General features: G+C 43.9%; 1 long non-coding RNA gene across 1 annotated transcript; it reads right to left on the bottom strand.

Annotated features, from left to right (window-relative positions):
- Positions 1-33,734: 33,734 nt before the first annotated feature.
- On the bottom strand, positions 33,735-54,508 carry LOC132819514 (uncharacterized). The gene is made up of 3 exons (XR_009645095.1): positions 54,462-54,508; positions 45,394-45,547; positions 33,735-33,772 (listed from the first exon to the last, which is right to left on the bottom strand). It is a non-coding gene; the product is annotated as an uncharacterized LOC132819514 (long non-coding RNA).
- Between the last annotated feature and the right edge of the window lie 17,581 nt (positions 54,509-72,089).

The following is a 72,089-nucleotide window of genomic DNA, read 5'->3' as shown; positions in this document are numbered from 1 at the left end:
CCCGCACATCTTTGGACTGTGGGAGGAAACCGGAGCACCCGGAGGAAACTCACGCAGACACGGGGAGAACGTGCAAACTCCACACAGTCAGTCGCCTGTGTCAGGAATTGAACCCGGGTCTCTGGCGCTGTGAGGCAACAGTGCTAACCACTGTGCCACCGTGCCGCCCATAAGTTATTTGGGTGGAACTGAGAAATAAGAAAGGGTTGATTAACTTATTGGGATTGTATTATAGACCCCCTAATAGTCAGCAGGAAATTGAGAAACAAACTTGTAAGGAGACCTCAGCTATCTGTAAGAATAATACATTGGTTATGGTAGGGGGTTTTAACTTTCCAAACATAGACTGGGACTGCCATAGTGTTAAGGGTTTAGATGGAGAGGAATTTATTAAGTGTGTACAAGACAATTTTCGGATTCAGTATGTGGATGTACCTACTAGAGAAGGTGCAAAACTTGACCTACTCTTGGGAAATAAGGAGGGCAGGTGACTGAGGTGTCAGTGGGGGAGCACTTTGGGGCCAGTGACCATAATTCTATTAGATTTAAAATAGTGATGGAAAAGGATAGACCAGATCTAAAAGTTGAAATTCTAAATTGGAGAAAGGCCAATTTTGATGGCATTAGGCAAGAATTTTCGAAAGATGATTGGGGGTAGATGTTTGCAGGTAAAGGGATGGCTGGAAAATGGGAAGCCTTCAGAAATGAGATAACTAGAGTCCAGAGAAAGTATATTCCTGTCAGGGTGAAAGGGAAGGCTGGTAGGTATAGGGAATGCTGAATGACTAAAGAAATTGAGGGTTTGGTTAAGAAAAAGAAGGAAGCATATGTTGGGTGTGGACAGGATAGATCAAGTGAATCCTTAGAAGAGTATAAAGGCAGCAGGAGTATACTTAAGAGGGAAATCAGGACGGCAAAAAGTGGATATGAAATATCTTTGGCAAATAGAATTATGGAGAATCCAAAGGCTTTTCAAATACATTAAGGACAAAAGGGTAACTAGGGAGAGAATCAGCAACGTGGCCTTTGTGTGGAGCCACAGAAAATGGGGGAGATACTAAATGTGTATTTTGCATCAGTATTTACTTTGGAAAAGGATATGGAAGATATGGACTGTAGGGAAATAGATGGTGACAAATGTTGCAAAATGTCCAGATTACAGAGGTGGAAGTGCTGGAGGTCTTGAAATGGGTAAAGGTGGATAAATCCCCAGGACCTGATCAGGTGTACCCAAGAACTCTGTGGGAAGCTAGAGAAGTGATTGCTGGGCCTCTTGCTGAGATATTTGTATCATCGATAGTCACAGGTGAGGTGCCAGAAGACTGGAGGTTGGCTAACGTGGTGCCACTGTATAAGAAGGGTGATAAGGACAAGCCAGGGAACTATAGACCAGTGAGTCTGACCTCGGTGGTGGGCAAGTTGTTGGAGGGAATCCTGAGAGACAGGATGTACATGTATTTGGAAAGGCAAGGACTGATTAGGGATAGTCAACATGGCTTTGTGCATGGGAAATCATGTCTCACAAATTTGATTCAGTTTTTTGAAGAAGTAACAAAGAGGATTGATGAGAGCAGAGTGGTAGATGTGATCTAGATCTAGATCTAGATCAGAGTGGTGCTGGAGAAGCACAGCAGGTCAGGCAGCATCCGAGGAGCAGGAAAATTGACATTTTGGGCAAAAGCCCTTCATCAGGAGTAGAGGCAGTAAGCCTCCAGAGTAAAGAGATAGTGATCTATATGGACTTCAGTAAGGCATTTGACAAGGGTCCCCGTGGGAGGCTGGTTAGCAAAGTACAGAATACAGGGAGAACTAGCCATTTGGATACAGAACTAGCTCAAAGGTAGAAGACAGAGGGTGGTGGTGGAGGGTTGTTTTTCAGACTGGAGGCCTGTGACCAGTGGAGTGCCACAAGGATCGGTGCTGGGTCCTCTACTTTTTGTCATTTACATAAATGATTTGGATGCAAGCATAAAAGCTCCAGTTAGTAAGTTTGCAGATGACACCAAAATTGGAGGTGTGGTGGGCAGTGAAGAAAGTTACCTCAGATTTCAGCAGGATCTTGATCAAATGGGCCAGTTGGCTGAGAAGTGGCAGATGGAGTTTAATTCAGATAAATGCAAGGGGCTGCATTTTGGGAAAGCAAATTTTAGCAGGACTTATACACTTTATGGTAATGTCCTAGGGAGTGTTGCTGAACAAAGAGACTTTGGAGTGCAGGTTCACAGCTTCTTGAAAGTGGAGTCGCAGGTAGATAGGATAGTGAAGAAGGCTTTTGGTATGGTTTCCTTTATCGGTCAGAGTATTGAGTACAGGAGTTGGGAGGTCATGTTGCGGCTGTACAGGTTATTGGTTAGGCCACTGTTGGAATATTGCATGCAATTCTGGTCTTCTTCCTATCAAAAAGATGTTGTGAAACTCGAAAGTGTTCAGAAAAGATTTACAAGGATGTTGCCAGGGTTGGAGGATTTGAGAGGCTGAACAGGCTGGGGGCTGTTTTCTTTGGAGCGTCAGAGAATGAGGGCTGACCTTGTAGAGGTTTATAAACTTATGAGGGGCATGGATAGGATAAATAGACAAGGTCTTTTCACTGGCATCGGGGAGTCCAGAACTAGAGGGCATAGATTTAGGGTGAGAGGGGAAAAATATAAAACAGACCTGAGGGGCAACTTTTTCACGCAGAGGATGGTAGGTGTATGGACTGAGCTGTCAGAGGAAGTGGTGGAGGCTGGTACAATTGCAACATTTAAACGGCACTTCGATGGGTATATGGATAGGAAGGGTTTGGAGGGATATGGGCCAGGTGCTGGCAAGTGGGACTAGATTGGGTTGGGATATCTGTTCAGCATGGATGGGTTGGACCGAAGGGTCTGTTTCCATGCTGTACATCTCTATGACTCGATGACTCTCTTGATCCTTGGATGCTGCCTGATCCACTGTGCTTTTCCAGCATCACTCTTTTTGATTCTGATCTCCAGCATCTGCAGTGCTCTCTTTCTCCCAGTTAAGGTTGCTAACTAACCTGAAACACATAGTCTTAACCACTGAGCCACCATGCCATCCCCTAGTGGAAAATGAGGTGTTGTTCTTCCAGTTTGTACTGATCTTCGCTGGAGCACTGTAGATAGCCCAAGACAGAGATGTTGTCCAGGGAACAGGTTAGTGTGATGGAGTGGCAGGCAAGTGGAATAGGCTCAGGGTCTTTTTTCTTATGCACTCATGGGATGTTGGCATCGCTGGCTGGGCCAGCATTTATTGCCCATCCTTAGTTAGCCCTTGAGAAGGTCGGGGCAAGCTGCCTTCTCAAACTGCTGCAGTCCATATGCTGTAGGTAGCCCCACAATGCACTTAGAGAGGGAATTCCAGGATTCCTACCCTGCAGCACTGAAGGAACGACAATATACTTCCAAGTCAAAATGGTGAGTGGCTTGAAGGGAATCTTGCAGCTGGTGGTGTTCCCATGTAGCTGCTCCCCTTTTCCTTTGAGATGGAAGTGATCATGGGTTTGGAAGGTGCTGTCTGAGGATCTTTAGCAAATTTCTACAGGGCACCTTATAGAGGGTACACACTGCTGCTACTGAGCATAGATGGCAGAGGGTGTGGATGTTTGTGGACGTGGTGTCAGTCAAGTGGGCAGCTTTGTCCAGGATGGTATCAAGTTTCTTGAGTGCTGTTGGAACCGCACCCATCCAGGCAAATGGGGAATATTCCATCATACTCCTGACTTGTGCCTTGTCAGTGGTGGACAGGCTCTGGGGGGGTCAGGGGGTGTGTTACTCATCACAGTCTAGTTCCTAGTCTCTGACCTGGTCTTGCAGTGTGGTGAGTCCAGTTAAGTTTCTGAACAACGGTAACCACCAGGATGCTGATAGTGAGGGTGGGGGAGTGGTGTGGCGTGGTTCAGTGATGGTGCAGCATTGAACATCAAAGGCAGTGGTTAGATTGTCTGTTATTGGAGATGGTCTTTTACCTGGCATCTGTGGGCTGAATGCTATGGACAGAATGCTGGTATTCAACAAAACAGTCGCCACAGTTTCATTCCCCTGCCAATTTATAGGAGACCGCATTGTGAGCAGCGAATACAGTAGACCAGGTTGAGTGAAGTGGAGGTGTGTGTCTGGAGACTTAGGTAGTGAGGAGGGAGGAGAGAAATGGGGAAGTGTTGCGCCTTCTGTGATTGCATGGGTACAAGCCGTCTGGATGTGGAAGAGGAGACAATATTCAGTCTGTAGCAGTTACTAATCTGTCAATGGACAACCGAGTCAGGGTGGGTAACCAAAACCCTTCCTTTTGATGTTGTTGCCCTATTGACAGCCGAGGATATTGGATTAGCTTTGAAGGTGTCACCCAATAGCCAGTATGTGTTTGGATCTCTACTGTGCCTGTCCCTTAACATAATCATACACCCCCTGATATTTTCAGGAATTGATGTTCACCCCAATAATCTCTACTGGATCCAGCCCACTGCCTTGTAGATTGGTCCTGTCAGTTGAGGTGCCATGTACTGTTCACATGCAGTGCCCTGGAGTCAGTTCATGACATTATCCTGCTTGGTTCAAAAGGCTGCCTGGGTTTGAATGGTTCTGCTTTGCTTATGTGCGCCTGTTAACCTATCTCTGCACATGGTGCTTGACTGCTTATGCCTGGATGTGGACACAGAGTGAATGGATACCGTGGATAAAGATGGAAATTGAGCCTGAGTGGAGATATTTCATGGTTACAGAGGTATTTCAGAACTCTTGTGAACAAACTTGTTGCAGACTTAGAAACACCTCTGCATGGCTCTGAGATATAACACACATCGGCTACCATTATAGAATGGTTGAAGAAATTTGTCTGCTGCTATCCTCTATTCCAGATTATGTCTGTTCGTACTTAATATCCAATTTGGAATCTTAGTGTAGAGGAATTCATAATGTGATTATTTGACCTGTAGGCTTGATGCTGAGTTCCACAGTATTCTGTATTTATCCCCTTCATTTGTCCATCACACTGGTATGACACCAGTCCTTGGCTGAATATTATTCCTCTTGAAAACCCTTCCAAATTCGGCCATCATAACAAAGCCATTGCAACGAAAGATAGGTGATAGCATCCCTCCCCTTCCTGACCTGAATGGAGTCTGTGTGTTTAATATCAAATGGTCTTATCTCATTTCAAGTAACATTTCAATGTTATTGATTGGTATAGTTCACTTCAATAGTTACAAACGTACCCATAATCCCAGAATGGATCAACAAAGTGGGTATACAGCACAACGCTGAAGAAGAACAGGGACACTGGTTTTTCTGCTTCCATCTTGACTTGCTAAGTCTTTGTTGAGGGCAGTAAAGAGTTAACCTCATTGCTATGAGTTTGGAGTCACACATAGACCACAGTATGGATGGGAGATTCCCTTCCCTAAAGTACTTCAGTCATCCAGATGCATTTTCGCAACAATCACTGACGATCATCACACTTTAATTCAAGACTTAGTCCTTGAATTTTAAATCCTAACAGTTGCTGTGACAGGATTTGATGCAACATCCCCTGAATATCAGCCTGATTATTTAAATTACTGGTCCAATGATAATAGCACTATTCTATTGAAATGATACTTGTGTGTCACCTTAATGTGGTGCAAATGAAGTATATGGTTTCCAAAGATCTCCGGTGGGGTTACTTGCCATGAAATAAACATAGAGCTATCTGCAGATACAACCTGTGCCTTGAGTACTACACTGCAAAGGGCCTGAGGCCTGTAGTTTATTTGACAAAATCTGGGCACTTGGCTCATTTGTATATTGAGCTCTTAAAAGGACACTCAAAGATGATAACACAATAGCCACCACCTTCCCAGCAAGGAGTAGGACTACAGAAAAATAAATACGGTGGCTCAGTGGTGAGCGCTGCTGCCTCACAGCTCCGGGTATCCAGGTTCGATTCCAGCCTCAGGCGACTGTCTGTGTGGAGTTTGCACATTCTCTCTGTGCTTGCGTGGGTTTCCTCTGGTTTCCTCCACAAACAGAAGGATGTGCAGGTTATGTGAATTGGCCATGCTAAATTGCCCATGGAGCTTTGGGATGTGTAGATTAGGTGCATTAGTCATGGATAAATGTGGAGTAATTTGGGTATCCCTCCCAAATACCCTTGAGAGGGTCGATGTAGACTTGTTGGGCCAAGGGGCCTGTTTCCACACTGTAGGGATTCTATTCTAAAGACAGAGAGAGTGGCAAAATTACAGAAATGCAAGGAGAAGAACAGAAGAAACAACCAAGAATAACACCAAAAAAAGGGAAAGTAGCACATATTCACGAATATCAAAAGAATGGTTCTTGTACTCTCCCACATTGCAACATGCGATATGCAATCATTGGGATGGCAATGTCATCTGCAGCAATGGTGGCCCTCGCTCAATCAAAGTTAACTATGAACAAGGCAAATCATACCAATGAAGAAATGCAGTCTCAGTGTTGGATCCCCAATTACTACCTCAGTGTTCCTATCGCTCAGATTCCAAACTATCAGCCTAGGGAATTCACCTGTGGAAAACAACAGTTTCCTTGCATGTTTATGCAAATTCTACAAAATGAAGAATTAACCTAATTGAGCAAATTAATTGCAGATTTAATAAAAGTTCATCTATCAATGGGGTTCATTCATTAAAATTAAACCTCACACACACCTTCGGTTGGAAAAATTAGGAAAAAGAACAATTTACATTTGTATAGCACCTTCAGTGTGATAAAACTAGAGTGACAGGGATTAAATAAAAATATGACTTCAGGCTACATAAGGAGTAATTATGTCCAGCTATCCTAAAGTTTAGCCAAAGAGAAGGAAGCACGTTGGAGTGATTTAAGGAGGGGATTCAAGAGCCTATTGCTGAGGCAGCTGAAACAATGGCAATTAGTGGTCATAGAATCCCTACAGTGCAGATAGAGACCATTTGGCCCATCAAGTCCCCACTGACCCTTCAGAGCATCCCACCCAGACTCAGACCCCCACCCCATTCTCATAACCCCACATTCACTGTGATTAACCCACCTAGCCTACACATCTCTGACACGATGGGCAATTTAGCACGGCCAATCCACCCTAACCTGCACGTCTTCGGACTGTGGGAGGATACCTGGAGGAAGTCCACGCTGAAACGGGGAGAATGTGCAAACTCCATAGGGACAGTCACCCACATGCGACCTGAAAGAAGCACACTGTCATACACCATCAGCAGGTTCTGGTCAATAAGTCTCACAGAGATTAATATAACTTGGCCAGTAAGCCATCACTTAGAGTCATAGAGTCATAGAGATGGACAGCACAAAAACAGACTCTTCAGTCCAATTTGTCCATGCTGAACAGATGTCGCAACCCAACCTAGTTCCACCTGCCAGCATCTGGCTCATATCCCCCAAACCCTTCCTATTCATATATCCATCCAGATGGCTTTTAAATGTTGCAATTGTATCAGCCTCCATCACTTCCTCTGGCAGCTCATTCTATACACCTACCACCCTCTGCGTGAAAAAGTTGTCCCTTATGTCGCTTTTATATCTTTTCCCTCTCACCCTAAACCTATGCTATCTAGTTCAGGACTCCCCCACTCCAGGGAAAAGACTTTGTCTATTAATTCTGGGAGTTTGACACATCTCGAAGGACTCGATGGCCTTAGTCAGCTCAAAGAGGGATAATTGCTGGTCCAACCTCTTCTACATGTTGTTGTCCAAGATCTCCATGATAGAGGACAGGAGCGACCAAAAGGCTGTGCTATCTGTCAACTTTTAGATTAGATTACTTGCAGTGTGGAAACAGGCCCTTCGGCCCAACAAGTCCATACCGACCCACAACCCACCCAGACCCATTCTCCTACATTTACCCCTTCACCTAACACTTAGGGCAATTTAGCATGGCCAATTCACCTAACCTGCACATCTTTGGATTGTGGGAGGTAACCAGAGCATCCGGAGGAAACCCACACAGACACGGGGAGAATGTGCAAACTCCACACAGAGAGCTGCCTGAGGTGGGAATTGAACCACTGTGCTAACCACTGTGCCACCGTGCCGCTTCTGTGAGAAAGGTGACTGGATGAAGCTTTGCCCAGTCTCGGTCTCCATCTCGGTCAGTGTATCACTTCCAGGTGTGCCTCCTTGCAATGGGGGAGTATTCCTGGAGCCATGTGGGAACATCGCATAAGTAGGGTGTACACGGGGATGTAGATCACCCAGATTGCATTAGGTGTATTCCACTTCACTAGTACCTGGAACACAAGGGCAAGGAGGGAGAGAAAAGAAAAAATATCATATCCTCAATCCAATAGCAATAGCTCCGTTTTGACCCAGCCTGTGACCATTACCTCAATATTATTAGACAGAGCCATCATGTGGCCAAATGAGGCACTGCACTGAAAATACACTGGCAAAGATGGTTCATCCCAGAATGACTGAGCAAAGCACTGAGCTGTAGGGGAACAAAATGGTGTTACATCTGCCAGTGAGGGAGTGCCACACTGTCAGAGATGCTCAGTTTTCAGGTGAGACCCCCAGTGAACTCAAAGGTTGAAGAAAAGGGGAAAGTAAAGATAGCAGCAGGGATTGTTTTTCCCCAGGTGTCCCTGGCCAAATTGGGTCATTCAATCAACTTTGTGAATTATTATGTACCAGAATAAACCCCTTCAAGATATATTCAGAAGATAACCTTACTTATTTTAAGGCTAAGTGTAAGGTGTAGAATTCCGGATGCAATTCGATTGGTCAAACTACTTGACATTAAGGCAAAACATGAGCTGAAAATGTGTTGCTGGTTAAAGCACAGCAGGTCAGGCAGCATCCAAGGAACAGGAAATTCGACGTTTCGGGCCAGAGCTTAAGGCAAAACATGCTTTATTCATCCACTGTAGTTAAAATACAACAAAAGAAAGAAGGAATTGGAAGAACTTAACTCTATCGGAAAACTTAACAGAAGCATAGGTTATTTAACTACTCAACAGCAGTTGTTCCAATATAGTAACATCCCATAAACACACAAAAAATTGACAAAGTCAAATTCAGAAAAATAGGTTGTTTCACATGCAATTCCAGCAGCAGGAAGTGAATCCTAGCTTTTAGTTGTAACTGCGAGAGGAATTAAGATTTCCACATCTTCAAGCCCCCAGCAGCTGCTACGAAAAAAACTAAAATCAAAAATCTTGGTTATGTGGGAGCCCACCCATTCAGGCTACTTCTATTGTTCCTACTTTTTAAAAAATCCAAAGCATCACAAGCTGTTTACATTAGGGGCTTTCAATTGACACCTCATCGACTTGGTCTTCAAAGTTCTCTTAAAAAATAAACCGCAAGTCAAAATACACCTCTTAAAGCCATAGTATCATCATAGAATGAAAACAGATGACCTGGTCAGTATCATATTGCAGTTTCTGGGAGTTCACTCTGCTTGAAAATTAGCTGCTCTGTTTCCAACATTATGGCAATGTCTACAGTTCAGATGTATTGGGTGTAAACTGTATGGGGATGCGCTGAAATCATGAGAGGAAATCTACTTTCTCTTTCAATGAAACAGATTTCCGTCTTATTCATGACGATAAAGGACGTAGGTTTCAGAAGAAGGGTCACTGGACTCGAAATGTTAACACTGTTTTCCGTCCTCAGGGCACTGCTGACTTTATCCAGCAATTTCTGCTTTTGCTTTAGATTTCTGAGGCAGCGGGATGAGTGTTTACGCATTTTGAGACTCCAATATTCATTCAGGTGAGCGTAGCATTCTGAAATCTATAATCCACCATTGTCTACCTATCACCACCCCTCAACACCCCCTCTCCTTCCACCTGTTCAAGAAAGTTAAAAGTGACTTGGATGAAGAAAGTGAACATATACAGAACGCAACAATAAGTGGAAACGCAAGTGTTGAGGGTTACACAAAGAGTCTGCAGAAGAATATAGTCAGGTTAAGTGAGTGTGCAAATGGAATACAAAGTGGCAAAATGTAAGGTTATACACTTTGTCAGGAAGAATGGATGAGCTGAACGTTTTTAAATGGAGAAAGACTGCACAAAGCTATGGAACAGAGGGATTTGGGAATCCTCGTGTGTGAAATTCAAAATGCTCAAATCCAAATTCAGCAAGGAACAGGGAAAGATTAGATTAGATTACTTACAGTGTGGAAACAGGCCCTTCAGCCCAACAAGTCCACACCGACCCGCCGAAGCGCAACCCACCCATACCCCTACATTTACCCCTTACCTAACACTATGGGCAATTTAGCATGGCCAATTCACCTGACCCGTACATCTTTGGACTGTGGGAGGAAACCGGAGCACCCGGAGGAAACCTACACAGACATGGGGAGAATATGCAAACTCCACACAGTCAGTCGCCTGAGTCGGGAATTGAAAGCAAGTGATGTTGGCCTCAATTTCAAACAGAGTGGGGTATAAGAGCATTTGGAGTCAGGTGGGGGTGATAGAGGCTTTGCTAAAGCAATACTAAATGCTAGTTAGACCACAGCTAGAATACTTTGACTAGTTTTGACCCCTTATCTAAGGAATATATGTATAGGTATTGGAGGCAGTCCAGAAAAGGGTCACTAGGCTGATACTGGATGTAGAGGGATTGTCGTATGAGGAGGGGTTGAGTGAGTTGGGCCTGTGTTTTTGGATTGAAGATGAATAAGAGGTGACTTTATAGAAACACCCAAGATTCCTAAGAGACTTGACAGGGTAAGTGTGGAGTGCTACTTGCCCTTTTTGGGAGGATCTAAGACCAGACAGCATAAACCTAGAATAAATGGTCACACCCTTACGATAGGGCTGAGGAGGAATTTCTCCACTCAGAAAGTAATGAATCTGTGGTGGGCCAGGTCATTGAGTATATTTAAAACAGAGATAATTAAGTTCATGATTGCCAGGGGGTTCAAAGGTTATGGGGAGAAAGCGGGAAAATGGAGTTGAAAAACCTGTTAGCCATGACTAATTGGTGGAGCAGACTCGATGGGCCGAATGGCCTAATCTCTGCTTCTGTGTCTTATGGTCTTGTCAATGTTCTTAGGGCAACATACTGTACGCCCTTTCTATAACTCCCCCATGTTGTCAGAAAAGTGGAACAAAACTACAAAGACTAAATAATTCTCATTGTACAGAGTAATTATCGTCCTCCTCCCGTGTGATTGTACATATTTTGCAATCAATTTGTTCAGCAGGGACATTACATATCTCTGCACCAGGTGGGACCTGAATTTAGCCTCCTGGTTTAGAGCTAGGGATACTGCCACTGCATCACAAGAGTCCTAATTTCCTACCTTTGGTAAGATATTCACTGGATACAGCAGTGAGAATTCTTCAGTGACACTAGCCCGGTTAACACGCAAGTCCTTCCTGTGGCTACATTTCTACCTGAGTAGTTCTGTCAATACGGAATGTTACCACCCAGATGCTCTTCCTTCCCTGCTCCAATACATCATCTAAAATTACCATCATTAAGCAAAGAAACAGGTTGGGCAATAATCAACAGATATTATGCATTTGTAATGGGATTGACATTGTGGGTACAGTGCTGTATTAATGAAAGAGAACAGTTTTGCATTAGTTAATGGGAACAATTTTTCTTTGTCTGCTTTACCTCAATCTTGATGTGGAGGAGCTGGTGTTGGACTGGTGTGTACAAAGTTAAAAATCACACAACACCAGATTACAGTCCAACAGGTTTATTTGGAAGCATTAGTTTTCGGAGCTCTGCTCTTTCAGAACCACCTGATGAAGGGGTGCGGCCTCAAAGCTGTAACTGGCAGAGTGTTCATTCTTTCCGCGGCTCTCTTCCGAAACTAGTGATGCCTCTTCTGTGCCCTGCCTCTGTTGGGGGCTGTGTGCTTACCTTGTCCCGCAAGAAGAGAGAGAAGGTAAGGCTAAATCTTCCAGTACAGGAGTGTGCAAGCAGCCATGTGGGAGAGGTGAAAGAAAAGAAGTGGGAATATGAGGCTGTTAAATTGGACAGAAACATTTAAGGATGTGCAGGAGTTAGGATAGTGAAGAAGACATTTGGCATGCTTTCCTTAATTGGTCAGAGCATTGAGTATAGGAGTTGGGAGGTCATGTTGCAGCTGTATAGCACTTTGGTTGGGACACTTTTGGAGTATTGTGTGCAATTCTGGTCTCCCTCTTATAGGAAGGATGTTGTGAAACTTGAAAGGGTTCAGAAAAGATTTACAAGGCTATTGCCAGGATAGGAGGTTTCGAGCTATAGGGAGAGGTTGAGTAGGATGAATCTGTTTTCCCTGGAGTATAGGAGGCTGAGGGGTGACTTTATAGAGGTCCATAAAATCATGAGAGTCATGGATAGGATAAATAGACGAGGTCTTTTTTCCCAGGGTAAGGAAGCCCTAGAAAGCATAGCTATAAGGTGAGAGGGGAAAGATTTAAAAGGGATACCTTTATCATACAGAAGATGGTGCGTATATGGAATGAGCTGCCAGATGAAGTGGTGGAGGCTGGTACAATTATAGCATTTAAAAGGCATCTGAATGGGTATATGAATGGGAAGGGTTCAGAGGGATATGGGCTGGGTGCTGGCAAATGGGACCAGATTAGGTTAGGATATCTGGTCAGCATGGACAAGTTGGACCAAAGGGTTTGTTTCTGTGCTGTGCATCTCTATGATGCTCTGTAACTGTAACTGATAGCAACAGGAAAAGACTTGTGTGTGTGCCCCTTAGCAGCATCGTGCTTACATTACTGGATTAGGAATGCATTGCCTTTGAGTGATGATCTCAGAAGGATGATCTCAAATCCCACCATGACTGCTGACAAAGTCCCAGTTCATTTTTTAAGGAGAAAACCTGGAATTAATAAGTGAGTATCCATAACGGTGACCTTGAAATGACTAGATCCTTATTAAAGAAAAAAAACCCATTTCTTTCAGTAATATCCCTTGCAAAAGAAAATCTGCCTTTCCTATCTGGGCTGGCCTTTTATATGGCTCCAGATCCACAACAACGTGGCTTGCTCAGGACAGTTAAGAATAAATCAATTGCATCGACGAAAGTGACACACCATTACTGGCTGAAGGATAATTTGGCATAGGTAATAAATACCAGCCTTGTAAATTAGACTCACACCCTACAACTGAATAAGTGAATGAATTTGGAGTAAGGGTCATATTGAGGGTAGAGAGTTACCGAGTCATGGAAACAGACCCTTCAGTCCAACCAGTCCATGCCGACCGTAATCCCAAACTAAACTAATCCCACCTGCCTGCGCTTGGCCCATATCCCTCCAAATATTTCCTATTCTTGTCCTGATTCAAATGTCTTTTAAATGTTGTAACTATGCCTGCACCCACCTCAGAAAGTTCAAACCGCTCTTGTAAAGAATTGCTCCTCATGTTTTTTCTCAGTCTCTCTCCTCTCACCTTAAAAATATGTCCCCGAGTCTCCCCCATCCTGGGGAAAAGGCACCTGCCCTTCACATTATTCATACCCCTCAATATTTTATAACCCGCTACAGAGGAACCTTAATTACCCAAAGGACATGAGCAGGGAATATTTCATTCGGTTATTGGATTGCTGAATAATCAAACACTGGATAGTATAGTTAGCCAAGGATCGGAGCTTGCGATGTCGTTCGGATAATCTGAAATTCAGATAATCGAATGTTGGTAATCGAGGTTCCTCTGCATAAGGTCACCTCTCCAGTGAAAAAAATCCCAGCCTATCCAGCTTAAGCCTTTAACTCAAACTCTCCATTCCCAGCAACATCCTGGTAAATCTCTTCTGAACCTCCTCCAGTTTAATAATATCCTTCCTGTAGCAGGGCGACCAGAACTGGACAGAGGACTCCAGAAGAGGCCTCACTAACATCCTTTACAACCTCAACATAACATAGGTAGATGAAAATTTCAAGCAGCTCTTCACTTGGGGCATGATTTTGCAATTCAAAAGAGAAAAGTAGGTGAAATTGCAGGTGAGCAGACCAACAAACAGCAAAGTCTTCACTGAACCAGAAGAGACTGGGATCTGTATTGAGCAGAAATCCAGAATGCAACTAGAATGATGTTACCTGCTTCCCAAACTGAACACATCTGCACCAATGAAAGCAAAATTGAGAGCAGTTTGACATGTACTTACACTCCTTAATATGGCTTGAGTTGCAGGTTAGAAAAAAGATCTTTTATTTGGATTTTGGAGACCATGAAACGTCACATATCAATCATCATTTGTGTGAGAGAATGCAGTGAACACCACTGCGAGGGGTTTGTGCACAGTTATTTACAAGCCACGAACATGGAGACCTGTCCATATTCCTCTGAAAGGTTTGTCTTCAGCCTTGGTAGAGGTGACTGTGCAGACTATGGTGGCCCCTACTGTTCCAAGTGAGACACAGCAGTCTTTGGCACCACCACCAACATCGTCTGCTGTCGTCTTTCAAAGGAAGCCTACTCCTCATGTGAGTCTCACGGTGACAAAACTGTTAGTGAGTCTCATGGTGACAAAACTGTTCAAACAGAACAAGGCTGTAAAGGTTCTCTGATACAACAGTATTGGAGCTACCTAAACACTCAATAATAAAGTGACTGATTGGAATGGTTTTCTCACCAAAGTTTAAACGTGAAACATTTTCTGAACCATCCAAAGTGACAATGAACATGAAGAAATTAATTCTGTCCTTGGTCAATAGTTAACTTGTAATGATTACATTCTTTAATAAAATCGTATGTGGAGCAGCACTGATAAATTTTATTTCCAGATTTTTGCGTTTCCTTTGTTATGGTAACTTGTAATGATATTCAAAGTTAAAAATCACACACCAGGTTATAGTCCAACAGGTTTAATTGGAAGCACACTAGCTTTCGGAGCGATGCTCCATCAGGTGGTAAGGGGCGTCGCTCCGAAAGCTTGTGCTTCCAATTAAACCTGTTGGACTATAACCTGGTGTTGTGTGATTTTTAACTTTGTACGCCCCAGTCCAACACCGGCATCTCCAAATCATGACTCCAATGATGTTGGGGAACAAGCAGCTTAGTAGCCAGTTTGGGATTTTATTAGACCTCTTATTGAGAGGATCAATGTAGGGTGCTACAATCAGCAGGGAGCAGGCCAGACCAAGAGGAGACATTATTAACTGGCATGTCCAAACTGAGAGGCAGGCAGGGGAGTGTTGCAAGATTTTCAACCCACCTGGCTGTGAATCATAGGCGGATAAGAGTGAATGTTCATGTCACAAATTGCCATGCTGTTGTGCCAGCACTATCTTAGACCATAAGACATAGGGGCAGAAATTAGGCCTTTCAGCCCATCGAGTCTGCTGTGCTATTCAATCATGGCTGATAAGTTTTTTAATCCCATTCTCCCATGATCCCTTTGACAATCAAGAACCTATCTATCTCAGTCTTAAATATTCTTAATGACCTGACTCCACAGCCTTCTGTGGCAATTAATTCTATAGATTCATCATTCTCTGGCTGAAGAAGTTTCTCCTGAACTCTGTTCTCAAAGGTCTTCCCTTTACTCTAAGGCTATGCCCTCGGGTCTTCGTCTCTCATACCAATGGGAACATCTTTCCCAACATGTCCACACCATTTAGTATTCTACAACTTTCAATTAGATCCCCTGCCTCATCCTTCTAACCTCCATTGAGTATAATCCCAGAGTCTGCAAATGTCCCTCATATATTAAGCTTTACATTCCTGGTACCATTCTGTGAACCTCCTCTGAACCCGCTCCTGGGGCAAAATATCCTTCCTGAGATATGGGGCCCAAAATTGTGCACAATACTCCAAATGTGATCTGACCAGAGCCTTATAGAGCCTCAGAAGTACATCCTTGCTTTTATATTCAAGTCCCCTCAAAATAATGCTCTCTTTGCATTTGCCTTCCTAAGTTATCATCTTACCCTCTGGTCATTTCCTGGGAGGGCTGACTGACTATTCAAGGGCTTTCCATCCAAAAGAGAAAGTAGATAATCAATGTGGGGGGTGCTGTTGTCAGAAACTGACTGTGATTTTTCAGACTGCTTGGTAGCACCCACCCTTACCCTCAATGACACCCCCATCTACCTCTTCCTTTCGGTACAAGAAATTTGGAAAGGCAGTTCCTGCTGTTACGGTAGTTTTGTGGCATCTCGTGCTACACAGGAAATGACTTGGAAAATTCCATCTTAAAGGTGGGGGGGGGGGGTGCCAATTTCCAATATGCCTTTGAGGCCCTCTCTGTTAACTTGACCATATCCAAGGCCACAGCTTGTCCTTTACAATGTGCACTGACTGCTGATGCTGATTTTCAAATTTAAAAGATTAGATTAAATTCCCTACAGTGTGGAAACAGGCCCTTTGGCCCAACAAGTCCACACCGACCCTCCGAAGAGTAACCCACCCAAACCCAATCCTCTACCCTATAATTACCCCTGACTAACTCACCTAACACTATGGGCAGTTTAGCACAGCCAATTCACCTAACCTGCACATCTTTGGACTGTGGGAGGAAACCAGAGCACCCAGAGGAAACCTACACATGCACAAGGAGACTGTGTAAACTCCACACAGAGGGTCACCTGAGGTGCGACTTGAACCCAGGTCCCTGGTGCTGTGAGGCAGCAGTGCTAACCACTGTGTCACCCCTAAAAGCTTCAGATCATTGAGTATATTTAAGACTGAGATAGATAGCGCCTGTAGACCCGGGTTCAATTCCCGACTCAGGCGACTGACTGTGTGGAGTTTGCACGTTCTCCCCGTGTCTGCGTGGGTTTCCTCCGGGTGCTCCGGTTTCCTCCCACAGTCCAAAGATGTGCGGGTCAGGTGAATTGGCCAAGCTAAATTGCCCGTAGTGTTAGGTAAGGGGTAAATGTAGGGGTATGGGTGGGTTGCGCTTCGGCGGGTCGGTGTGGACTTGTTGGGCCGAAGGGCCTGTTTCCACACTGTAAGTCTAAGTCTAAGTCTAAGATAGGTTCTTGATTGTCAATGGGATCATGGGAGAATGGGATTGAGAAACTTATCAGGCATGATTGAATAGCAGAGCAGACTTGATGGGCTGAAAGGCCTAATTTCTGCCCCTATGTCTTATGGTCTAAGAGATAGTCAACAAATTGTGACCCCCGCTCAGCTGCAGTGTTGGAGTCGTGGGCGGCAGCAAATTTCCTCGCACATTTAACATAATAAACTCAGGAGAATTTTAAAACTTAGTATGACTCTGAGCCACCTAGTTGATACTAGGTGAACAAGCCAAAGGATTTTTTGAAAGAAGTATGTGTCTTAAAGAAACAAAGCAAGGTGGAAATGCCGACAGATGTAGGGAGGGAATTCCAAATCTTGAGGCCGAGGCAATTGAATGCATGGCCACCATTGGTGGAGCAATTAAAGCTGGAATGCAAAAAAAAATCAGTATTAGAAGAGTACAGCTGTCTTAGAGGATTGAGGCTTTGGAGGACATTATAGAGGTAGGGAACTTAGAGGCTTTGAGAAGGGTTTTGAAATACTGTTAGGTTGAGAATTTTACAGTCAAGAAGTTCCTTCAATGGGGGCCAAGGTAGGTCAATGAGGACAGGGGAAATAAGGCAGAATTTGCTGTGAGTTAGCAGAGCTTGTGAAGCACTCAAGTGCATGAAGAGTGGAACGTGGGTGATGACCAGGAATGTGTTGAAATAGTTGAGCCTGGAGGGAATAAAGACACGGGCGAGGGCTTCAGCAGCAGACAATCTGAGGGAGGGGTTAAAGCAAAATAATGAGAGGTAGAAATAGATGGCATGAAGAGGAGATCAGAAGATCATTTCAAGATCATATTGGATATTGAGTTCACCAAATCGATAGCCAGGGAACAGACGGTCAAGAGTGGACCAGAAACAATGCTTCAGTTTTTCTAGCATTTAATTGGAGAAACTTTCTGCTCATCAAATACTGGATATTGGGTAAGCCAGTTGATAATTTAACCTCAGATTGAGAGACCTGCCATATGAAGTAGACCTGGGTGTCACTAACATCCATGTAGAATTGAATAGAGTACTCTAGAATGATACTGCTAAGGGACATTGTGTAGGTGAGAATTGAGAAAGACTCAAGGATCGATCAATAGTGGTAATAATGTGGGGCAGGAAGAGCAGCCATTTTAAGTGATTCCTTTGATTGGATAGTGACATCTGGAGCCAAGAGACTGGGACTCCCATCAATAACAGGGAAGAGGTTTTGGAGGGGGGGTGGTATAGTGACTGTGTTGAAGGTACAGAGACTGTCTGGAATCAGGGGGTTGTTGTGTGAATGTGCACGTAAGTATCACTACATACAATGAAACTCAATGACTGAGATTACAGTGACATTGGTTTTCTGGATTGAAGGTAATGTTGTTTGAACAAAGATCCGGAGAAGACTCAAAATATTAACTCTGAGCTGAATCTGCCCAAAATTTGGTTGGATCAGTTTTGGGGAGTTTCATGGAGGGTTAAGCGTGCCATGCCTATAGGTACCGCTCATGAACGGGGCAGTGGAGGGATGCTGGGATCCCAAGGCAAACATTCAGCTAGATAGTATTCCCAAACACAGCCTGGTCTGAAGAAGCCACTGTGTCAGTGCAGGGTCCACAGTCCAGAGAAACATGCAGCAGTGCTGCAGCTAGATTAAATGACCTTCCGTCCTCTGCATGACCATCCCCCTCAGCTCTTCCACCTGATGCTAAATTATCAGGTGGCTTATCCAACATCCAATACTTGACGAGCAGAAAGTTGCTCCAATTAAATATGAGGAAAACTGGAACCCACCTCCCACTCCTGCTCACTACTACATCAGCATCTTTGCTCAACGGGTCTCACCCCCCCCCCCCCCCATTCTCTTCCTCCAAACCACTAACCCTTCTTGCCCTCTGCTTCCTGTTCACTCACTCATGACACTTCGCCTCCTTTGCTGACTGTAGATGGAGACCAGTCTTCTGACTGATCAGTGTCACTTTTATCTGTTCATTACAGGCGAACATGCCAAGCTGCCTGGCCTTCAGTCTGCACCAACAGGCAAGGTAGAGATGCAATGGCTGAGCCCTATGAAAGCAAGCTCAGAGCTTGACAATGCACCCAATTCTGCATGAGATGGGCACCTCTCTTTGCACCCAATGTGGCCTGGCAGCAACACTGCAATCTAAAGTGTGGGTACAGACCTGGGTACATTCACAATGGTACAGTGAGGCTGGCAATTTGCTGATGCCAGTTCTCGTGATTGGTGGGTACAGGCAGTCACCATCTTCAATTCCACAGAGAGTGTGCACCGAAATATTAGGGAATATTGGCCAAAATGGATGTCCAGAGATGATACCAGGTTACTGCTCTGGATTTCAAGTCACAAATTGGCACTGTCCAGTTAGTGTGGGAAAATAGCAACTTGGATATAATTGATGTGCAAATCATGTAATCATAAGATACAAATCTTAGATGGCACGGTGGCACAGTGATTAGCACTGCTGCCATACAGCACCAGGGACCCAGGTTCGATTCTAGCCTCGGGTGACTGTCTGTGTCGAGTTTGCACGTTCTCCCCGTGTCTGTGTGGGTTTCCTTCAGATGCTCCGGGTTCCTCCAACAGTCCAAACATGTGCAGGTTAGGTGAATTGGCCATGTTGAGTTGCCTATAGTGTTCAGTGATGTGGAGGTTAGGTGTATTGGTTAGGGATAAATATATGGTAGGGGAATGGATCTGGCTGGGTCACTCTTCAGAGGGTCAGTGTGGACTTGTTGGGCAGAAGGGCCTGTTTCCACTCTGAGGGGGATTCTATGATTTTATTAAGTAAACTAATGCAAGCCACTTCCAGCCTTCCCCATTTCCAATTGTAACTGAGATTGGCAGGTGAGTGGCAAACACACCAATCCAAGATGGGAGGCAGAACTTTATTTACAGTAATAATGTTGTAAGCTTCATTTCAATTCATTCTTTCAACTTGAACTTTCTTTGAATGGGAGAACTGGTGGGGACTCCATTATGGATTGATTGGGTGGATTCCAAGAGATAGGAACCTCCCAATGAGCAGCTGGATTCAAGCAGCTGCTTCAGAAACCTCTCCGAGTGGGACACAGTCATCCCCAATACCCTCCGAAGATCTCCAGTCCCAACATGAGGCCTCCGACCTCCCCCTTCCCCTCAATTGTCCTCTAGACTCGTCCCTCCATGCCATCTCCTAACCTCAGCAATCATGGGGCTCCTCCTGAACTCCCGTTATGTCCAAATTCTGCCTCTGTGAAGCAGGTCCATCCATCTCCCTCCCCACAAGACCTTAAATCCAAACTGGGAACATGAGTGAAAATGAATTTAGAACAAGGGCTGGGATATAAGGTGCAGATACAACAGTGGCTCAGTGGTTAGCACTGCTGCTTCACAGCACCAGCGACCTGGGTTCGATTCCACCCTCGAGTGACTCTCTGTGTGGCATTTGCACATTCACCCTGTTCCCTCTGGGTTCCTCCAACAGTCCAAAGATTCACCAGATTCAGTGAATTGGTCATGCTAGATTGTCCATAATGTTCAGGGGGATGTGTAGGTTAGGTGCATTAGTCAGGGGTAAATGTAGAGTTACTGGGGAATGGGTCTGGGTGGGTTACTCTTCGGAGGGTCAGTGTGGACTTGTTGGGCCAAATGGCCTGTTTCCACACTGTAGGGATTCTATAAGATGTTATACAAAGTTCTGGTTTGATCCTACTGAGAGCAGATCTGGGCACTACACCTCAGGAAGGATGTTTTGGCATTGGAGGGAGTTCAACACGGATTTACTAGGATGATCCCTGGGCATCGGGGATTTATTTATGAGGAGAGACTAGACAAATTAGACTTTTATTTCCTCGAATTTAGAAGGCGATCAAAGCAGGGTCTTCAGGATGCCAACAGGGAAAGAAGGGCTGGATAAAGATAAACTATTTCCACTGGTTGAAGATTCCACAACCCTGGGGGCATAGTCTTCCTGGCTTATGCCCGAAACGTCAAATTTCCTATTCCTTGGATGCTGCCTGACCTGCTGTGCTTTAACCAGCAACACATTTTCAACTGTGATCTCCAGCATCTGCAGACTTCATTTTTTACCCATACGCATAATCTAAGAGTTAGGTCCTGGAGTGGTGTTACTAAGCACTTCTATCAGCAGAGGGTGGGAGAACACTCTTCCACAAATATGGAAATTGATGCTAATTCAATTGTTTCAATTTAAATCTTGGATGGACACATTTTTATTCAGCAAGAGTACCTAGGGATATGGGCCCAAGGCAGGCATATGGAGTTAGGCCACAGATCAGCCATGATCTTATTGAATAGTGGAACAGGCTTGAGGGGCTGAATGGCCTACTCTATTCCTATGGAGTCCCGTATTTTAGAAGAAAGCAAAAACAGCTCCAAAACTGGATTATTCAGAATGACAGTGCTTTATAAATTATGTTTTATTGCATGCCAAGTACTCTGCCAAGTTCAGGCTAATGGTCTAAGATGAGGTACGACCCCATTGAACTTAATCGGATCCATAGTTTTAATTTTACAACATCCCCAAAGGTGCAGCAGCTGTAGAATCAAAATCGCTCACTTTTTTCCCCAGGCAGACCATGGACTTGGGTAATACTGAAGGATTGCTGGAATGCATTTCAGGATTTAACAGTGTAAGCAATTGGAAGTTATTGGAGAGATTCAATATTTAACCCAGGATAATTAAATGATGAGATTAGCTCACTCATTGACCTTGCTCGCTCTGTCATTTGCAAAAAATATCTTTCTGATTAGTCTCAGTGATCTGCGTTCGCTGTTTAAACAAGAAGTATGAAAACACCAGCAACATAGAATTATTACACTTTGGAATGCTCTACCTGAAAGAATGGGAGCAGCAGATGAAATTTTTACAAGAATATTGAAGAGAGAAAGAAAGTGTAAAATAAAAGGGCAGGATCAGGTGAAAAGAGCAGGGGAGTGCAGTGAATCGTACAATGTTTTGAAGAGGCAGCATATACACACTAAGGGTTGAATAGCCTTCCTCCCTAAGAAGGCTCAGTGTTTGAAATTTCTTTTTTTTTCCAACCTGACTGATTATAAATGTCTCTCCATTGCAATGGTTACTGCAATTCCCCTCACAGGCAAAGGGACCTCCCTCTCACCAATATTATCCACTCAGAAACACAGGATGTCGATAGCCCAGAAGGTCTTTCAGCCTGTCTTATCTGTGCTGGCTCTCTGAGGGAGCACCTACCTACTGGAGTACCAGATATATCTGTGGTATTGGTTTACTTTGCTCAGAGTCTACACCCAAGACAAAGCAATCAAGCACAGTAAGTATAGGTCAGTTACCAGACTCTTATAATCCAGGAAATGTGAACCATTGACCATCACAAGAGATATAAAAGGTTGATCCCATGATTTCTCAGGCACAAAATGGCACCTAATTTGGTCACAGTCATATGTGAATGGTATATCAGCGTGAACATTCTCTCTGTAACTCTGTACATTCTACTTTTTCAGATAACAATTCCCTCTTGACTGCCTCCACTGATCCCAACTCCATCCCAATACCAGACTAAGCTAGCGTCCTGGACTAACCACATGTACACATATCAACTAATATAACGGGCCACAAGGTGAAGTCAAATAGGTTTGTTGGCAACAATGCATTCTTCTGCGATGAGCTCAATGTGTTCTATGCTCATTTTGGACAGAAGGTCAGTGAGATGATGTTACATGCCCCAACTGCCTCGAATACATCTGTACCCACAGTCATTGCCGTAGTCATCAGATTGGCCTTCTTGAGAGTGAACCCATGGAAAGCGACTGGCCCAGATAGCTTTCCTTGGTCATGCACTCAGACCCAGTGCAGCTTAGCTGGCAGGAATATTTGCTGACACATCCTTAACCTCTCCTTACTCTGATCTGATGTTCCCAACTATTTCAAGAAGACCACTATCATCCTGGTGCCAAAGTAAAATCAGGCAAAGTGCTTTAATGCCTACCACCCGGTGCCTCCGACAATCCGCCATTAAGAAGTACTTTGCGAGATAATTTATGGTAGACATCAACTCTAGCCTCCCCGACTGCCATTGCAATAGGTCCATAGCAGACACCATCTCCCTGCCCCTACACATATCCCTGGAACATCTGGACACCTACAAGGACACCTACATCTGATTCCTGTATATTGACTTTAGCTCTGCTTTCAAAACCATAATTCTGACTGAACTCATCTCCAAGCTCTGAGACCTTGGTCTCTGCTCCCTCTCAACTGGAACCTTGACTTCCTGGCCCACAGACCACAATCAGTAAGGATAGGTGGCAACACCTCCTCCACCATAATCCTCAACACAAGGCTGTGTACTCAGCTCCATATTATACACTTTATACACTCATGACGGCGTGGACAAATTCAGCTCTGACTCCATTTACAAATTTACTGATGAGACCATCAAAGTGGGTCAGAACTCAAACAATGATGAGACAAAGAATAGGAAAGAGGTAGAGAGCTTAGTGGCACCTTGTAAGGAAAACAATCCCTCCCTCAATGTCAGCAAAATCAAGAAGCTAGTCATCAATTTCAGAAAGTGGAGTGGAGGACGCACCCTTCTCTGTATCAATGGGTCTGATGTGGAGATGGTTGAGAGCTTCACATTCCTGGGAGTAAACATCACCAACAATCTGTCCTAGTCCATCCATGTTGATGCTCTCATCAAGGAAACACACTAACACCTCTACGTCCTCAGAAGGCTCAGCAAATTCCACAATGACTCTTTCCAATTTTTATAGATGCACCATAGAAAGCATCCTATCTGGATGCATCACAAGTTGGTATGGCAACTGCTCTGCCCTAGACCAGAAGAAATTACAGAGAGTTGTGAACATAGCCCAGACCATCACGAAACCAGCCTTCCATCTATTGAGTCCACCTACACTTCCCACTGCCTCAGGAAAGCAGCTAACATCATCAAAGACCCTTCCCGCCCCAGTTATACTCTCTTACACCCTCTTTCATAGGCAGAGGATACATCAGTTCAAAAACACATACTGACAGATTCAAGACCAGATTAGACAATTATCAGGCTTATGAACAGGGACCTCTCATATATCAAAGTTGTTCTTTCTTTCTCTGCACCTTCTCTGTAATTGTAGCATTATATTCTGCATTCTGTTCTATTACCCTGATGTACTTATGTAAGGTATGATTTGTCTGGATAACATGGAAAGCAATGCTTTTCACTGTATCTCGGTACATAATAAATCAAATCAAAAGAAAATCACATTCTCAGGCCGTGTCTTCGAGATCCCAATCATTTGCTGTATATGAAAGGCTTGTCCTCATGTTCTGTTGGTATTTTTTTGCCAGTCACATTAATCCTCCTACTAGTGGGGACATTTGTTTCCCATTCCAACTCTATTTATGGCCCTGATCATTTTGAATACCTCCATCAAACACTTGCTGCATTGAGCAGGATTCCAATTCAGGCATTACCCAAGTCAGGCAAGAATTCTACCACTGAAACATCAATGCACTTCCATGAAATCATCAATACTCCATAGACAGTCGACTTTCACACCATTTGCAAATAATTTATATTGTAACTATGTGGTTAATTAAGGTAGACACATGGCTAATTAATGTAGAAATTAGGCTCTTTCTGCACCATTGACTTTTCTCTGTACCTCAATCAAACACACATGGCTCCCACAATGTGGATTTCTACACTGTTGCTTGTTGACTAACTTAGGTGCTGTTTTGTGCTGAAGAAGTAAGTGTACGTTGATCTAATATTTACACCTCTTGTAGTAGTCAATGGTGCAATTGTTGGGTGCTAGATAATGAGAGTCTGGTAACTGATCTGTGTTCACTGCACTTGATTGCTTAGATGTGGACTCTGAACAGACACCACCAGAGCACATTTAGAAACTAATTTAATCTCTGCATTATTCTGAGGCAAACTGGGTGCATAAAGTATGTAAGACCTTGGGTTTTAGAACTGGAGAACTTAAGTTCTTGCTTTTGAGCAAATGTGTTGTTTTAGTTTAGAATGACCAGCTGTCCTACATTTAGAAGGGCTTGGGCGATTATTTAAAGGTAGAAATGACCTCAAATGTGCTTCTTACTTATAAATTGAAGCCAGTAATTATCAGAGTCTGTTCCTCTCTCATCACTCTGAATAGTGTGACCCAAATTTTCATGGTGGGAATATAAATTGTAAGTCAGAGTTTTTTTCCCCCAACCTTGAGGTCCTACTTCCATTCTGGTGGAGATCTCAATGTTTTCCAAGATGGCAGCACTTCTCACTGTAATACTCCTACCCCTGTGATTGGATCCTCTACTTCCTGGCTGGTAGGCTGCAATCAGTGAGAATAGGCAATAACACCTCCTCAAACAGCAGTGCCCCACAAATGTGCGTACTCAGACCCTTATTAATACCCCTTGTACCCTTATGACTGTGCAGATAAATTTCATCCTAACTCACTCTACAAGGTCATTGTCACAAGATAGATTTGGGTGCAACATTGTAGTAGAAGAATTCAGTTCGGTGAACTGCAAAGTAAGTTAGTGAGAAGACTGTGAAGTCATTCATTTTCATGAATGATGATGCTGGGATATCTTTCTATGTATTGCTAACAAAGCAAGTGATTTGTATGTGTTTATGTCATTTCCAGTATGTGCCACTTACGAGCTGATATATGTGAAGTAGCTGAGTAGCTATGTGACTTCCTTGTTCAGTGTCTTTGATGCGTGGACTAGTCACTATAATTCTCTCTGCCTGACACTGAACCAGCCTCCCCTGTCCTGGCAGTTTGTCTTGTGTTCCATCTGACCTAGCCTCTCGCAGAACAGGTTTCCCCACAGAGTCAAAACCTTTTCAGAGAGTTCTCACGCTTAGCTGCTGGGACCTCACGAGAAGATCGAGGAGTAAAGTTGCAGTCTATCTTTGGTCAGCACAGCGCGCAGTCCAGGAAAATGAGACAGAGGAGCAGCGCAAAGACATCTCCCCTTGGATCATTCAGCACAATCTTGAACTCTCCAACGGGGAAGCCATCTCCTGCTGCTCGAATCATCACTCTGTCCAGCTGCTTTTATCTGCTTTCCGGGGAATACTGCAATGACTCAACAGAGAAAATATGATGTCTCTGTCAATCAGAGGTCTTTTGGTTGGTCAAACATGCCAAGAGTAAGTATTCCAAGGTAAATATTATTGAAGCAGTAATGCTTTCCCCAGCAATTAACGCCACATAAATACTGAAAGACAAGTAGCACTGAATAGATTCACCGTGAGAAAGGACGGCTGTGGACAAGCAGCAGCTCGGTGTAGGCTTGCACCATGTGTTGGGCAAGAAAGTTTATCCTTCTATGACAATAGTGTGACGTTTTTGCTGAGATGTTATAGCTTTCTGTGCACAACGGCCAGCATTTCTGAACAAAGATTCAAATGGAAAGCTTCCATTGATGTAGTGCCTGATTAAGGGATAATGATTGGCCAGAATACTGTGCAGAACAGGCCCTTCGGCCCTTGATGTTGCACTGACCTGTGAAGCCAATCTGAAGAGCATCTAAGCTACACTATTCCATTATCATCCATATGTTTATCCAATGACCATTTAAATGGCCTTAAAGTTGGTGGGTCTACTACTGTTGCAGGCAGTGTGTTCCATGCCCTCACTACTCTCTGAGTAAAGAACCTATCTCTGACATCTGTTCTCAATTTAAAGCTATGTCGCTTCGTGCTAGCCATCACCATCTGAGGAAAAAGGCTCTCATTATCCATCCTATCTAACCCTCTGGTTATCTTATATGTCTCTGTTAAGTCACCTAGGAGAAAGTGAGGACTGCAGATACTGGAGATCAGAGTTGGGCTGATGAAGGGCTTAAGCCCGAAATATCATTCTCCTGCTCCTCGGATGCTGCCTGACCTGCTGTGCTTTTCCAAGACCACACTCTCCACTCTATTAAGTCACCTCTCAATCTTCTTCTCTCTGACGAAAACAGCCTCAAGTCCTTCAGCCTTTCCTCATAAGACCTTCCCTCCATACCGAGCAACATCCTGGTAGCTTCTTCACAGCAGTATTATGGGACTCCTTGCATTCATCCCACTTCCGAAAGTGGAGCAACTCCCTCAGTACTGCACTGGTTTATCAAACTGGATTTTATATTGAAGTCGCTGGAGTAGGCCACAAATCCACACAGTGTTTTGAATGGACTGCAACCAACGGAGACACAATCAACACCTTCAGTTGAGTAACTCAATGTCTTCATGAAATTCCAATTGAATCACTTACATTTCCGAAATCTATTTCACATTAAGTTCAAACTCCGCTTTCTTCCACTGTTTGTTTTAAAGTTGATTCATGCCTGTTTGATGGCTGGACAGTGGAAAACATCTCAGGCTTAAATCCACTGAGCTCTGAGCCAGGACTCACACCAACTGAGAGGCAGTTGATTTCTTCAATTGAGTTTGTGGTAAGGTTACCTTTGAGTGAAAATGGTGTGGACTCAAGTCTCTTGCAGGAGCTGCCACTCCAGTGTACTACTGAGGGAGTCCATACTACTGTATGTCCCAGGTCAGAATAAGAACCATAAAATAACTCCACCAAGGCTGATATCACGTCACCAAGTTATCCTTTATTGATGCATGAAGAGTCCTTGACTCTATCACTGCCTCTTCAGAGGTAGCTTTCAGTGTCAGCATCTTTGACACTCCAGTTTCTTTTTTTTTTCTTTTTTTTTTCTTTCTTTTCTTTTTTTCCAAAAGCACACAGAAACCAACAGGAGCAGTACACACTGAATGTGGGCAGCCGGCTCAGAGTCAGTCCTCCTCTGATCCAGCTCCTCTCAGGGTGAACAGGATGTCTGACACTCAGTGCCCTGTTTATTTTTATTTTGGGATTATATTTTTTTGTGTGTGTGTGAGATGCAGTGAGAGACACAAAGTGCGCAAATCTTTATTCAATTTCCACCACCAGGAAGAAAGGAAACACCTGGGTGGCCAGTGACAAGCAGTGCCCTTCACACCAAAGGGCAGAGTGCCCTGTTTATTTTTTTTTCCCCACACTACCGCCTAACTGCGGTAGTGCGACACTCCAGTTTCTATTTGTCAGCCAGAGCTCCCTGATTGGGCCAGGTTAACAGCCCCAATCAGGGAACCCATATTCTCTGAGGTCCAATTGGCTGACCTCACTATGATCACTATAGTCCAGTCTGGCCTCTTGTGTGAATGGGGAAAAAACGCATGGTTTTGCACTTGAACAAAATCAGGGGCATTCTTCCTGGTGACTTTGGCAATGGTTATCCTTCAATCATCAACACCATAATTGATTATCTAGTCCTTGCTGTTTGTGGGAACTTGCTGTGTGTAAATTGGCTGCCCCATTTTAGGCGTGACAACAGGGACTGTACCTCCTGAAGTCAGTTATTGGCTGTGAGGTGCTTTGGAGCATCCAGCAATTACGAAAGACATTGTATAAATCCTAACCTTTCGTTTATTCCTGCTAAAATCAGTTCATCAGAGGGAAGCAGTTCAGTTGCCAATAATTTGTATTTCTGTGTATTCACACAACATAAGGCAGCCTGCTAATTGAAAGTGCATGATTTCAATTGGACACTTGCCACTGCAATGAAAATGCAGAATGTAATTTAGATTCTTCCTGGTACTGAGAAACGCAATTTCCTGAAACAGAACAAAAAGATACTTTGGTTCTTGATTAGATGAAACACGTTTTTGGTGCAACAGGAAAAGTCAGGAGAAATAAAGATAAACGATTTGCACTGTTTGGAGATTCGAGAATTACGGACATAGTTTAAAAGGTAAGGCCAGGCCCTTGAGTAGAGATTTTGGAAGCATTTCTACGCACAAAGAGTGGAACTCTCTTTCAGACATGGCACTTAATGCAGATCAGATGTTAGTTTAAATCGGAGGTAGATACATTTTTTGTTAAGCAAGGTAGAAGGGATGTGGACTGAAAGCAGATTAGATTAGATACCCTACAGTGTGGAAACAGGCCCTTCAGCCCAACAAGTCCACCCTGACCCCCCGAAGAGCAACCCACCAAGACCCATTTCCCTACATTTACCCCTGCACCTAACACTATAGGCAATTTAGCATGGCAAATTCACCTAACCTGCACATCTTTGGACTGTGGGAGGAAACCAGAGCACCCGAAGGAAACCACGTAGACATGGGGAGAATGTGCAAACTCCACACAGACAGTTGCCTGGGGCGGGGATTGAACCCGGAACCCTGGCGCTGTGAGGCAGCAGTGCTAACCACTGAGCCACTGTGCTGCCCCAATATACGGAATTAAGCCACAGATCAGCCATAATCTGTTTAATTGGCAGAATTAACCCAAGGGGCTGAATGGCCTTCTCCTATTCCTGTTTCTACTATCCGATTTTCAAAGATTTTGTCAAACTGCAAAGGGTTAACTTGAAATTACAAGGGAGTTAATATGTTTAATTCCCATGAACATTTAAAAAAAAAGACATGTAGTTAGAATTCCTTTACTATACTTCATATCTTCAAATAGGCTACTGAGTAGTGAGCCTGGGTTAAGCCACTATATGAAGAAATCTGTAGACAGGATTTCTGTAAGCAGCATTGAAAATCATTGGATTACAGTTGCTTTGTTTTTGTGAACACTCACTTAATAGTGGGGCTATCAAGTGATTAAGAAACATTGATTAATCTCTCAATTCAAATGTTTTATCTTAGTCAATCTTGGTTTTAATCATATATTAAATTGATACACTTACTGCATCCAATTCGCCACCCTTCATCTTATGACTGACACTGCTACTATTATTATCTCTCATTATATAGAAAATCAAATGCATCTACTGTTGAGGTTACTTCTGTGAAACTGAAACTCAGTTTGACAGTAGAGAGGTTTACAGAAGAAACATACTACATGTGGAAAATCTGAAGTAAAAACGGAAATTACTCAGTGAGTTTTGAGAAAATTTGTAGCTCAGGTTTAGGTTCTGGATGTAGGTTTGCTGGGAAGTTCATTTCCAGACGTTTCGTCACCCTACTAAGTAACATCTTCAGTGGACCTCAGGCGAAGCAGTGTACATGATTCCTGCTTTATATTTAGATGTTTGGGTTTCTTTGGGTCGGTGATGTTATTTCTTGTGGTGATGCCATTTCCTGCGGTGATGTCATTTCCTGTTCTTTTTCTCAGGTGGTGGTAGATGGGTTTAACTCGATGTGTTTGTTGACAGCAATTACTCAGAGTAGTCTTTGTTTGTATTCTCTTAGTACATCGGCATCACAACCTGCCTCAGTTTTCATTGCCTGGTCCCAGTTGCCTTTGAGAAGGTGGGGGTGAGCTGTGTTTTGGACCATTGCAGTTTACATGTTGTAGGTAGACTTACAATGCCCTTAGGTAGAGAATTCCAAGATTTTGACCCAGTGACACTGAAGGGACAGTAAGTTATTTCCAAGACAGGATTATGAGTGGCTTGGAGGCGAATTTGCAGATGTGGTTTTCCCATGTGTCCGTTTCTATCGTCCCTCTAGGTGGAAGTGGGACGTAGGCTTGGAAGGTGCTGTCTAGGGATCTTTGATGTACTTCTTGTAGATTGTAGATTGACTGATGCTACTGTGAGTCAGTGAAGGAGAATGTGAATATCTTTCCACAGATCCGACAGAGTCTATGGAGAAAATTTCACTTTGTGATAAAAGGGCTTTGAGTTTTAAAAAGAAAAGATAGAAATAACAAATTTTCTGTCCAATTAGCCATCAGAAAACCTTTATTTTAGGCAATTATTATCTAAGTGGAGAGAAACATCAATATTCTTGAGGGCAGAGGGATTTGGGTGTTCTCGCATTTTTAAACAAAATTCATGTATGGGATGACAGCATTGACAGCTCGGCCAGCATTTATTGCCCATCTCCAGTTGTTCGGAGGACAGTTAAGTGTCAAACACATTGCTGTAGATCTAGAGGTATATTTAGGCCAGACCCGGTAATGATAGCTGTTTCCTTCCCTAAAGGACATTAGTGAACCAGATGAGTTTTTCCAACAATTGACAATGGATTTATGGTCCGATGAATCATAGAAAGCTAGTCTGCAGGAACATCAGGTAACAAGGAAGGCAAAGCCAATTTTGGCATTCATTGCTCAAGGAATGGAGGATAATGCAGAGCAGTGTTGTTACAATTATATAAAGCTTTAGTGAGATTGCACCTGGAATAGTGCATCGGCATGCATTTGTGTTCCCTTACTTGGGGCTGAATGTAATTGCATTTGAGGCAGCCCACAGAAGGTTCACTAGCTTAATTCCAGAGATGAAAAGTAGGGAGAGTTTGAGTAGTTTAGACCTTTACTCACTGGAGTTGAGAAAGGTGTGAGACCATCAAGTTGAGCAATGTAAGTTGTTGAAGGGGATTGACAAAGGAGATCTGGAGCAGATGTTTCCCCTTGTGGGGCAATCTAGAATAGGAGGTCATAGTTTTAGGATAAGGGTATCAGATTTAAAACAGTTGAGGAGGAATTATTTTTCACAAATTTGTGTGAATCCAGGGAATTGATTACCCCAGAGCACTGGGATGACACAACTCTGACTAAAATGAAGGAGGAGATAGACTGGTTTTTAATCAGTAATGGGTTGAAGGGTGATGGAGTGTGGGCAGGAAAGTGGAGCTGAGGCCAAGATGAGATCAGCCAAAATCGTATTAAATGGCGGAGCAGGACAGAGAGGCTAAACTACCTTCCACTGCTCCTAACTCTTATGATCTTTTGACATTTTGGTTGACTGTTCTTTCTTTCAATTATATTTGGCTTAATATTGGTCCTCACTGATGTTTTTAATCATTTGACAACCCCATTTACTGCTTTCATTTTCAGCTCTCTTCCCTTTTCATTTGAAGGATGCTAGTCTCGATTGCTTTGTTAGATTCTCTGCCTCATTCAAACCAACCCTGGTAACGTTTTGGTTCACCCGTCAGCCTGGACTGAGCCCCACATGCCCCTTCCCACCCATCCCAGTCCACAATTCTACCAGCATTCCCTTCCATCTCTTCCCATTCCAATCCAAGCCAGTCCTGCCCAATAGTTAGAAGCAAGGCAGCTCTCCCCTCCTTACTGGTCTCCTTTGTGTCCATTTCTCCCCTGATCTGAAACCTCCCGCCACTAGGGGTCAGATGCGGTGGAGGCAGTGATGACAAGAGAGAGCACCAGAGGACTTTTTACTGGGTCGTCTACAATAACCAAGGAATCTTTATTTGGAAAAAGAAGATAAAGTTCCGACCACCCCCGACATGTGTCCCATTTTCCAGGTGTGTGATGGAGGGGAAATTGGTCGTCTGTGCATGGCAGAGGACATTTCAGGACACCCGTTCCCATGCTAAGTGCTTCATATGACCTCACCATCACATTTTTATCAAAGAGGATTTAACAGACGTGGTGGTATCAGGCACGACACGTGGGGGCAATTTTCCTTCGATGAGGGAAGAGTCCCCTGTGCCACTCTCTGGCCCATCTCCGTGCTTGCCCTTGAGTCTGCTTTCCAGAACACGTCTTCTTTGGGCACAGCCTGTACCACCCACTTGGAGGGAGAGGAGGGCAGAAATCTGACTGTGAGCCAACCAATGTGTCGTCAAATGGCTCTGGAAAGACAGCCCCTTTCTTTTTTAAAGCGAGCCGCAGGACACAGAGCATTGAATATCTATAGGATCCCTACAGTGCAGAAAGAGGCCATTCACCCCAACATTGACCCTCTGAAAACTATCCCACCCAGATCTGCCATCTCTACAAGAGCCATGGCCAATCCACCTAACCTGTACAGCTTTGGACTGTGGGAGGAAACCGGAGCACCTACTGGAAGCTGTGCAGACATAGGGAGCACATACAAACTCCACACAGACAGTCACCCGAGGCTGGAATTGAACCTGGGTCCCTGGTGCTGTTGAGGCAGCAGTGCTAACCACTGAGCCACCAAACATTGGTGTTGCCCCCCTTTCCAAAACAAGACTGTAGTATCATCCCTGCAACTTTCAGTTGCCAAGTAGTATGTACACAAATTAGCTCCAATTAATACTCATAAATAGCCGAATATTCTTGCCAATTATTCACTGTCAATTACCCCAAATTAAGGAAGGAAATTATGAAGATTTTCTCATTTGAGAAGCCGAGTCCATTATGCCACCATTTCCAAACTATCTGTTCCATAAAACCAGAAATTGAATTTGAAATTTGCATTCCATGTTAGCTATTTACCTGGCACCCTCCCCCAGCATCATCCCCACTCCCTCCCAGAAAAGCGTGTCCAAATCACAAGACAGCAGTGCATTTTAAACTCACATGGAGTGATGGCACTGATTCCTTTTACAAAATCTTCATCAGCCAACACCAGCTCCATGCTAATGATTTCGTGGATCCATCGAACTGTCTCAAAACTTTCAGGTAGATACTTTCTACACCAGAAAATTAGCTTAAAATAAGGCAAGACCTGGAAATCATTGGCATTTCCAGCTACAGGCTGTGATTCTTGTGAACTCAAGATGAAAGAAAAAATTGGAACATCCTCTTTATTTATTTTGAAACAGCTTTGATAGTGACATTTAACAATGGGTGAATCTAGCAAGCATTGAAAGTTGCAGACACTCCAGTCAAAAGGAAACTTTTGCCAGTCGATGTATGCTCTGTCATTTTTTTTTCAGCCATCTGTTAATGCCTCAAAGTTAAACAGGTGGCACCATTTAAAATGGTGAAAATTACAGGCTGAATTGCAGAATGTCCAAATATTTGTGCGGATTAGAGAGATCATTCACTCTGCGAGTCTTCTAGGGATAACATCTGTCATCTGCCTGACTTCAACACCTCGGTGTTCTGTTATCATCAACCCTTCGGAGCTCTGTCCTTCAAACCTGATATTAAAACACAAGAGGTGTTGGTAGGTGTTGACCTCATAAAATAGAATTTGATTCTATTATTAATGCCAGCAGCACTGCCCTGTCCTCTGGGGAGACTTCTATATTAAACCTATCATGAGCATTCTTGGTAGTGATTGAATAAGACCGACATGCAGAATTTACTGACTTTCATGCACCCCAGCATGGTATTGTGGCACAACCCCTCATGAACAATTGCCCCCTGATATTATCTATGTACAACATGGGTGCCAGTACAGTAAAGGCAAAATACTGTGGAATCTCTCTCTCTCGCTCACACACACACACACACACACACACACACACACACACAATGACTTCTGGAGAAACTTAGCAAGTCTGGCTGTATCTGTGGAAAGAGAAACAAAATTTTGAGTTTGGTATGATTCTTCATCAGAACCAGTACCACAGGTATTAGTACAATCCCCAAGCTGAACACTTCAACTCCCCCTCCCACTCCACCAAGGACATGCAGGTCCTGGGCCTCCTCCATCGCCAAACCCTAACCACCCAATGCCTGGAGGGAGAACACCCTCATCTTCCGCCTTGGGACCCTCCGCACAGGATCAATGTGGATTTCACCAATTTCCCTATTTCCCTTCCCACCACCTTATCCTAGTCCTAACTTTCCAACTCTGCACCGCTGTCATGACTTGTCCTATCTGTCCATCTTCCTTCCCATCTATCCACTCCATCCTCCTCTCTATCACTTTCACTCCCACCTCTACCCATTCCCAGCTATCTTCCCTGCAGCCACCCCCCCACCCCCCCTCCCATTTATCTCTCAGCCCCCTTGGCCCACAAGCCTAATTCCTGATGGAGGGCTTATGCCCGAAACATCGATTGTCCTGCTCCTCGGGTGCTGCCTGACCAGCTGTGCTTTTCCAGCACCGCACTGTTTGTATTAATACAATAGTTTCTATTAATTTGTGCGGGAGCTTTCCCACCAAAACTGCCTGTCCAAGATCCTGTGAATCAACTAGGAAGACAGATGCACTAATACCAGTGTCCCCGACCAAGCCAACATCCCCAGCATCGAAGCACGAATGGCTGTGAGGGGGCTGGGCACACCGTCCCCATGACCCACATGAAACTCCCCAGGCAGGTGCTCGGCTCCCAACTCCAAAATGGCAGGTGAGCCCCAGGTGGATATAGTGTTTCAGGGATCCCTCAAGGCCTCACTAGTGAAGTGCTGCACTCCTACAGACACCTGGGAATCATTGGCCCAAGACCATCCCAAAGTAAAGGAGGAGCATCTGGGAAGGCATCGAACGCCTCAAGACTGGCCTTCAGGGAAAATGTAAGGGGGAAACAGCGCAAGGAGCATGCTCCCACATCAATGCCCCGCCCACCCTCTTTCTACCTTCTGCCCTGAGCGTAACAAAGCCTGCGGTGGCCCTTTTGGTCTGGACAACCAGCTATGGACTCACCCTGAGAGTGGAAGAGAGTCAACCTCATCTGTGAGGGATTGCCAATGATGACGATTGATTATGACTTGGAAAGTAATCTAGCACAAAGCCTGATGTCATGTCGCTCAAACTCTACTGTTCTAATTGCAAAAAAGTTGCTGAAATCAGATGTAGCAACATGTGAGAGTGAATAAAAAGGTCAAACAACAGAAAGCCATATTTCAACTTGATAAGATGGCTAAATCATTGGCAGAGTTGACTACCAGAGAGTCAGATTACAAACATTCAACGCACTCAATAAACACCAGTCTATGTGGCAATTGGGATTTGCACGGACCACTTGTCACTTCGATTGTATGTGGTGGAACTGAACACTCAGACGTACTGCCACAACTGTAGGCACAAATATTAATATGGAGAAACTGTTCCTCAAGGGCAGATTTCTGATGAAAAAGAGTTGAATGCAGTACCTGCACAGAACACACTTCAACCGACAGACCCAGAGCTCCCACAGCAATCTGACAACAGAAATGAAACAATAGTGACACCAACAGCAACAACAAATGGCATAGGAACCACACCCCCCCCCCCGGGGAAATAAGGTCTTGCAGATAAACAGTCAATGGCAACAATATGCATATGTACCGATTCGAGATTGGCATGATTTAAGGACTGTGTACGAAATGCATATCTGTGGACTGACGAGAAGAATAAAGATATTGTCACGATTGCTGGGTCAACATCTTGGAATTCACATGAACTGAAAACATCTTACCATCATCTTTTCAAGGCAACTAGGGATGGACTTTAAATATTGGCCTAGCCAGTGATCCCACATCCCATGAGTGAGTGAGTGGTTATGTGAGTTAATGAGTTCATTTTTATGCTTGGATTGAAAGTAGTAATCAAGTACAATTGTACCTCCCAAGTCTGCGATAGCCATGTGACCACTGCCAAGAGACGCATACACTTTTAGGCATCTTATGTCAACAAACACCCCCTCCCTCAACCAACCTTGATGTGTTGCACATTTAAAACACAGTCCATCCTAATTTTTATATTTCACTGGAAACTTCTTCCATCTTTCCTCTTTTCCATTTTTCCTGAATCCAAATTTATATTTACAGTCTTCACTTCATCTGCTTCCTGTAGTAATGAGATTCTCACCACAATTTGGGTTTCTTCTGAAGCCCTTTTGAGCTATGGATCTGGGAACAACCAACACACAATAATATCCAAACGATAATCGGCAGTGTTTTATAGGCAGTGTTTACCCATGGGGCATTAAACTGAGGTTGACTCTGCTGCATCTTCTGTTGATCCTGTGATCACAGTGTTTAATGCAAACTAACAACAGCAGTATCTGGATGATATCATATCGGACTGCATTATCCTGTTAATCAAACAAACAACTTGTTCTGAGGAAGGATCACTGGACCTGAAATGTTAACTGCTTTCTCTACATAGATGTTGCCAAACCTGCTGAGCTTTTCCAGCACCTTCTGTTTTTGTTTCTGATTCCCAGCATCTGCAGCTCTTTCAGGTTGTAAACTGCTTGTTAGATTTACCTTTTGTCAGAAAATGGATTGTGATCTTTAAGTGATGGAACATGCTATGATATCACACAATTTACATTGTGGGAAACTGAGAAAACAGTCTTCATCTAGCCATGGTTTGGACAATCACAGAATAAAGTCTCCTTCACTCTCAGCATCTTCAACCATTCTTGCAAAGTTAATTCCTCTGAATTAAATCATGTCTTGGACAGATATACATATTTTTCTCAGTCCTCTTGATCATTATTACTTTTATTATTATTTTTAAATCGGTAAGACAGCTGGCAGAGATGCAGTGATGAGGACATAAAGATAAATTCTGGTTACAAAAATCTTTTAGTATTTTTCGGAGGGAGCGAAGACCTGTGTCAAAGTCTGTTTTCTGAAGTAAGAAAGAAGAAGTCAATCAATGTTAGATTTATTCATGGAGTGAAACATTAACAGTGTATGACTCCCAACTCTAATATCTACCATTTGTGTCAGTAACAATCTCTTTATCTGTGTTCAAATTGTCATTCAACGCTCCCCATCTGTATTTCCTTCATCTCAATTTATACAATTTACAAAATTTTGGAGGTTGCTGAGTGGGATGTTTGATTGGTCCCATAACAAATAAGGAGCTGGTTAGCGACTACAGATCATAGAATTGCTATGTGTGGAAGCAGACTATTTGGCCCATCAAATTCAAACCAACCATCTCACCCAGACCCATCCCATGCCTGTAACCCTATATTTCCCATGGCTAAAGCATCTACCCTGCCCATGTTTGGCTTGTAGAAGGAAATCCATGCCGACATGGGGAGAATATGCAAACTTCACACAGACACAGTCGCCTGAGGCTGGAATTGAAGCCAGGTTCCTGGCGCTGTGAGGCAGTAGCGCTAACCACTAAGCCACCATGCCACCCTCATGATAGTTGAAGGTGGACCTTGAGCTAAGCTGGGTGAGGCCATTCCAGGATTTGCGAAGAAAATGGGGTCAGTCAGAAAAAGATTCCCCAGAATACTTTCCTTGCAATTTAAAAATAAAGTTGATCAAATGGATGTTGCTGGCAAGGCTTGTGTTTTTTGTCTGCTCCTAACTGACCCTGAGTAGTTTGCGAGATCATTTCAGACAGTGGTTAGAGAGTTAACTATATCACTGTGAATCTGGAATCACCTGCCATCCAGACCAGGCAGGGATAGAAGATTTTGTTCCTTCATTGGGCCATTCATGAACGGAATGGGTTTTGATGACTACCAGTGGTCACCATTCCTGTGACAGTCTTTCCAATCCAGATTTGTATTCATTCATGAAACTTGTGGATTAATGGAATTTAAATTCCACTCACTCTCAGGGTGGAATTTGAACTTGAGCCCCCAAAGTGTAAGCCTGCGTGTGAAGAGCACTAGTTCAATAGCTTTAGCGTGACACCCTCATTATAGAATCCCTACAGTGTGGAAGCAGGCCATTCAAGTCCACATCATCCCTCCAAATAGCATCCCACCCACAGCCACCTCCACCTAACCTATCCCCATAACCCTGCATTTCCCACAGCTAATTAACCTTGCCTGAACACTATGGGCTATGAGGCACGGCCAATTTATCCAACCTTTGGACATTCCGCCCTTTTTATTTTTGTTTCTCATTTCTACCAGGATATTGGGTGGAGTGAAGAGTGTGAAAATTGAGTCATAATGGGATCTAGCTGAATGAACTTCGCAATCTTCTCCAGTCTCTCACTGCTTCCAGAATTGTGTGTGACTCTTAACAAAGAGGCTTCTATAGAATTATGAAGAGTTCCTGGCAGAAGCAGCTTCCTCCAATGGTAAAGTCATTTCATTCTCTCAATTTGGAATCCTAGTGCCGGAGGAAAGAATGAGTGAGTGGAACTGAAAAATTCATTTTTAAAATGCTGAGAAAGTAGCAGTTAGAGTATCAGATTGTGCAAAGAGCCTTTATTTTAACTCGCTGAGCAAAGAAGGAGGGGATAAAATGTCGAGCTGGAAAAACACAGCATCGGAGGAACAGGAAAGTTGAGTTTCAGCTCAGTCCTGAGGAAGGGTCCCGAGCCAAAACGTTGACTTGCCTGCTCCTCCAATGCTGTCTGACCTGCTGTGTTTTTCCAGCCCCCACATTTTATTGACTCTGACTTCCACCATCTGCAATCCTCACTATCTCCAAGCAGAGCAAGCAGATGGCATTCTTCGAGGTCAGGGATTTCTGCCGTAATGAAAGTGTGACACTACTATCGTTCACTTTCCTCTCACCAAAATTATTGCAAGATCTTTCAGTAATACATTTCTCCCTTTCAAGCTTTGCTCCTGTTGGATGTGAGTAGCATTCACACATGCTTGCTTCCTCATGAGATAGCATCGTTTGTCCTTATTCAAAAATGTCCAGCCTTCTGCACACCAAATGCAGACACACTGCTTTTCCTCTTTTGGGCAAACTAGCTACCAACTTCTATGGTGGACTATATTTCTGAAAGTTACCATTTTTAAATTATCTCAGAACATAGTGCAATCGCACTGGCACATCGCTACAGTACAGCAGTATGCCACATCGACAAAAAAGGATTCAGTTTGCCACTTTGAGCTTTCTTATATTAGATTAGATTAGATTACTTACAGTGTGGAAACAGGCCCTTCAGCCCAACAAGTCCACACCGACCCGCCGAAGCGCAATCCACCCATATCCCTAAATGTACCCCTTACCTAACACTACAGACAATTTAGCATGGCCAATTCACCTGGCCCGCACGTCTTTGGACAGTGGGAGGAAACCGGAGCACCCGGAGAAAACCCACGCAGACACGGGGAGAACGTGCAAACTCCACACAGTCAGTCGCCTGAGGCGGGAATTGAACACGGGTCTCTGGCGCTGTGAGGCAGCAGTGCTAACCACCGTGCCACCGTGCCGCCCACTTATATGTTGACCTCAACCACCCAGAGGGGCAAGGGTTACAGTTAAATTGGAACACCACCAACTGCTGATTCCCCTGCAAGCCATACACCAACCTGACTTGAAGCTATGTCACTGTTCCTTCCCTGCCATGTGGTTAAAAAGTAGAAATACCCTTTGTCACTGCACTGTGGGTGTTAGTTAAAACCACAGAGAGAAAAGCGATTCAAGGAGGCAGCTCACCACCACCGTCTTGTGGACAATTAGCGTGGGCAACAAATGCTGACCTTGTTGGTGACACTCACATCCCAGGAATGAATAAAAAGACGTGATGTTTATGAGGTCATCCCGGCACGTTTGACCCATCTCGTCTACACCAACTCACTGTTGACCAGCCCCACAATCTATCGTCCTAACCTGATCACATTTATTTCTGTTGAGAGTGTGTTGCTGGAAAAGCACAGCAGGTCAGGCAGCATCCGAGGAGCAGGAGAATCGACGTTTCGGGTCAGAGCCCTTCATCAGGAATGAGGTTGGGAACCTCGGAGGGTGGAGAAATAAATGGGAGGGGGGCTGGGGCTGGGGAGAAGGTGGCTGAGTGTACAATAGGTGGATGGAGGTGGGGGTAAAGGTGATAGGTCGGAGAGGAGGGTGGAGCAGATAGGTGGGAAGGAAGATGAGGGTGGTCATGAGGGTGGTGCTGAGCTGGAAGGTTGGAACTGGAGTGAGGTGGGGGGAGGGGAAATGAGGAAACTGGTGAAGTCCACATGCAATAGGTGGATGGAAGTGGGGTTAAAGTTGTGCTGTAGGCGGATGGAGGTTATTTCTGGTTAACAGTAGATGGTGGCCCTTTCCATCTACCTCCCATGAGCTATATGCACTTTGAAAGCTTAAAATAGCAGAGCAGAGGGTGAAAATAGTGGGCCCAGTCCTTACTGACAGGTCCATGATGGGATAGCATGGTCAGTCTCAAAGTAAGGTGTATGTTCACCCAAATGCTAGTTCCAGGAAACAGAACTGTGAGGAAATGGATAGAACAAACATACTAAATTAAAGGGAGGCTTTCCCTCCAAGAAATCTCCCTGGTATCTGCCAAAATGTAACCATTTCTTCAGATCAGTTGTTTGTCATTCACACGTGTCAGGGAATGATGGAGAAACTAGCTGTTCGGGGCTGCAACATAAATCTCACCTAACTTGCAATAAATTATTTACACAGGGAAGAAAAATGCAATTAAAGGTCACATGTCCACATTCATTCTTGTTGTTTACCTGTTAGCGTGTAAGCTGCTTAATGTTATTTTGCCAGCGTGAAAAGCAAAGATACAATTATATTAGCATAGTGACACAAACAGAAAAGCAAAAAAAAAGGTGTTTAAATAAAAATTTAAGCACTGTTTGCAAAGTGCAAATTGTCATAACGAAAGGCAGGGGAAGCATCTAGAAAACACGCTGTTTAACTTGGTATTTTGAGATCTCGGAATATATCCAGATCAGGATGTCATATATCCAGAGTTACACTACATTTTTATGCAGGATCTGGGAGTTTTTAATTTGAGAAAAGCAATTAAAAGCTCCTGTAAATGCTGTCGCGCTAATGGTTCGTGATCACATTTGAGCCCCATAGCAAATTACTTCTAATCCACTTTGTCTGTGTCTGGTTACCTGTGGGAAATAATATCAATCTTTTCACTTTGCTGGCAAACTGTTCATAGGACTTTTCCAATATATATTAATCCCTTCATTCATCTCTGTCAACTGAAGACAAAAATAATTTGAGGAAGTGTAAATAGGAGAGCATACAAAAAAGGAGTTCAGCGTTATCAAACAGAAGAAAGCAGATGCTCCTATGACAATGCCTATTTATATTACAGGAAGTCAGCTAATATCGCTTCAGCGTCTTGGCATAACAAACATAAGAGTAATATTCCAATATGAATATTTAACCAGCTACTCAAATCATTACAATGAGGTACGTGCAGCATGATTACATTATTTGTCATTATAAAACTGCAGTTGAATTGTAATAACTCTTCCAACTTATCGGGACCCTCTGGATGCTGTGCAAAAGAAAAACACAGGGGGAAAGATATACAGACAAAGGGTATCAAAATGGCCCTCCTGCAACAAAGAAAGACATGCCGTGCTGTTTGAAGTCACCTTTTCATTTCTCTACTTCCCTTTCAGGGCGTTGGTATCACTGGCAAGGCTGCTGTTTTTTTTTCTTAGCTTACAGGATGTAGGCATCACTGGCTGTCCTTTGGGGATGCCCTTCAGAAGATGGTTGGCAGCTGCCTTTTCAAAACCATTGCAGCCCATTTGGTGTTGTAAGCCCTTGTAGTGTAATTAGGGAGAAAGTTCCAGGACTTTGATCCAGTAACACTGAAGGAACGGTAATATATTTCCAAGGGTGGTGAGTGGCTTAAAGGGGAACTTGTAGATAGAGTCATAGAGATGTACAGCATGGAAATAGACCCTTAGGTCCAACCTGTCCATGCCGACCAGATATCCCAACCCAATCTAGTCCCACCTGCCAGCACCTGGCCCATATCCCTCCAAACCCTTCCTATTCATATACCCATCCAAATGCCTCTTAAATGTTGCAATTGTAACAGCCTCCACCACATCCTCAAGCAGCTCATTCCATACATGTACCACTCTCTGCGTGAAAAGGTTGCCCCTTAGGTCTCTTTTATATCTTTCCCCTCTCACCCTAAACCTATGCCCTCTGGTTCTGGACTCCCCGACCCCAGGGAAAAGACTTTGTCTATTTATCCTATCCATGCCACTCATAATTTTGCAAACCTCTATAACGTCACCCCTCAGCCTCTGACGCTCCAAGGAAAACAGCCCCAGCCTGTTCAGCCTTTCCCTATAGCTCAAATCCCCCAACCCTGGCAACATCCTAGTAAATCTTTTCTGAACCCTTTCAAGTTTCACAACATCTTTCCGATAGGAAGGAGACCAGAATTGCATGCAATATTCCAACAGTGGCCTAACCAATGTCCTGTACAGCTGCAACATGACCTCCCAACTCCTGTACTCAGTACTCTGACCAATAAAGGAAAACATACCAAATGCCTTCTTCACTATCCTATCTACCTGTGACTCCACTTTCAAGGAACAATGAACCTGCACTCTAAGGTCTCTTTGTTCAGCAACACTCCCTCGGACCTTACCATTAAGTATATACATCCTGCTAAGATTTGCTTTCCCAAAATCCAGCACCTCGCATTTATCTGAATTAAACTCCATCTGCCACTTCTCAGCCCATTGGCCCATCTGGTCAAGATCCTGTTGTAATCTGAGGTAACCCTCTTCGCTGTCCACTACGCCTTCAATTTTGGTGTCATCTGCAAACTTACTAACTGTACCTCTTATGCTCGCATCCAAACCATTTATGTAAATGACAAAATGTGTTTGTTGTTTTTGTCCTTCTAGATGGTAAAGGTCATGGGTTTGGAAGATACTAAGTACCCTTAGTGAATTTCTGCTGAGCATCTTGTAGATAGTATACATTGCTGCTACTGAGTGAGAGGGAGGTGAATGTTTATGGATGTGATGCAAATCAAGGGGCTGCTTTGTCCTGGATGGTGTCAAGTTTCTAGGGAAGCAGGGAGTATTCCCTTGCATTCCTGACTTGTCCATTGTAGATGGCGGACAGGTTTTGTGGAGTCAAGAGGTGAGTTACTCACTGTTTCTGACCTGCTCTTGTAGCAAACATATTCATAAGGCTGGTTCTGTCATAATTTACGGTCAATGGATATTAATAGTGAGTTTCAGCAATGGTACTGCCATTAAATGTCAAGGTGCTGGTTGAATTCTGTCTTATTGAAGTTGACCATTGCTTTGCAGTTGTGTGGGATGCATGTTATTTGGCAAGTGTCAGTCCAAACCTGGGTTTGTCCAAGCCTTGCCATATTTGGACATGGACTGCTTCAGTATGAGAAGTCAAGAATGATGCTGAACATTGTGCAATAATCAGCAAACACTTCATTTGTAATGGAAGGAATGGCATTGATGAAGCATATGAAGAGGATTGGGCCCACGTCACTACTCTAAGAAACTTCTGCAGGGATGTCCTGGAGCTGCGATGACTGACCACCAACAATCACAATGATCTCCTGATGTGCCAGGTATGGCTCTGTTCAGTGGAGAGTTTTTTTTCCCTTAACTCCCATTGATTCCAGATTTGATAGGGCTTCCTGAGTCCATTGCTCCTGATGTGGAGATAGGATGTCAACGTGCGGAATGCGTCAGGGGACATCTTTGAGACACAGGCACCAAACAACCCCATTGCTCTTTGGCCAATCACTTGAACTCCCCCTCCCACTTGCCAAGGATATGCAAGTCCTGGGCCTCTTGCATCACCAAATCATACCACCCGATGCCTGGAGGAGGAATGCCTTATCTTCCACCTTGGAACCCTCCAACCACATGATCAATGTTGGTTTTACTACATTCCCCATCTCCCCTCCCTCCACCTCATTCCATGTTCAACCATCCAACTTGGAACCACCCTCTTGACCTGTCCTACCTGCCCATTTTCCTTCCCACCTATCTGCTCCATCCTCCGCTCCAACCTATCGCCATCATCTCCCACCTCCATCTAACTATTGCACTCCCAACTACCTTTCCCCCACCCCCACCCCCACCCTCCCATTTATCTCTCAGCCACCTTTCCTTGCAGCCTCTCCCCATTCCTGATGAAGGGCTTATGTCAAAAACGTTGACTCTCCTGTTCCTCAGGTGCTGTCTGACCTGTTGTGCTTTTCCACTTTTCAACTCTGAAATCCAGCACCTGCAGTCCTCACTTTCTCTCCTAGGGCTCATTGATGCTACACTTGGTTAAATCAAAGTTCAAAATTACACAATACCAGGTTATCGTCCAACAGGTTTATTTGGAAGCACTAGCTTTCGGAGCGCTGCTCCTTCATCAGGTGGTCGCGGAGTATAAGATCGTAGGACACAAAATTTAGAGCAGAAGTTTACAGTGTGATGTAACTGAAATTTTATATTGAAAAAGACCTGGATTGTTTGTCTCTCATCTTTTAGAATGTCCATGTTGGTTTCAATTCTTTCATATTTAAATCTCAGAACTTTTTTTAAAGTTACATTCTCAAGTGAACTTTAACAATAGGTGCCATGTCAGCCCAGATAATGCATTGAAGGTGTGAGGTGCCCTGTATGAGGCTGTCTGTGCCCCAATGTTCAGACTGATTCTAATCTAAAAAAGGGAGTTACAAAATTGTATGTGGATGCATGCAGTTTTTGAGCAAAATAAAATGTAATTATGCAAGTACAAATTCATCCCACAAACTTATATGTGTGTGTGCATGTGGGTGTGGGTGTGCGTGTGCAGGGTGAGAATGGTTTGAGTGTCTGCGAGAGAGTGTGTGTATGTGTATATGTGTGACTGTGAATGTAAATGGGTATAAGTCTGTGAGAGGATGCGTGTGGGAGTGTGGGAGTTCATGTGTGAGCGTATGAAAGACAACTTATGTATGAAAGAGGTTCTACATGAGTCTATGGCTCTATAGAAGTGTGTGTGTATATATATATATATGTGTTTATATATATATATATATATATATATATATATATATAGTGGGGTTACATAGTGTGACATGAACCCAAGGTCCCAGTTTCCCAGTTGAGGCTCTCCCTATGGGTACCGAACGTGGCTATCAGCCTCTGCTCTGTTACTTTGCGTTGTTGCCTGAACTGAAGTCCGCCTTGAGGGTGGTCACCTGAAGGTCCAAGGTCAAATTTCCCAGACAACTGAAGTGTTGTCTGATTGGGAAGGAGCACTCCTGTCTGTTGATTGTTTTTCGGTGTCCATTTATCCATTGCCGTAGAGTCTGCTCCGTCTCACAAATGTACCATTCCTCAGGGCATCTCTGCCTGCAGCGGATGAGATAGACAACAGTCAGAAGTGCTGAGTACAGAATCTTACATGGATTCGTGCAGTTTTTGAGCAAAATAAATGTAATTCTGCAAGTACAAATTCACCCCACAAACGTACAGGTGAGACAGACACAAGCTACAACCGACAGGGTACCTTCATTGTCCAGTACTTCCCAGGAGCTGAAAAACTACACCATGTTCTTCGCAGCCTGCAACACATTATCGATGAAGATGAGCACCTCACCAAGATCTTCCCCACACCTCCATTTCTCGCCTTTAACAACTATCAAACCTCAACCTGATCATTGTTCGCAGCAAGCTGCCCAGCTCTCAGGACAACTCCATACAACCCTGTCACAGCAGGCGCTGCAGGACGTGTCAGAATGTCAATACAGATACCACCATTACACGTGGGGACACCTCCCACCATGTACGTGGCAGGTTCCTATACCTTGATGTATATTGGCAAATTGGAGAAAAGAACTGTTAGGTTTTCCTATCTTTATTGCTCTGTAGCAAGGAAGACTTGGATTTATATAGCACCATTTCATCACGACTGGATATCTCAAAGCACTTGACAGCCAGCAAGCCAGCTTTTTGAAGGGTTGTAATGTATGAATCATGGCAACCAATTTTCACACAGTGTGCCTCTACTAACAGAAATGAGGTCAAGATCAGATAATCAGTATTATGGGATGGTGGTTGAGGGATGAATATTGACCGTGGATAACTCCATTGCTCTTCTTCAAAACCAATGTCATGCCATTTACATCTATCTCAGAGAGAGCAAATAAAGCACCAACTGAATGCTTCATTTGAAAGATGATGCCCCTGACAGTACAGCCCTCTCTCAGACAGGAGTGGGAGTGTGAACCTGTCATTTTCCAACACAAGGCATAGTGCTACTAATGGAGCCATCGGGGATACCTATTCAGGGAATATTGATTATCATAAGAAACATGTAAAGAGTAACGTACATGACACATATACAAGAGTCAACAGGAGACAAAATTAAATTGGTTCGGAAAATGAGAGGAAAACTGTGGAAAAACAATCTTCCATCACTTGCAGGAAAGGTAGCATATCCTAAATTGGTCATTCAGCACATTTCCTGAGGCAGTGGTCTAGTGATATTATCACTGGGCTGTTAATCCAGAGGCTGGAGCAATGTTCGGGGGACCTGAGTTCAAATCATACCACGATGGAGTTTGAATTCAATGGAAAATCTGGAATTAAGAGTCTAATGATGATTATTAATCCATTAATGATTGTTGGGGAAAAGCCATCTGGTTTACTAATGTCCTTTAGGGAAGGAAACTGCTATCCTTATCTGGTCTGGCATACCAGACCCACAGCAATGTGGTTGACTCTTGATTGTCCTCTGAGCAATTATTGCTGGTCCGGTCAGCAATGCTGTCATCCCATGAATGAGTTAAAAAAACCCTTCAATTAAATCAAGATCTGCTCTGCATTGACTTTTCAGAAAAAACATTCTTCATGGGATGCAGGCATCACTAGCTAGGTCAGTGTTTATTGGCCAGCACTAGTTGCCCAGAGGGCAGTTAAGACTCACATATAGGTCAGATCAGGTAAGAAAGGCAGATTTCCTTCCCGAGAGGATGTTAGTGAACCAGATGGGCTTTTACAATGTGTGCAGATAGCTAATTAAATGGAATCATTTCTAGCGCTGTACATCCACTAATAGAAAATGCACAAGGCAGTTTTATAACAGTTAAACAAGTGGTATTATTTCTCCCTAAACAGAAGTCGCAGGTTGACTGCTTGCTCTGTCATTGTTGAAGTTGCATTCCTACTCCTCTTGTTCCCATTTCTCTTCCTATCCACAGGCTGGGCTTGAACCTACCAATGTCAAGATTAGAGTGGTACTGGAAAAGCACAAGCAGGTCATGCAGCATCCGAGGAACAGGAAAACCGACGTTTCGGGCAGAAGCCCTTCATCGGGAAGGGCTACAAATGACTGTTCAGGTGTCAGTTCCAAACAGCACTGTTATTATATGGGCAGTGACATTTTTGGTCCTGGCTGCTTTTGTTCCATAGCTTTGCAGTGGCTAAGTTAAAAAAAATCACACAAGACCAGGTTATAGTCCGACAGGTTTAATTGGAAGCACTAGCTTTCGGAGCGCTGCTCCTTCAGCAGGTGGTTGTGGAGGACACAATTGTAAGGCACAGAATTTATAGCAAAAGTTTAAAGTGTGATGTAACTGAAATTATACATTGAATAATATCTTACTTGTTTGTTGTGACTTTCATCTGTTAGAATACTATGACAGTTTCACTTCTTTCATGTGTTAATCACAAAACCTTTTTTTAAAAGTTGCATTCTCAGGTTAACTATAACAACTGGTGTTAGCTAGACAATATGTTGAAGGTGTTAGTCCCCTGTGTTCTTTGTCTTTGTCATAATGTTTAGACTAATTGTACACTAAAAAAGTGAGATAACAGAGTCTTACATGAATTCATGCAGTTTTTGAGCAAAGTACAATGTAACTCTGCAAGTCTGCATTAATTTTATATTATCTTATGATGTAGAGATAAGCTGTACCAACTGAACCAAGTACCGATCATGTGTTTGCAGTGGCTGGTCTCATGCACAATTGCTGCGCCCCTAGTGACAGTGCTGATAAATGCAGCCTTGAAAATGGGAGTTATTCATCATGTTTCAGCAATAATTAATATTTGCCTGAGTTGGAAGATGGCATTCAGACAAAGTGTCACTACAAGAAAATTGTTTCTACCTTTTGTTTGCACAGCCAGTCAAACATTGCCCATTCCATGCTCTGGATAAAAGTTCTGTTCTTTGGAATGAGTGCGACTTAGGAAGAGTGAAAAAGGACACCTCGTTTTTGGAAACGGGAAACACTCAAGGAACGGAGAAAAAGACAGAAGACTGAAGAGAGAGGAGATCTCCCCTGGAAGAATACAGGAAATGTTTTATTTAAATTAGATTAAGTAAATCAACCCACTGCTGACATGTTCATTAATTTTATATTATCTTATTATGGAGAGATCAGCTGTACCAGTTGAACCAAGTATGGATCATGTGTTTGTCTCCCGGTGGAATGAAACCACTTAAGGATTTAAACCATTTGATCTCGTGCTAACATATTGCACATTCTAAAGTGATTGAAGAAATATGTGGAGATCTGTTATGGATTACTAGGGTGTTTCAGTTTCACCCCCAGGTCATATAGAGCACAAGAAGTTATGGAGCACTGTGTGAGCCAACTGTCATTAATGAGCCTCAGACCACATAAAAGAAGGATTGAACCTGATTAGTGGCAAGTCCAAATTTGTTACAGAAAGCTTTCACATAGAATGCACACAAAGCTAACAGACAAGTCAACTGTACCTTTCAGAAACCAAGCTGGCAATTATTTATCACTTAGATTTTGATAGACACTGGCAAAATAAATTGCGAATCTGCCACTTATTGTGTTGGTTTAATGCTGTCCAATTTGTACGCTATTGAGTTGCGGGTCTTACAACACCAACATTTGAGAAGGGTGAGGAAGAACAGCGAGTTCTGGGAGCAATGGTAAGAAGGAAGACAGTGAAGGAGAGTCATTGAAGTGCAAACCTGCCCACTTCTCTTGCTAAGCCATGTCGCCATACCCATCCACAGCCCTTTTGCTCTGGTCCCATCAGCTCAAACTAACACCCCATCTCATCTTGTTCAAACTCAATCATAGAATGTGATATCACTGGCTGTGCCACCATTTATTGACCACCCCTTGAGAAAATGGTGGTGAACTGCCCTCAACTGCACTCCTTGGGGTATAATTAGATCCATAATGCCAGTTGGAAGGGCATTCCAAGATTCTGACCCAGTGACACTGAAGGAATGGCAAGATATTTCCAAGTTGGGAAGTGATTTGAAGGGGAACTTGCAAGGCTCCCATGGACCTACCGCTCCTGTCTTTCTAGATAGATTTGGATGGTGATGTTGAAGATGGTTGCTTGAATTTCTGAAATTACTTGATTCCTCATTCCCACATGCTAGCTTTCCTACACATAGAGGAAGGAAGATAGTTTAGTGTAGGATTTGGCACAAGGAGAGTCACAGAAGGCAAAGTTGCGGGGTGGGTGCGGTAGGAAATGAGTTTTCCTTCGCAATGACAGCTGGGAAGATTGCTCGTGGCTTTGAAATTCTCAATCCTCCCAAATCACATGATCAAAACATTGTGATGAGAGAGAGCTAGAGTTGGGTGGAATTGGTTGAGTGTTTTGGTTGTGGTGTTCAGCTCAAGTTACACTGGCTAATTTCGAGTTCAACCAGATATTGACCGAGGCGACATTTCCTGGGTAGATATGAAGATAGTGGCCATGTATCTGACCCACATCTCTGACAGCGAACCCAATGTCAGAGGGTATTGCAGAGTGTTCACATCAACCCAGCAAATGATTAGACTCCAGAAGAAATTTCATTGTGTGAGAAAAGTCGCATTTAATTTCAGACATTAATTCTGCTTCTCTTTTCATGGATGTTGACAGAGTTGCTGAGTATTTCCAGCACATTCTATTTTTATTTCCAATTTCCACAGTTTGTAGCATTCTGCCAATATTTTCCATTTCCAAGCAGACTGCTCAAACCTTATAGAATCTGAACTGACTCTGGAAGCTGCCTGGATTTGTACATTACTCTCACCCACCACCCCTCCCCCGGCCCTAGTGACAATCCACACAATTCTACACATTATGACATAATAATTAAAATACAAGCAGAATTTCAATGACTTGCCCTTTTTCACGTGCACTAACAGATATATCTCCCTTCCTTTGTTTTATCAATTGCTTCACTCTTGTCCTGTCCTCTCTTTAATTATATACTTTTTTTGTTTATGCCATTCATACTGATGCATAAGGACAATGTTAGCTGAGATTTATTTTGCTACTGAGCCTCTTTATTTTCCACCGTTTATTTGCAAAACATTGAGGTTATAAGAAACTAGAGCAGGAGTAAGCCATTCAATCCCTTAAACCTGCTCCTTCATGCAAATAGATCAAGGCTGATCCAATTGTGGCCTCAAATTCCAATCACTACAGATTGAATAGGCTAGAATTGTACACCTTGGAGCAGAGAGGCTGACAGGGGATCTAAGGTTAACAAGGATGTTGCCAGGACTTCAGTATTTGAGCTATAGTGAGAGAGTGAATTAGCTGGGGTTCTTTTCCTTGGAGCATCAGAGGCTGAGGGATGATCTTATAGAGGTTTACAAAATTATGAGAGGTACAGATAGGGTGCGTCACTGAGGTCTTTTTCCCGGGGTAAGTGGGACCTAGAGAGCATAACTGTCAGATGAGAGGGGAAAGATTTAAAAGGGATATTAGGGCCAATTTTTTCACACACAAGGTGGTGCGGGTATGGAATGAGTTGCCAGAGGAAGTGGTGAAGGCTGGTACAATTTTAGCATTTAAAAAGCATCAGGCTGGGTAAATGAATAGGAAAGGTTTAGAGGGATATGGGTCAAATGCTGGCAAATGGGGCCAGATTGCTTTAGAATATCTGATTGGTTGGACCAAAGGTTACTGTGCTGTACAAATCTATCAGTCATAGACTACATTTTTCTGTCTATCCAGCACAACTCTTGATTCCCTTGTTGTCCAAAACTCTCTGTAATATGGCCTTGGGATCATTCACTGACCCAACATTCACAAACCTAACATTCACTAACTTAACATCCACTGACCCAACATTCACTGACCCAACAGCCACTGACCCAGCATCCACTGACCCAGCATCCACTGACCCAACATCCACTGACCCAACATCCACTGACCCAGCATCCACTGACCCAACATCCACTGACCCAGCATCCACTGACCCAACATCACTGACCCAACAGCCACTGACCCAGCATCCACTGACCCAACATCCACTGACCCAACATCCACTGACCCAACATTCACTGACCCAACAGCCACTGACCCAGCATCCACTGACCCAACATCCACTGACCCAACATTCACTGACCCAACAGCCACTGACCCAGCATCCACTGACCCAGCATCCACTGACCCAACATCCACTGACCCACCAGCCACTGACTCAATAGCCAATGACCCACCAGCCACTGACCCAACAGCCACTGACCCAATGTTCACTGACCCACCAGCCACTGACCCAACAGCCACTGACCCAATGTTCACTGACCCACCAGCCACTGACCCAACAGCCACTGATGAAACTTCAATTGACCTAACATTCATTGACCCAACATCCACTAACTTTTAACATCCCTAACTTTACATCGACTGACCCAACATCGACTGACCCAACATTCACTGACGCAATATCCACTGACCCGACATCCCCCGACTCGACATCAACTGACCCAAATTTCACTAACTCAACATTCACTCACTCAACATCCACTGACGTGACATCAACTGACCCAACATTCACTGACCCAACATTCACTGACCCAACATCCACTGACCCAACATCCACTGACCCAACATTCACTGACCCAACATCCACTGACCCAACATCCACTGACCCAACATTCACTGACCCAACATCCATTGCAGAATTCCATAACCTGATTTTATAAAAGTCTATCCCCATCTTAATTTTAAATTGGAGGACTCTTTATTTTGAAACTGCCCTCTTCCTGATTATGAGAAACATCCTCCCAAATTCCACACAGGCAAGTGTTTATTAACCTTTGGTAAATCTTTCAGAAGCACTATACAATCAAAAAGTATCAATTCACCTCTCATTACTTCATACAGAAATTGACCACTGATTTAAGGACTAACCCGGGCCCAACAGCATAGTGACAACTTAACTAACAGGCAACGTTAACAATAGTAAAACAAAATTACATTTATGTATCTCTTTTTACACCAACCTAATGTCTCAGAAAGCTTTACAGCCAATGAAATATTTTTGTCATGTCATCACTATTGTAATGTAGGAATCATTACAACCAATTTCCACTTAGCAAGCTCCTATCTACAGCAACATATTAATGGCCAGGTACGCCATGCTTTAGTTACGTTGATGGAAGGAAGACACCCATGATAACTCCCCTTTGAAACAATGCCATTAGATAATCTGAAGATATTATCCAAAAGAGTCCACACCTCTGGCATTTCCTCACTGTTCCCAAATTTCACAGGATCATAGCAACTCATACTTGGGAAATGGTAGGGTGCTGGGTGGTTGATAAATTTACTCTGATTGCTTGAGGCATTGCCATGAAAAGCAACCAGGAACGATAGGCATCCACACTGCCTGAAAATTCAACAAGGATGCAAAGCTAGAATGAGTGATATTTTTCTACAGAGAACAGGTTCTTGTGCATGTATTTAACAACTTCCAGCTCAAATGATTCTGTGAAATATGTAGTTAGTGCAACAATGAGTATGTTCTGGATTGTTTCGCAAATATTGCCCAACAGTGGAATTTCATTTAAGAATGGACATTTTGTTTCATGCTTTAGAATTTACAAAGGCACACTTGTTGATTCCTGTGAAAGAGTGTTTGTTCCAGATGGAGTGATTGGGTAAACATATGTTGAAGAGCGCTGAGCTAACTGATTATCAAATGGCTCCACAGAGTAGATTGTGAGACGACGTTTTCCCTGGCTGGGGTGTCAATAAACTAGGAATCAGTTTTAGGCCATTTAGGACTGAGTTATGAAGATCATTTTTCACTTGAAAGACTGTGAGTCTTTGGCATGCTCGAACCAGAGAGCAATGGGTATTTATTTATGATAGATGACTGGATACTGATGGACTTGAGGGAAATGGGGCAGTATCTTTTCTAATTGTAAGGTGAAATGCTTGGGTGCTCTGTCTAAGTTTTCTTTAAGTGGACAGTAACAGATACTCAATAACTTACAAGGTTCATCTCAAGTACAACAATATGCAAATTGCTGCACATCCCCAAGATCAGGTTAGAGGGCACATTAATGTATGGATTGCGAGGAAAGTTTGCGTTAAGGTAGAAAATTAGCTACAATTATATTGTCGAGCAGATCAGACTTAAAGAGATGAATGACTTGGTCCTGATCCTTTTTGTGAAGTGATACCAGGGTGTCCAATGAAGAAACTATAAATGCAGATAGCATTGACTCCCTGAAAAAAGGATAGAAGTCACATGACACCAGATTACATTCCAACAGGTTAATTTGAAATTACAAGATTTTGTCAGGTGACAAAGGAGCAGCGCTTTGAAATTTTGTGATTTCAAATAAACCTGTTGGTCTGTAAACTGGTGCTGGTTGACTTCTCTTTGTCCACCCCAGTCCAACACTGGCATCTCCAGATCAGGAAAAGAGGGAGTTGGCAGAAGACTACCTCAGAATAATTAAGACATTTATGGCCCACTCCACCAACATGCCAACATCTTTTTAAAGTCCTACATTGTCCTTCTCAAAATTTACAAATCTCCCAACTTATGTGTCATCTGCAAACTTTGAAATGATCACCATGATGCAAATCAGATATATGGAAAAGAGAGGGTTTCAATACTGATCTCTTGAGAACTTCATTACAATTTCCCTTCTGGCCCAAGAAAAGCATTAGCAAATACTCTGTTTCCCATCTCACAGCCAACTTTATATCCATGTTATTACAATCCCTTTTATTCCAGGATCTGTAACTTTTCTCATAAGTCTGTTTTGTGGCACTGTATCAAATATTTTTTGGAAGCCCATGTACATCACATCAGCCATCTTGTTATTGTTCGTTAACTCTTCATTTGTTAACTCTGAAATCTCTAGCATGTTAGATAAACATGATTTGCCCTTACCGAGCCCATGCTTACTCCTCTGAATTGACCTACATTTTTCCACAAGGTTGTTACTTCTATCCAGAATAACCGTATCTTGAAGTTCCCTCGCCCTGAGGGTCAAGCTGATTGATCTGCAATAGTTGGACTTACCTTGAGGACCCTTTCCTGAACAAGAGTGTAATGTTTGCACCATAAACAAAAATTGCTGGAGAAGCTCAGCAGGTCTAGCAGCATCTGTGGAGAGAAATCAGAGATAACGTTTCGGGTCTTCCTCAGAATATTTGCAATTCTCTAGTCCTCCAGTACCACTTCCCGAATCCAAGGTCATTTCCCCACATGAGCAGAGGGTAGGTCTCATCACCTCAAGTGATCTTCAATTCAATTGTCTCCACTGAAATCCAAGTGTGAACGCATCCAAGATTCCGTCTTTAAAATGTATCACCTTCAGCCATGTGTCCCTGACTTCATTTCAGTGGAACTGCTCTTCCTTTAAGAATCATAAACTCTGCAGCTACTGGCTTGACAAACTGTTAGTTTTCGATTGACATTTAGGAATAGAATATATCAGCAACCCTCCCCTCCTCCCCACAATTTCACTTCTGCATTGCACTAGCTTCATCACTACTCAAATCTGCACTGCAGTCTTTTATTTCTTTCTTGTATTTAAGGCAATTTTAGAAATGTGTTTTGTCTTGTCGGAAAGTATATTCTAAATCAAAAATAAATTAGTTCTGCTTTCCTAGTGTTTAATATTGTATCTATAGATCTATACAGCAAAGTGTACTCACAGAAATTGTTTGTTTAAGAATGAGATACTTTTTCTTTGTCTGAATTCTCTGTTGTCCACTCGGTCTTCCATTAGTTTTCCAAGTACCTGCCATAAAGAGATTAAAGTTTCTTTAGTGGCTACCAGTGCAAGCATGATGTACGTTTAATGTAAAATAGCAAAGTCATTGTGTTTCCTGATGCAGAAATGCTTATGTTATCTCCCTAAGAAATTCGATATGGTTATTGTGATGTTCAAGAGTCAAAATATATTTAGTGCAGCTAAATATTGTGGACAAAACCACATCCTTCAGTTTTCATAGTGTCTGTGACAATATTAAACAGGTAGTTTACAACAGGAAAGCATGGTTCTTCTATAGGTTTATGGTTTGAGGTTAGATGGAGTATGAGACCTTTGTAATTTCAGTTCAGACATGTTATGGACCAGACCAGGCCCCCTCAAAATATTTAAGAAGATAGCCTAGAGCCTAACTTTTTCTTATTTCAATAATGTGAAGTGCTTGTTTCAGATATAACTACTTGACAGATATCAAACTACTTGACATTAAGCAAAACAATTTATTTAAACACTATAGTTAAAACACAAACAAAAGAAAGAAGAATTTAGAATAACTTAACTATTGGAAAACTTAACTAAATAATAAATACAGTACTTATTACTAATTAACTGTACTAATATAGTAACATCCCATAAACACCACTTGGCAAATAGGAAAATTCAGACACAGATTCTTACATGCAGTCCTCCAATTCACGAGTCAACAAGATCAAGAGAAAATTCAGGGAGAGTAGCAGCTAGCCAACACCCACTGAACAACCACCTCTTTTGAGACCCATAAAAAAAAGACAAGAAAGGCTGATCTGAGAGAAGTGGCTGCGCCCAGGCTGCTTCCATTGTTACAACTTGAAAAATTGTCTCACAAATTGTTCACTTTCTTAGAGATAGCTCTCCTCCTCTGCCTTACAACAGCGCTTCATAAAAAAAGGACACAATAACCTCTTAAGGGGGCAGCACCATCAAACATATCATTATTCAGTGATGATGTCATGAGTATATCTCTTGAAGGTACATTGACATACTGACTATGAGACGTAACACAACATTTCCTTCAAACACCAACCCCTCCAAAGTTTGTGCGAAGATTTGTAGCTCGGGTGCTTGTTGTAGTGGTTCTTCCAGCTCGGCGAACAGAACCACTACACCAACCCCTCCATTTCCTACCTGACAAAGAAGATTTCAGCCTAATAAAGATGGCAATATTAAGGGTGTGATGCCCCAAAAATGTGAAGGTTGACAGCAAAGGTCACATCTGCAGCCCAATGATCTCAGCAGAGAGATGTTCCCTCTTTTCCAGAGGATGTACTGCCACCCCGCTTTGAAATAATCATTTATTTTACATTTCTGACGACAACTCCACGTTGAGATACCCTCAAAGTCTCCAATTTACCTCAGCAGTGCCATCTTCGCTGGGTGAAGCTGCTAATCAGTCTTTAATTGGACAGCGACTTTGGTGGTGACCAGTTAAGAAGCTGCCTTCAGGAAGCTTCTACGAGAGAAAATATTTCAGCAAGCACTGGTGGAGGTCAAGAACGCAATAGGTGCCCCATCAGCTTGTTCTGCCAGTCAGTAAGGTCATGGCTGATCAAAGATGGCTTTAACTCCACCTTCCTGCTAGGCCCATAAACTCCCTTGTAGATCAAAAACCTTGCTAACTGAGCCTTGAACATATTCAATGGCTGAATCTTTGGTGCTTGCTGGGGAACAGAAACTATTCCTCCACCCCTCTGTCTTAATGGCAGACCTCTGCGTCCCATTGTTCAGTGCATCCTTGTCCTGATATCAGAGTCCTGACATTCACTGCAAATCCTGACCTGATTTTTTTTTTGTCTTCATTAGGATGTTTTACCATATACTGCAATGCTTGCACTGTCTCTCAAAACATTAGAATATGGTGGTATTGAAGAATCCAACAGATGTTTATTATAGCTACAATATGTACAAACATGTCATTTATGACATGTAAGTGTCTGGGCTCACCTTTAGCTATTAGATTGCTCATTGAGGAACATATGTCCAGTAATGTGTCATGCTTTAAGTGATCTTGCGACAAGATGGCGTCTGAGCTTTTTATAGGATGAGGTCACACGCTATGGAACAATGATGATCTCATGAGCATCTTTCTTTAAATCTGTTCACAAGATATGGGGGTGTCACTGTCTGGGCCAGCATTTATTGCCTATCCCTAATTGCCCACAGGGCAGTTAAGAGTCAACAACATTGCTGTGGGTCTGGAGTCACATGGAGGCCTGACCATATAAGGATGACAGTTTCCTTCCCTAAAGGACATTAGTGAACCAAATGGGTTTTTCCAACAATCATCGATGGTTTCATGGTCATCAATAGACTTTTGCTTCCAGATTTTTTAAAAGTTGAATTCAAATTTCACCATCTGCCATGGTGGGATTTGAACCCAGGTCCCCAGACCATAATCTGCGTCTCTGGATTAACAGTCCAGTGATAATATCAATGGACCCATTCCCTCCCCATCTTAAAGGTACATTGATACATTGTGTCTCTTAAAGGCATATTGACATCCTGACCTTGAGGCATAACCTATCTACGAGTAAAAAATGAGGTCTGCAGATGCTGGAGATCACAGCTGCAAATGTGTTGCTGGTCAAAGCACAGCAGGTTAGGCAGCATCTCAGGAATAGAGAATTCGACGTTTCGAGCATAAGCCCTTCATCAGGAATAAGAGAGAGAGAGCCAAGCCGGCTGAGATAAAAGGTAGGGAGGAGGGACTAGGGGGAGGGGCGATGGAGGTGGGATAGGTGGAAGGAGGTCAAGGTGAGGGTGATAGGCCGGAGTGGGGTGGGGGCGGAGAGGTCAGGAAGAGGATTGCAGGTTAGGAGGGCGGTGCTGAGTTAAGGGAACCGACTGAGACTGTAATTTTCACTATGGACATCCAGTCCCTGTAATTTTCACTATGGACATCCAGTCCCTGTACACCTCCATCCCCCATCACGAAGGACTCAAAGCCCTCCGCTTCTTCCTTTCCCGCCGCACTAACCAGTACCCTTCCACTGACACCCTCCTTCGACTGACTGAACTGGTCCTCACCCTGAATAACTTCTCTTTTCAATCCTCCCACTTCCTCCAAACTAAAGGAGTTGCCATGGGCACCCGCATGGGCCCCAGCTATGCCTGCCTCTTCGTAGGATATGTGGAACAGTCCATCTTCCGCAACTACACTGGCACCACCCCCCACCTTTTCCTCCGCTACATCGATGACTGTATCGGCGCTGCCTCGTGCTCCCACGAGGAGGTTGAACAGTTCATCAACTTTACTAACACCTTCCATCCCGACCTGAAATTCACCTGGACTGTCTCAGACTCCTCCCTCCCCTTCCTAGACCTTTCCATTTCTATCTCGGGCGACCGACTCAACACAGACATCTATTATAAACCGACTGACTCCCACAGCTACCTGGACTACACCTCCTCCCACCCTGCCCCCTGTAAAAACGCCATCCCATATTCCCAATTCCTTCGTCTCCGCCGCATCTGCTCCCAGGAGGACCAATTCCAACACCGCACAACCCAGATGGCCTCCTTCTTCAAGGACCGCAGATTCCCCCCAGACGTGATCGACGATGCCCTCCACCGCATCTCCTCCACTTCCCGCTCCTCCGCCCTTGAGCCCCGCTCCTCCAACCGCCACCAAGACAGAACCCCACTGGTTCTCACCTACCACCCCACCAACCTGCGCATACAACGTATTATCCGCCGCCATTTCCGCCACCTCCAAACGGACCCCACCACCAAGGATATATTTCCCTCCCCTCCCCTATCAGCGTTCCGCAAGGACCACTCCCTTCGTGACTCCCTTGTCAGATCCACACCCCCCACCAACCCAACCTCCACCCCCGGCACCTTCCCCTGCAACCGCAGGAAATGTAAAACTTGCGCCCACACCTCCACACTCACTTCCCTCCAAGGCCCCAAGGGATCCTTCCATATCCGCCACAAGTTCACCTGTACCTCCACACACATCATCTATTGCATCCGCTGCACCCGATGTGGCCTCCTCTATATTGGTGAGACAGGCCGCTTACTTGCGGAACGCTTCAGAGAACACCTCTGGGCCGCCCGAACCAACCAACCCAATCACCCCGTGGCTCAACACTTTAACTCCCCCTCCCACTCCACCGAGGACATGCAGGTCCTTGGACTCCTCCACCGGCAGAACACAACTACACGACGGCTGGAGGAGGAGCGCCTCATCTTCCGCCTGGGAACCCTCCAACCACAAGGTATGAATTCAGATTTCTCCAGCTTCCTCATTTCCCCTCCCCCCACCTTGTCTCAGTCGGTTCCCTTAACTCAGCACCGCCCTCCTAACCTGCAATCCTCTTCCTGACCTCTCCGCCCCCACCCCACGCCGGCCTATCACCCTCACCTTGACCTCCTTCCACCTATCCCACCTCCATCGCCCCTCCCCCTAGTCCCTCCTCCCTACCTTTTATCTCAGCCGGCTTGGCTCTCTCTCTCTTATTCCTGATGAAGGGCTTATGCTCGAAACGTCGAATTCTCTATTCCTGAGATGCTGCCTAACCTGCTGTGCTTTGACCAGCAACACATTTGCAGCATAACCTATCTATTATTGCATATGTTGCTGCTGGCTGATTCACAGTTTTATAATGGCTGCATGTACATTCACTGGATAATGCTGCTTAAGAACCTCCTAATTGCTGCTGAAACATTGCAGTTTGACTTGTGACATTGTATTCTTGCTGGCTGTGCACTTAGGTGAGTATTTGATGGGATGCAGAAACTTTCCTCGCCAGGTCTAATTATTTTCTTTGCGAACTCGACACATCACCCTCTCCACTATCGTGCCTTATCCGTCAACTGAAGTGAAACTTTCTCCCCATTCAGCAGCTGAAGTAAATAAATCAAAACCGTCTTTAATCGTCACCACATGCTCTCACATAATCTGGTGAATTCACCAGTAAGCCCAGTCACATAGTCACAAGCAAACCTTTCACTAACTAAATAGAGGTACAGTCAATGAGGGAAAATCTCTGAGAGAGTCAGTGAATACAAACCAAAATTTTGAACTCAAGAGCTAATTAGGAATGAAACTTAATTGTAATTTCTGTGCTGTCTTGTTTCTGTAGCAAGAAGAAAATATTTTTCCTGTGTCTTGTGTAGGTTAACACTGTGATAAACCTACAGCAGTCATGCCTCTGATAGTAACCTCTGAGTTCCTGCATTCATCATGATCAGAGCTGATCATCCTACTCGATACCCTGTTCTCATTTTGTCCCCAAGCCCTTTGATCCCTTTAGCCCCAAGAACTATATCCATCGTCTTCTTGAAAGCATTCAATATTTGGCCTCAATCTTTTCCTGTGACAGAGCATTCCATAGGCTCCCCACATCTCAGTATATATGGCAGCATAGTGGCTCAGTGGTGAGCACTGCTGTCTCTCAGGGACCCGGGTTCAAGTTCCGTCTCGGGCAACCGTCCATGTGGAGTTTGCACATTCTCCCTGTGTCTATGTGGGTTTCCTCCGGGTGCTCCAGTTTCCTCCCACAGTCCAAAGATGTGCAGGTTAGGTGAATTGGCCATGCTAAATTGCCCATAGTGTTAGGTGCATTAGTCAGAGGTGAATGTAGGGGAATGGGTCTGGGTGGGTTGCTTTTCGGAGGGCCGGTGTGGACTTGTTGGGCTGAAGGGCCTATTTCCACACCGTAGGCAATCTAATCTACTTGGCTTTCAAATTATGATTCCCCATTCCTGATTGAATTTTCTGTCATATCTTCGAGGGTTACATCGGAAAATTCTCCCAATAAATCAGAAAGGTCAACTGTTATCTGAAATGTAACTTGAAAATTCAACTGCGAATTGAACTAAAGGATGGAGGCTTAAACCAGTATAAGGCAATTTCAGAGCTAATATCAACCATCCTTCTCCTTTTTGGGAGTATACAACAGGTAAAATCAATTTTCATACTGGGAAGGACAAGACACTGGAGTCACTGATGAAGCAATTGGATGCTATAATTCTGGGAAAGCTCTGTCGAAAGGGCTGGTACAGTTTGAAGGACTGAGTAGCCTCTTCCTGTACTATGCAGATGGACCAAAAGGCTTTCCTCCTCTGTAGTTATTATGTGCCAGCGAGCATGTAAATATTCATGAGAAAGTGCTACAAATGCTGCACTGTTGAAACTGAACAGAACATAATCTCGCAGTCGTCCATCCGCCCAGGAACTCCTGGGGGCTAAACTTTGCAAGTTGGCATTCTGCCGAATCCTCTCTTGGATGGCTAACCCTGGCAGCTTGGCCAGTGCCAGCGTCAGCTGCAGGTTCCTGGCAGCCCCTCACAGTGTTCCTGGCACGGCTGCCGCTGAGATTACGTGAGGTAAATGCCTGTGACCGGTCGCTGAAAAACAATGAAAGCGATCACTCCATAAGGAGCTGAGTATTTAGTTGCAGCTATTCTGGAATACCGCGAGCGGCAATGAGCTTCGGAGAACCAGCCAAATGTTTGCCCATCTCACTCCTGCCCCTGCCCACTGCCACGCCAAATTGGGCTGTAAAATTGCACTCCCTAATTTCCCATTAAGTAGTTCAAGATTGAATCTGAATTGAAAGAAAATCTCATATAAATATTTAAGTCAATGGACTTTACTGTGTTGTTTTTGTAGTTCTTATTTCTTTGAGAATATGAACCACAGCCTCACGGCTGGAGACGTGAGATAATGTCTTTCTAACGCTGTGATATAAAATAAACAGGAGCAGAAGGCATTGCCAATATAACAAATGGTGACTAAAACCCAGCTGAAAATCTCAGTGATTTCATATGAATACTCTGTATCCAAATCCTCCATTTCACTCACTCTCTGCTTGCCACTTGTCTAAATAGAAATAAATCATTACCAAATGCCTGATCTTATTTGGAAATGAATTTCTTCAAAGTGAATGCTTCCAAGACAGAAATTTTACATTGACTCTGGCAGCAAGCTGGTTAGTGGATTAAAATCTGTTTTTTAATGGTCCCAACTCTGGGGCTTAAAGCAAAATACATTTACAATGATAGGCCATAATTAGCCGTTGAAATGTTAAGCAGGTTTGCCTAAGCACAATATTGCAGCTGCTCTGCGTACATTTATTGCAGCCCTCCCCACTATGAAGCTTTCGTTGAGATGGATAAAGTTGTTTAGCTGTGGTATTCCAAAGTCTCGCATTAGTAAATGTGTTTCTCAGAATGAAATGAAACTCGCACAACTCAGGAAAGTCTCCTGTTGATTTGCTGCGCACAGCTGGAGGTCCAGTTGGACTCAACATTTCTGGTCAAGCGAGAGAAGAAAATCTTATACCAGTGACTCATGTTAGAAGATGTGCAAAAAAAAAATGGGCACAGGTAACAGGCTCCAACCTCTCACTGTTTCTGCGGAATGCCACTTCAGGGTTTCTGGCATGCCCTCTCTTTCGGCAAGGCTTCACAACGGTAGAGCCAAGTTGGAGAGTTCTCCCAAATCCAGTGACTCAGTGACTGAAGAATTGCCAACTGTGTGAGGTACTGCATCAGGTGGGAAACACCTGCACCAAAGACGTCAGTGCTTTCCGGGCGATCGAGAAGAAAATGGAGGGTAAAATGAAACCACCCAAAGAAAGCAGTGAGCAGACAGATTATTGGCTGTTGGAAGTCAAAGCACCTTCAGTTTACAGGCCCTCATTTTAATCAGAAGGCCTCACAAATGCACAGTCTTTGAGAAAGGTTGCAGAACAATTGGGTAACTTTGCTCAACTTTCTTCCATTTATTTTTAAAAAAGGATAGACTTCTGACTGCCGTAAAGCAGTATTAATACAAGCCGTTACTTGTCAAAATGCACCAGATGATTAGATTCGATTCCCTACAGTGTGGAAACAGGCCCTTCGGCCCAATAAGTTGACACTGACCCTCTGAAGAGTAATGCACCCAGACTCATTTCCCCTCTGACTAATGCACCTAATACTATAGGCAATTTAGTACGGCCAATCCACCTGACCTGCACATCTTTGGATTGTGGGAGGAAACCTGAGCACCCGGAGGAAACCCATGCAGACACAGGGAGAACGTGCAAACTCCACACAGGAGGCCAGAATCGAACATGGGACCCTACTGCTGTGAGGCAGCAGTGCTAACCACTCAGCCACCATATCACCCTCAGGTAGAGAAGAAGGAGAGTCTTATCACTGTAACCCGAGCAATCATTCATTCTAAGCAATGGCACTTGACTACGTCTCAGATCGTTCTTTTGTCAACCAAGGTATAGTTTGCCACTAATCCTCTGAAACAGCCCCCACATTCTTCAGTTGGGGAGGTGATGCCATTAAGTTACCAAGCCTGAGGCCCAGTCTAATGCTCTAAAGAGATGGGTTCAAATCTCCCTGTGCCAGCTGGCAGAATTTCAATTCTGCTACCAAATGAGAAATTGAAAGCAAGTCTCAATAATGGTAACCATGTACCCATTATTGTAAATGCCCTTTAGAGAAGGAATTCCGCTGTCTTTACCTGGTCTGGCTGACATGTGACTCCAGATCCATAGCAACTGACTCTTGACTGTCTTCTGAAATGGTCTGGCAAGGCAATCAGCTCAAGGGCAATAAATATTGGCCTGGTCAGGAATGTCCACATCCTCGAATTAAATTTAAAAAAAATCCTTTTTGTAATCTGTCGCAGTGGGGTTTACAAAATATGGTTTGTGTCATCCATATTTCCAATTGAACATTCTGCCTCACTATGCATTTTGTGTCCAGTGCTGTGGACTGTACGTCTTTTTGTATTCTCCGAAATTATGATTTGCTTCCAATCACTGGGAAACCCAGCTCTGATATACATGTTTGAGAAGCCATGCAGAGATGGTTCACTCAAGTGATTCTTGGGATTGGGTTATGAGGCACACCTTACAAGGACAGGTTGGACAAATTGGTCCAACCAGCATCTATTGGAGTTTGGACAAATCAGAGGGGATCATTGAATATTTTGAATAGTGGTTGACACATTCTTGATGAACAACTGAGTCAGAGGGTTTTTTTAAGATTAGATTAGATTACTTACAGTGTGGAAACAGGCCCTTTGGCCCAACAAGTCCACACCGACCCGCCGTAGCTCAACCGACCCAGACCCCTACATTTACCCCTTCAGCTAACCCTATGGGCAATTTAGCATGGCCAATTCATCTGACCTGCACAGATTTTGGACTGTGGGAGGAAACCGGAGCACCCAGAGGAAACCCACGCAGACACAGGGAGAATGTGCAAACTCCAACAGTCAGTCGCCTGAGGTGGGAATTGAACCCAGGTCTCTGGTGCTGTAAGGCAGCAGTGCTAACCACTGTGCCAATTTAGACTTAAGGCAAAAAATATCTGCTCAGTCATGATCATATTGAATGGCAGAGCAGGCTCATGGAGCCAAATAGCCTACTTTTGCCCCGAATACATATAGTATCCTTGCAGTGTGGAAGTAGGCCATTCAGTCCATATTGGGCCTCCGAAGAGCATCCCTCCCAGATCCCCCCATAACTCTGCATTTCCTATGGCTAATCCACCTACCCTACACATTCTAACATGGCAAATTTACTAAGCCTGCATATCTTTGGCCGGTGGGAGGTGGGCAGGGATCGAACCCGTGCCCCTAGCACTATGAGGCAGCAGTGCTGACCACTGAGCCACCCAATTTGGTGCATTGGGTTTGTAGATTCCTCTTCCTCTTTGTGGGGAAGTAACTGCTTTTGGTTTGACTCTTGCCTGCATCCCATTCTTCCCAAACTCCTGTATATCTCAGGAATAATGACATAATGACATTGGATTGTCTTTCTGTCCAGTACACTCTATCTAACAGTTGTGACTGAACATCACAGAGGCAGTGAAATTTGGTTCGATTTATTAGTGAGGCTGATGTGCACCATTGACCTGAGACGCACTAATTTCATTTGCACCATTTGGAGATTCTCCTGAAACTGTTGCACAGGAATTCTAATCTGGGGCCTTTCCTTCCATTTGTCATGCTTTCTAAGCTGATATGCAGCTTTATGAATGACCAAGAGTCTCATATTTGGGGACTGGGTTCAAGTGGGGCAAAGTTCCTGCAAGCCACTTACAATCCATCATAAACATATTGCTGTGTTAGGGGACCATTCTTATGCACAACAGGGCCCAGGCAGGACTATCGTCACCAAAGGTGAGTTTGCCAAGTATTTTGCATTGCTGTTCCAGTTCAACAAATGATGAGAGCCCTTACAGGGTGAGTCATGCCTAAAATATAGCTTCAAGGCTTTCACTCTTGATCTTGGCTGAGATCGAGATTGCCAGGAAGTACATGGTATGTCCTAAACGGTGTGTACCATCTACAAGCTGCACAGCATCCACCTGCCTAGACTCCGCTGACAGCACCTTCCAAATTCCCAACCTCGACCAACTGGAAGGCCAAGGGAAGCAGATACAATGGGAACAACCTGCATGTCCCTCTTCACATTGACATTCACCTATATCGCTGTTTGTCGGAGAAGTGAACCCAATTGAACAGAGACCGCACAAGACAGAGCGGGTGAAATTGACAAGCTGTTTATTACAAGCGAAATTGCTGGAAGAGAAATTGACTAGGCTGACACAGACCTGATAGTCTGTACAGGTAGATCAAGGGTTCTCTTCCCTGCGCTGAGAATCAAGCCAGTTTTTATAGGAATAATGTACAATGATGCTAATTAAAATAGGGAAATTACAATGGTCTTGATAATCAAGTTACGAAGGTGATAATCACAAAGCAGTTAACAGGAGAATGGCCTGAATCTAGGGAGGATGAAGCATACTGGCAGCATCAATCAGTTCTTAATGGGACCAGGAAATTTCAGCTCTCTTTGAGGGTAGGTGGGAATGTCCCTTTTAAAGCAGTAAGGTATTTCCATTGTTTCTCTCTTGTGAGTGAGATGTTCTGGTGCCTCTCTGTCTGACCTGTCCTTTGTGTGGCTTTGGTATCTCTGGGGTACGAAAGTGCCCTTAGGGCTTTGGGACAGCCGTGTTTATCAAGTCCAGGAAGCTTATTGTCAAGTTGTCTTGGGAAGTGTATTCCCTGGTTTGTGAGTGACTATGATCATGTCTGGTTTCTCTTGTCAGCCTGTTTGGTCAATGCTGAGGCATTCTGGGTGTTTCTTGTATGGTTTGGACAGGTTTGATTTTCTGTTTTCTGTGTGGCCATGCTGTGGGTAGGCAGGGTGGCAGATCTTTTCCTACACTATTCCTTCAGGGTCACTGAGTAAAATCCTGGAACTTCCTTCCTAAACTTGACTCTCTTCCAAGCAGTACTCTGGGTGTACCTACACCTCAAGGACTACAGTAATTCAAGAAAGGCAATTATGGATGGGCAATAAGTGTGGCCTAGCCAATGGCATCCAAAGAAAAGATCGGAAGGCCAGAAGACCTTGGAAGATCTTGCAACCTTGCTTCTCGCTTTGTGGAAACTGGCATCCTTTTCCACCCGGTGGTTGGAGAAAGCAATGGAGGTTCAGCGGGCAAATTGGACCTTGTAGCCTTAATGCCGTCAGCAAATTTAGGGAGTCAAGTTTTATGTTGGTGCAGCAGTGTTTGATCTTAGCATTTGAATTCTTTCTCATTCCCTGTTAAAGTTGGGTGAGATTACAGTGCAGAATTCAGTGCACAGTGTGATAGGAGAATTTGAAACTTTGGAAAGCTGCCCAAAGACATTGAAGGAATTAAAAGTCTTGACCTAAAATTTATGTTCCTCTGACCTCGTTGCTTTATGAGCTATTCCCCATTGAGGATGTCAGCAGGTATACACCCAACATGATGCTAGTACCCCCAAACATAACTCTTCATGGAGAGATCCATATGACTACTCCTTTGACATCTCTGTCTCTGCATTTATCATAAAGGTTCCAAAAATACAATGGATGAGGTACAAAATCCTGGAATGAATGGAATTGTTGGTGAACTGAAGACCATTCAGCCCCTCAATACTGTACTAGTACTTTGAGAGAGTTATCCAATCAGTCCCCTGCCCTTTCCCATTGACCTTGAAAATTCGCCCCATGATGACCCGAAGGTGTAGGGCCAGATGTAGGCCATTCAGCTCATTGAGTGTGCTCTGCATTCATTGATAGTTACTACTGAATTTGTTCCCACCATTAGTTTCCAGACAATGGATTACAGTTCATAACAACTTGGAGGAGTTTTCTTTTCCTTATGCTACCTCCAGGTCAAATACCTTGAATTTATGTCCTCTGTTACTGTCAGCCACTAGAAACACTTGATCCTTATTTTCCTTTGTGCTTTTGAATATTTCGGTTTCACTTCCCCATAACCCTCTCTGCTTGAAGGATTGAAGCTCCATTTTCTGAAGTGTCTGAAGTCTTTTTATCCCTGCGCTCCTGGTGAATACATCCTTTCAATAATGCATTGACAGCCTTTCTAAACTCAAAGTTGGCCGGCGACCAAGTTTCTGCTTTATGTGAGTTCAGCATAACCTCCTGGCTTGTGCACTCTTACATTTCCTTTTATAAAGCCAAAGACTGTGCCTTTTGAACAGCCTTCTTCACTCCCTTAACCTTGTGCCTCCGCATGCCTTAGCGTCTTGGCACTAGCACCCTCTTCTAAACTTTATTTACCTCGCTTCTCCTCATTTTTTCCGATCAAAATGAGTCATTTCACACTTCTGTGCATTGAACTTCATCTGCCGCGTGTCTGCCCTTTTCACCGCACTCCGTCCTCCTCATGTTGTATTTATCTTCCTCATGGTTTACTGCGTGACTGAGCTTTATGTCATCTGTACGCCACGAATGTAGCCCTCTCAAACCCTCAAAATGACACTCTTTACCCACGTGCTTTGGCAAGGTCGGGAGCTACAGTGGAACTCTGTGTCACCCTACTCCGTGTACAAATCCATCATCCGTGCTACAATGCCTATTCCAAAAGAAAGGGTTTCCAGTCTAATTCTCAGCACTGGTGAAATCCAATCCTACAAAATCGTAGTAAATTTGTTGCCAGGACTTAATCAGCAGCAAACAATAAAGTCGTGTTTTCGTCTCCTGCAGAACCGGGCAAAGACACGAAAAGTCAAATGCAGGAGAGCAGAGTAACATCGCAAACCTGGGGCGAGTGCTGCCCTTTTTTAATGTTTACATCCAGAGTTTAGTCTGCAGATGGGAATACCATTTCCTCCCTGTCTGACCTGAACAGCAGATGTGTGACTCTGACAGGAATCAAGGTGAGGAAGGGAAACCGGCACAAACTGGAAAAATACCACGGCCTCAACGGCCGAGTTTTTATTTTAACATAAGGAAGGCCGTGCGACTAATGACGAGGTTTGGAAATCTCATCAGTAGAAACCAGGCCGAGACCTCTGCTTAACATGGGTGGTCATAGCAAGGAAAAAAAATAGTTTGCGAACAGAGATTTCAAAAACCCGATAGCTATCTGGTCAGCTGCATATACAGGAGAGGGAAAGAAAAATTGTGGGTGATATCCAACAATCATGAACTATTTTCTACTCTGCATTGAAAAATATACAACATTTCTTCAAACTCAAGGATTAGCCTACTCCTTTGAATTTTGACATCCTGTCCCCTCAGAAAAACTCCTCCTTAGCCTTCTATTCATTTCCTATTTTGTAACATGCATGACAGAATCTTTTGTGTAATTCTTTTGCGATGTGTCCATATAAAGGTAAAATATCAGCTTCCACAAGCACATACATATACAATTTTTGCAGGCTTGGTTATATCATTTGCAAAAGTGTGTACTATCGTCCTTTCAAAATTTTTACTGTCCTGATAAAGGACTGAACAGGAACCGTTCTGGTTTCTCACGTCATAATTAGTCGTCAGTCCCGTCACTTAGGGAATACCAACAGGGAAGGGTGAGATATCAAAAATGCAATCAGCTTTATGTAGCCCCTAGCAACCAGCTAGGCCTATGAGTGGGGCGCAGCCTGTTCTCAAGTTGAGAACGTTTGTGGCAAAGCAACCCCTTTGAAAATGGAAGAGAGCACTTTCAAAGAAATAAAGAAATGAGGGAGCCAGCGAATTGTTAGTGGTCAACCCAAGAAAAAAAAATCTTCAATCTCTATGGGTGAGCACATGAATAAGAAAGGTTTGGAGGGTTATGAGTCAGGAGCAGGCAGGAGGGACTGCTTTAGTTTGGGATTATGTTTGGCATGGACTGGTTGGACCAAAGGGTCTGTTTCTGTGCTGCATGATTCTACAGTGCGAGCAAGGTATTTGTAATTCCATTTGTACCAACAGAGATGTTGTTTATTGTTAGTGTTCAAGTTTCAAAAAGGAATATGGGACATTGTGGAAATGTCCAGACCAGAAGAGAAAAAGTATATTTTTCTTTCTCCCCACCACTGCCTGCAACACCACCCATTTTTATTCTGAATTTCTCTGAGCTTTCCTTGAAAAATTTGAATGCTAACATCTTGCCGTTAAAAGGTTTGCCTCTGGGCTGATTGGTTTTCCAAATTGTTCCTCTTGACAGCTGAGATCAGAAAGTCCCCCAAAAGAATTGTCAGCACAAAGTGAGTGTAGTGAGATATGGTTTCTGTGCCATCGCTCTTGGGCCAACTTGATTTACTCCTCACATTCAGTTGGAAGTTGGCCATCTATAATTGGAACAGGAAATTCAACGTTTCGGGCCAGAGCCCTTCATCAGGAATCCTCCTGATGAAGGGCTCTGGCCCGAAACGTCGAATTTCCTGTTCCTTGGATGCTGCCTAACCTGCTGTGCTTTAACCAGCAACACATTTTCAGCTCCGATCTCCAGCATCTGCAGACCTCACTTTTTACTACTACATCTATAATTGGTCCAAGCCAAACTTGAAGATGGCCAGTGGAATTTCACCCTTGTCTTAACAGACATATGCACCAAACAACCCCTCTGTCCTGTGCCTAACCACTTCAACTCCCCCCCCCCCCACCTACTGCCCCAAGGACATTCAAGGCCTGGGCCTCCTCCATTGCCAAATCCAAGCCACAAGACAATTGGAGGAAAAACACCTCATTTTTCACCTTGGGACCCTTCAACCACACAACATCAACATTGACTTCACTAGTTTCCAAAACTCCCTTCCCCCCACCTCATCCCAGATCCAACCCTCCAACTCGGCACTGCCCTCATGACCTGTCCGTCTTCTTTCCCACCTATCTGCTCCCCCTTCCCCACCAACCGATCATTATTACCCCCCACCTGCATCCACCTATGACCTGTCCAGCTACGTTGACCTCAGCCCCACCCCCCACCCACCTATTCATTTCTCAGTCCCCTTACCACATTCCTGATGATGGGTTTATGTCTGAAACATCAATTCTCCTGCTCCTTGGATGTTGCCTGAGCTTTGGACTTTATCCAGCGCCACACTTTTCGAATTTAACAGTCAACAGCCAGACTTTTGGGCTCAATCATCCTTTCCACTGTGAACTGAGTTTTAACAAGATGTAGAGATTTTGCTTCCTCTCAAATTTTTTTGGTGGCAAAATGTCTGACCCAAAAACAAGATCGGCAGAAACCCATTGACTTTCGGTACACAAAAAGGGCTTAATTTTAAGGCAAAGTACAAATTGAAAGTCATTTATCTCCAATAGACCAAAAGATAGGTCAATCACCCAGATAGTATTTCGTGGATTAAAACATGACTGGAGGTGACTGAAGGCCACTAATATGAGAGTATCTCAGCCTGCTTGGCTCTCTCTCTCTTATTCCTGATGAAGGGCTTATGCTCGAAACATCGAATTCTCTATTCCTGAGATGCTGCCTAACCTGCTGTGCTTTGACCAGCAACACATTTGCAGCACTAATATGAGAGGCCTAGTGGAACTCTGTATGTTATAGATGTGATTTGTAATGGTTGGATTAATGGCCCCAAGATTTGTTTCTTGACCATTAAGCCAAAGGTGAAGTTTCACTGGGTTTACCATCTTCCACACATATCTTGGGACAACTGCAGATGACCAGCTCTGACCTGAACTTGAGACATTAATCAGCAAGCCTACGTTACGACAGTGAAGGTTGAGAAACAGGATCTCACTGCATGCATTTTTACAGATGGGAAACAGGTCCCATGTGTGTGCCGGATATGCAATGCCTATTTTATTGGTTAGTGTTCCTCAATAGGTGCCAAGGACAAATGACTGAAACACATGTTAGCCGCATAAGCCACAGCTCCAGTTTCACAAACTCCCTGCCAATTTGGATTCCAATGAGTCGGAAAGTGGGGTGCTGGAAAAGCCCAGGAGGTCAGGCAGCATCCGAGGAACAAGAGAGTCGACATTTCGGGCATAAGCCCTTCATCAGGGATGTGATGGAGGGTGGGGGGGGGGGGGGGGGGGTTGGGGTGGAGCTAGGGGGGAGGGTGCTTCGAAGGTTATAGGTGGATGAAGGTGGGGGGTGATGGTGATAGATCAGAGCAGAAGGTGGAGTGGTTAGATGGGAAGGAAGATGGACAAGTAGGACAGTTCAAGAGGTGCCAAGTTGGAGGGTTGGAGCTGGGATGAGGTGGGGGTAGGGGAGATGAGGAAACTGGTGAAATTGGCATTGATGCCGTGTGATTGCAGGGTCCTACGTTGGAAGATGGGGCCTATCTTCAAGTCTTCTTGATCCTATTCCCAGTAAATTCCTTACCACCCAACATTGCTCCCAGATACCCCATGTTAGCCGACATCTCCAGTCCTTTTAAACCTGTCTCTTTCCCCATGAGCATGACCTCCAACTTTTCGAGGTCAGCCTTCTACAGACTTCTTAAAACAGGTATTGCATCCTAAAGGTCACTGCCAGCTTCTCAAGGCCAGCTAGGGATGAGCATGAAATGCTGGCCAGTCAGTGATGCCCTTCAAAGGAATTAAGAAGAAAATCTGCTCCCATTTGAGCTACAGGGAGAGGCTAAATAGACTAAGGCTTTTTTCCCTGGAGCGTCGGAGACTGAGGCCTTATAG

The sequence above is a fragment of the Hemiscyllium ocellatum genome, chromosome 10 (genome assembly GCF_020745735.1).
Source record: "Hemiscyllium ocellatum isolate sHemOce1 chromosome 10, sHemOce1.pat.X.cur, whole genome shotgun sequence".
Lineage (NCBI taxonomy): Eukaryota > Metazoa > Chordata > Chondrichthyes > Orectolobiformes > Hemiscylliidae > Hemiscyllium > Hemiscyllium ocellatum.
The sequence above is the reverse complement of the archived record's forward strand: the minus strand, read 5'-3'. Positions and strand labels throughout refer to the sequence as shown.